Below are 72,089 nucleotides of genomic sequence, written 5' to 3'. Positions count from 1 at the left end.
GAAACATGCAATGGAGCGGCGAGCTTTGTATGAACAACTGCGAGCAGCTTTTCTCCCTGGCGTCCGTGGAGGGCATAATATCGTCATCATCATCATCATCACCAGCCTATCTACGCCCACTGCAGGGCAAAGGCCTCTCCCATTATTCTCCAATTACCTCGGTCCTGTGCCAACTGTGACAAATTTATCCCCGCAAACTGGATCTCATCTGCCCATCTAACTTTCTGCCGTCCCCTGCAACGCTTGCCTTCTCTAGGGATCCACTCTGTTACCCTTAATGACCAGCGGTTATCTTGCCTCCGCATTACATGCCCTGCCCACGTCCATTTCTTCTTGTTAATTTCTACTAATATGTCTTTAACACCAGTTTGCTCCCTGACCCACTCCGCTCTCTTCTTGTCCCTTAATGTTACACCTATCATTTTACGCTCCATTTCCCGCTGAGTCGTTCTCAATTTAAGTTGGGCCCTCTTAGTGAGCCTCCAAGTTTCTGCCCCGTAGGTGAGTACCGGTAAGATGCAGCTGTCATACACTTTCTTCTTCAGCGACAATGGTAGGCTCCTATTCATTATCTGAGAATGTCTGCCATATGCACCCCACCCCATTCTGATCCTTCTAATTATCTCTGCCTCATGGTTGGGATCTGGGGTCACAACTTGGCCTAAGTAGATATATTCGCTTACCACGTACTTCCACTGCCTCGCCACCTATCCCAAACTGCTGTGCTGTCCCGAGGTTATTGATCATTACTTTAGTTTTCTGCATATTAATTTTCAGGCCCACGGTTCTACTCTGTTCGCCCAGTGCGGAAAGCATGCTTTGCAATTCGTCCCCCGAGTTACTTAGCAAGGCAACGTCATCAGCAAATCTGAGGTTACTGAGATATTCTCCATTAACCCTTACTCCCACCTGTTCCCAATCTAACGTTCTGAATACTTCTTGTAAGCATGCTGTGAATAACATTGGAGAGATTGTGTCTCCTTGTCTGACACCCTTCCTTATAGGTATTTTACTGCTCTCCCTATGGAGGATGATGGTAGCTGTAGACCCATTGTATATATCCTCTAGAGAGACATAATATACTAGGCGGAAAATCTCGCGGCTAGTCTTGAAGTTACTGACGAACGCAGCCGTTGGCGTCTCTTTGTGGATTAAAAACAAGCCAAGAAGACGGAGACATAAGGAAAGAAACAGACAGGACGATGCTGGTGACGTGCCGTGCCGTAAGTGACGTGCCATAAGCAGTGATCAGAATGTACTCCTCAGTCTCTGCAGGTTCCTGCAAGGATTGAAAGTATAGTGGCGCTGGTTCATGTCCAACACAATCAACCTGGCTCTTTCTAGGCTTCTGTCTTTCAGGTGGAAGCTTAGAGGTGTGATGAAGACAAAATATAACTGTTTAATTTGAAAGAAGTGCGCTTGAGTACCTACTAAGCTCCACTCAATCTACGAAAGACGCCTTTTAACCGAAAAACTGCATGACTGCTTAATCTTTTTCAATTTCTCGCCACTGTTACGTGTTATGGCCAGGAGTGACGTCATACAGTCCAGCAAAAAAAAAAACAGTTATCAGGGTGTTAACTGCACATCGGGATTGGAGTGATAGGATTAAACAGAACTAGGAGTTCCATTACGATCATCCCGTGATCTGTCTTCGCTATGGTTTAGTTCAGCAGTCGCCAAACGCACAAACAAGATTCTTTGACGTCATAGAAAAGTTGCTTGACAGGTACTAGGGATTCACCACTGCTTCAGATGATTTTTTCAATAGCTACACCATTTTTTCGAGGTTTCCGATAACTTTCTCGTGGTTATTAAGTAGGCAAGAACTCTTTCTAGTGAGCCAATCCTGTATTTCGTCTTCATGGCCCCTTAAGTTTCTGCGTGCCTTACATTCTCCATTTTCCACAGACGTTAATGATGCCTGCAGTTGCTTTTCGGCCATCAGCAGAAGAAGAGAGAATGTTTATCGACTCTTGCAATAGATAAAGGTTACAAGAGCAAATACATCCAGACGATGGTGCCATAGTTGATACTGCACCGGGACCCTCGGTATATTATCTCATTGAAAAAATACCGTGAATGCAGCCAAAGACAAATTACATAGTCACAAATATTAGAGGTACGCTAATAGAGTTAAAGGAGGAACTGAGCGACACGAACCAAGAAACGAATGTTATAACATCCCTAGGGCAGACTCGATTGTACCAAAAAAAGAAAAAAGAAAAGAAAGTGAACAAAAGAAAACGAAAAGACATGAAAAGAAAATGAAAAAGAGAAAGCTGAACACAATAGACTATAATACATATGTAAAGCCACAGTCTTATTCAAAAGAACAAGTTGGGATATTCAGAAAAACGAATAGACTAAAAAGTGCATCGACGCGAAATCTCCAAACAATTCATGCCATGAGAGACAAAAGATAACGCAGTTGAATGGCTGAGTATTGGAAAACAACTCGGAAAAAAAAGCATCAACTTGAGTTGTAATGTAGCTGACGCTGAAGGTAAGAAAAAATTTTGTATCCCACTAACAGTGCAGAGCCACAAAAACATACATCTGCAATAAAACCGAGAATACACAGTTGTGCCGCTAATAATAAACAACACGCCAAGTTAACGTTTATGCAACTACTATCTATGAATCATAACTCCACATGAAACTCTTTAAGGTGCCTTTTAAATAGCGAAAAAGGGGAGAGTGATTTAGTTCCACCTGGCAGGCTATGCATTTCAGTTTGAAATAGCGGAAAAATGTGTAGTCATTTTTCTGTAATTTGTGGAGACTGAAGGAAGCAAACAATTGTATTTCGCAGTGAATCTAGTCGGGTTGTGATGGGAAAGATAACTTCAATCAATAAGCTTCAAAATAAGTTCATTAGTCAGCAGTTTTCAGAACAGTATAGCAATGGTATATTGGAAGAGTTTGCGAAGGGGCAAAACGTTATTGTGACAAAAAAGTAGGCTAGCAATGGAATAAAAGGACCTTTTTGTGAATATGCGTATGGCTCGATCCTGGACATGTTGGGGGTGTAAAATGTGAGAATTATACGTATTACCCCGACCAAAAATTGCGAATGTAAATGGCTGTGAATAAAGGCAAAATATAATATAGAAGCGTTCGATGTTGAAAACACTGACGAGCCTTAAAGGAGCACTGCGACGAAACTTTTATGTTACACTTTTATTGCTTGTATCGATGCTTAATGGCCTGGCGAACCTGAAACAGCACTTCAAATACTTCAGCGTGCGATAGTTAGTAACATTTAACGGCCTGATAATCGTTTGTTTCAAATTCCCGCGTTTTGATCCCGAACGGTGCATATGACAGACTCCCTGCTTGACCTCACCGCTTTGTGCGGACGTCACCTGCGCCCGCTTGAGAGGGTGTTGCGCCCGCTCGCCGCTCGTGGGGCCGCGCGCATGAAGTGACGTCACGAGCTCTTGACGAGCGCTGCCGCGTCAGTTCTTTTGGCTCTCCCTGGATGATGTCACGCTGATGTCCATTTGCTAAGTGTCACTCCGCGCGCTGCTCTGCCGGCGCGATAAATGATATCAAATTAAACTATGTTCTTCGCGTCGCAGGCCGCTCATATTTCACCCAGGGTATTCTGTTGAGTGAAGGAAGCGAACTGTGCAATAATATTAACGCCGAAAATTGGTGTCAGTGCACCTTTAAAAGGGCTTTAATCGCATATGCGGTTTTCCGTATTAAGCAACTGAAGTAATTGTCAAATTTGAGATGAGTATCAATATGAACGCCAAGGAAAATGACACAGAGACATGAACAGAGTCAGTATCCAGATTTACCACCGGTAAAAAATGGGACCCGCTGCTGTTCCGAATTAAATAAGATAAATTTAGCTTTTAAAGGGTTTACAAAATCATCAATTTGTGGCACAAATCCAGGGCTTTTCGTAAGACACAATTCGCAATAAAACAAGGAATGGGGTAATTTGTGGGCCCATGATAACGTGCTCACAACGATGTAATAATGCCAATGTCACAACAATGCCATCATACAAATTATAAACAATAAGGGGCCAATAAGTGACCCTTGAGGTCAAAAACTGTCCCTTGGTTTATCATTTTGGTATCACAAAAATGTCCGCCAGTGTAAAACTTGCCTTCCCTATAAATAAATAGCTCCGGAAAAAAGAAAGTGCAGAACCTCTGATGCCGCAATGGTCAAGTTAATGTAACAAAATATTGTGAATAATAGTGTCAAGCGCCTTCATAAAATCTAAGAACACTAAGCATACTAGCATGCTGAAGTCTATTGATTTTAAATATAATGTGTTAGGGATGCGAGTGCGAGATTTGCCGAGTAACCACCGCGAAAACCAAATTTGTTTGGCTTAAGGAGGTGCAATTTAGTGAGGAAATCGTTCAACCGCTGTAAGAGCAACCGCCCAATAATCTTGGTGGTAGTTGATAAAATACAGATCGCCCTGTAGTTGGAAATCAGTAACCTATCTCCCGTTTTGAAAAGAGACATTATTTTTGCATTTTTAAAGATTTGCGGAGATATTTCACTCTCCACAATGCGATTGATTATTATTATTTACGTGTGAAAAATAACATCAGCAACAAGATTTCAGTGACTGGCACGACTATTATCTAGTGCTGCGCTAGTATCTTTCAATCCCAATATTGTTAAGCATACTTATTTAGGTGACACAGGAAAAAGGAAAATGTATGACTAGTACGGGGTATGTTAGAAGGTGACGAAGGAACGCGTGGTTTTGGAAGCGAGAAAACATTCACAAAAGTCGTTTGCAAAGGTGTTTGCGTCTGAGCCTATATCGACGATATCTACGATTTCCCGGACACAAGGCATGTGGACCATCTTCGTGTACACTGTTCCTTCGACCTACCCTAAGATAAATTGCAGGAACACTTAGGCGATAGCAAGAAAATATACTTTTGAACTTGTATGAAATAGTGCGGGGACCAATCTGAAGTAGTGCGCGGGAAAATAAGAATTAGAATGTGTCGGTTCTCGCGTAGTAGACAGTTAGCGCGTTTAATTGGCGTTTTATGTAGGCCTTGTGATTAAGGGAAAAAGAAAAAGGGGTTGGATCAAGAACAAGTTTGCGATTACATAAAAGAGACAGAAAATCAAGGTGGGATTTCTTTCTTTGATCCTGAAGGGAAGAAATGTTATTAGCTAGCATTAGGCCTGAAAGGGATTCTGTTCTTAAAAACTTAGAATAAACAAACAAACCGACTGGTCTTCTGGTGAATCGTCTCAAGGTCTTCTGGTGAATCGTATCAAGTTAGTTTTTTTCATGCTTGTTTAATATCGGGGTTCAACACGATACTTGCATATTGCAGCTTCGCATAACCGAAGACAAATAACTAAGAGCCTAACGTTTGCAGGGGAATTTTGCTGCTTGTATCTCAAGAAGCGTAATTTCCGGGAGGCAGAGTAGCAAGTTGCATGATAAGTTGGTGTAAGTACTAAAAGCTGTGAAACTTTTAAGAAGTGATGACTATCCTAGTTTATACACGTGTTCACTGGAGTTTTTCTGTCGTGTCACACAAAGATATATACTTTTTTTCCAAATTTAATTCCATTCCCCATTCTACACACCATTTACTATCAATGTTTTTGTTGAGTTCACTCTGGTAAATTGTACCTGTGACTTCTCCGAACAATACACAGTCGTCAGGGAACAATTTCATTTGACCATTAGGGTCCACAACAGCTACTAAATCTTTAAAATACAACAGAAAAAGCAATGTGCCCAAACACTACCCTGGGGCACCCCTGAGGTGACAGGAAGACACCGATATTATTCTCAGTTAATTTTTACAAGCTGTTGGTGGTTCCATAGGTAGGCTGCGATCCAGGAAACAAAAATATCCGGAATTTGAATGTTCTTACGCTTTTGTAAAGTGATAATGCGAATACCTTGTTGAAAGCCTTTGTAAAATCTAAAAAATAGCATGAATTTAGCTATTATTTTCAACACGCTGCAAAAGAATGAATTGCTGTCACCAATTGGGTTGCCGGGAAATAACCTTTTCTAAAACCGTGTTGAAAATGTGTCAGTATTGATATTACCTCTAGAAATTCAAGAAACGGCTCAGAAATAATATGTTCAATGATCTTAAAGCATGGAGACGCTAAAGATATCGGACGGTAATTTTGAAAGTTATATCGATCACCTTTCTTAAAACATGAACAATCAGCGCCATCCCCCAGTCCCCCTGTAGCTTCCGAGTTGACAAGGAAGTGCGAAATAGTATTATAAAAAATTTATCAAGTGGTTTAGCATATCCGCGCCGAAATACTTTCGGGATATTGTCAGCACCACAAGAAGATTTGGTATTCAAAGTTAACAGCATCGATACTACACCAGAATATGATACAAAATCAGCGTTGTAAATGCCAGAATCAGCTATTATCACTGGATATGCTCGCGGCGCAGGACAAAACGCACTGTGAAAGTTTTAGAGGTTGCTTTTTATCAGTAGTGCAATGCCAAAATTCTTCAGTATCATTTTTATGAAGTTTGAAAGGAGCGTTTGAAAGTTGTAAATCTTTGAGTAGCGCACTGTTTTTCACAAGGTGTTTTTAAGCTCTGTAATTGCGTCAGACGGGTAGTTTGCCACTGCCAGACTTTTCCGCTTGTGTTTAAGATGAATGATTTTGATTGTTATCCTTTTTTCACTTGTTATTGTTGTTTACTTGGGTCTGCTAGTGAATTTTCCTGCGCTTGCTCGGAATGTAGTTGTCAATGCAGTGAGGCACATGTCCTTAAAACGAACCCATAGGTTAAAAACGTCATCAAAATCAAAATTGGCAAGACACATTTCTAGATATTCAAGCACAGACTTGAAGTTAGCTCATTAGTAATCATTGAAACACCGTACCCCCGTATTTTGGTGGGTTAGCTTGAGAAGGGTTAGAGTAACGCATACTAAGTGGTGATCAGAAATTCCTGGTTCCACTACAACAGAATATTGGTCAAATCGCGGAAAATATTTAAAAGAATCAAAACAGAACTATATGGGCCTTGTACACGATTTGGTTCGTTCTCAATTGGCATGACGTTAGCTCTAAGCAAGATAGGAAATACAATATTTGTGTGTTTTCAAAAATCTGAAGTAGTCATCAACCCTTTCCAATCAATTCCCTGGATGGTTTTATGGAAGGTTGTTTCCTGGAAGGTTAAATTCCAAACTAAAGAAACTTCACTGTTCAGAAATTTTGACATGTGCTCTCGAAGTCTGCTTAGATATTCAGACTGGGGGTCAGAAGGCCTGTAGATCGCGTGAAGAAGAAAAGTGTCCCGAAAACGAAACCTTTAGGAACAAGCTCTCAAGCGCGTCAATGCCAGACAACAAAACGGCCGGTATGTTGCCCTTCACAAGAAGAGGTATAGAACGCATAGAAGACGAATAACCAGTGATGACTAATTACGTAAGCCTAAAATATTTATTCTATAATAAATATTTATTCACTCATCATCATCTAATTTCACGGCAGAATGAGGGACTCTCCTATAGATCTCCAGTAGCTCCTGCTCTCCGCTGCCCGAGTCCTATCTTGGCCCCCAATGTTCTTACTTATTCCTTCAATGGAGCTTGTAGGTTTCCCCTACTTCTATTTGCAAGCAAATAATCAAGTGACTGAAACCCTGTTGGGCTTTATTTGAAGTTCTATCATTAATAAAGTTTGTCTCGAGTGTTCTATTTGATCAAATCAAGGTTGCTTTTACTAGAGGCAAGTGAATCCCCACATTAAGATTACCCCTGAGAAAAAAAAAGCCCTTGGGAGTTCCAATTTCACTCATCATTGGGGACAAAAGGCCGGCTTACAGAGTTCACCCTTTCAGCGTTATTTCGCCTTGAACTGCTTTTTCGTGCACTTAGCTTTTCTTCATTTTCTACGGCTGTTATCTTCTCGCCTACTCTAATCATCCCCACCCCATAATCGTTATGAGATGCAGAGCATCTGATTCACTCGCCTTGTCCCTCCGGCGTCGTCGTCGTTGTCGGCGTTGTCCACCCCTCTGCCATTCTCCTCGCCGCGCGAGCTGCGAGAGGAGAGGGGGTGACCCTCTCCTCTCCGATAACGAACACTCTCTCGCGAGGGGCATTGGATTTGATTTGATTTGATTGGATTGGATTGGATTGGATTGGATTGGATTGGATTGGCTTGGCTTGGCTTGGCTTGGCTTGGCTTGGCTTGGCTTGGATTTGGTTGGATTGGATTTGGATTGGATTGGATTAAAGTGCATTGTGTTGGATTGTGTTGCGTCATAGCCGCGGCACGTTTCGTCATAGCCGCGGCAGACGCGCTGGGGCCGGCGCATGTGCAGTACTCTCTCTTCCGCGGTTTCCTCTCCTTCGGGCGCGCTGCGCATATAACCAGTGTGCCGTTCTCCGGCGAAGCAACATCCACGCTTGGCTCAAACACCTAGAGTCCACGCCGCTGTACAAGTACGCCAACGTCGTCATCGACTGGGACCGGCTTACGCAGTCCCCTCAACGTTATGCACGCTATAAAACGCGTTCCCTTCGCCGCTCCGCCTATGCGTCGCATCTACACAGGGGTTCCCGCGAGGGGAGGTGGGAGTTTTTCTTATTCTAATCCTTTCGCCTTCACTCTAACGAAGGTGGTTGGCTTTCGTTGGTTTTTTACGTCCCTAGTGTCACCTAAATTGGTGTTTTCAACTTTTATGCCTAATCCAAAACGATTGAAACAAGAGACTTGGACACCTTCTCGGCAATCTTGAGTATTCCTTAGCGCAGTACCCTATTCTTAGCTCCGCTTGTACGAGCCGCTGGATATTGCAATGCGCATTGAGACTGGTGATATTTAGATGTGGATCCAGCATAAAACAGCGGTCAAGGACTGCCGCCAGTTGACTCGAACCGCGATGTTTGCCTGCCCGTATAATATCCACCTTCGCTTTTGAAGCTGACAGAAGTTGTGCTATTACCTTTTTAAAGTGAATCATGGCCTGTCTATGTTTTACATTTTGGTTTGTTGCAGCTTCATGAAACTATTTTAAACTTCTAGTGTTAGTTTGGTTGGTCATAAACGTAATAAATAAAGCTTGTACACTATACCAATTTAGGCTATTTCGTCCGCCTAAAAAACAAGGTTATATATTTTAAGTAAGTCACGGTTGGATGCCTATCTAACCAATCCACTGGAAAAGCAGAAAGTAGCGCAGCTCTCGCTATACCATCAATTCAGTGTTTTGCCCATTTGCAACGCTCTTTTACCTCCGCCTTTTTTTCTTTCTGTTAGCCCCCTAGTTTCGCTTGTTATTAACTCTTTCCGCTCGATCTTGATTTCTTTCGCCCTCTTTAATTGGTGCGTGCCTTTTTTTCACAGATATGCAACAGCGCTCTATTGTTCCCTTCAAGGGCGGGCATCTTTCCCACGCACGTAGCGTAGGATGCATTGAAGACGGCACAGCTCTTCAGATAGCATTGCGTGTGTGCCAAGCTCGGGCCGAATTACGTGCTGCTCCACCCTCTTCAAGCTATTGTGCTTTTGCTGGTGAAATACCCCATATCGGAGCTGAGCTCCCACGTGCGACAAAGGGGGGAAAATGATGCGTGCGCTACGACTTATTGTTAACGTACCAGTTTAAGAAATCTCTACTGTGCGTTTTGTTATGGAGTTTTGGATAGCCTGTTTCATATCATCTTTGCTGTTCCGCAGTTCATACCCGTGCAACTACATGTTCGGTCGCACGTGTTCTCCGCGAACTACACTGTTAGAAGAGCCGGTTTGAAGATGTCGAGCCGCCCTTGCGCGGGAAATGGGAAAGTTGGTTCCGCGTTAGATACGATCCAGCCTCCGCCAGCAATGCCACTCGAGCGTGCGCCGCTGCTACGTTAGCGCTGTCGAGTCTGTCCTTCCAGTAACCAATTCGCTTCCCCTAAAAGAGAACAACGCACCTGGTTCTCGTTTCTCTGGCTTTTCCCTTTCGGTTGGCCAATACATGTTCGCAAAGAATAGATGATAGATAACGACTGCAGAAAGTCAAGCAGAAAGTAAAACTCCGTGAAACGCACGCACGCAGCAAACTGGGTTGTGCCTAAGCTGGAGTAGGAGTTTGGGTTGCTCGTTACTTCCTTTGATCGGAGATATTTCCCTTTTAGCATGTGCGCTTCCTTGTTTGAGGTCTAGGCCACTCTACGTTGAATGAAGCATGTGAAAAATTATTGTTTTGTGTCTTCCATGCAAATGCCCATTTCCGGGCAAGTTCAGCAGCAGTACTCACGTCTCGGTGAATGAATGAATGAATGAATGAATGAATGAATGAATGAATGAATGAATGAATGAATGAATGAATGAATGAATGAATGAATGAATGAATGAACGAACGAACGACATAGAAATGAAGCTTTTGGACCAGTAGGGCCTTAAGGCACAAATACTGAGAGCTACGATCAGGTTGTACAGTTAGGTCAGACATTAATAAGTGTTGGAAGTATGGGATGCACTAAAGTGGCTATTTGGGCTTGTTGGTGGAACATGATTAGGGGAGTACGGCGCAGATTGCACACGGAAAGAAGGGAAGAGAACTAGACACTAGCGATAGTGTGTGTCTAGTTCTCCTCCCCTCTGTCCGTGGGCAACCTGCGCTGTAGTCACCTGACCATGTAATTATGGGGTTTGGCCGAGAATTGTTGATATTGCAATTCAGCATTCTCTAATTACTATACGTGCTATTATGCGACCCGTCCAGGTATTTCCTTTCACTACAGTGTTTTTATGCATGTGTTTTCATAGCACAACCGAACATGAAAGTGTGAAATTGTACTGACAGACATCGCGTGCAAATACCGTCGTCAACTGAGCCACAGGGACAGATATAGAACACCGTAGCATTGCGAAAACGCTTCGTATACAGCAATTTGTGCGGAAATGAGGTGCTTATGGGGAGGCAATAAGTTTTCATACTACCAACTAGTAGCACTCATGCATGGTTCATACATGACACCATCATCTACAGCAAAACAAACCTCGAGTACATTTGAAGCAAAACGTACTCATTACCGACGCTGACACTTCGAATAAATAAAAATAGGCACTCCATTGCTTGTTAAAATAACCAAGCAAAGTCACGCCATCTAGTTTTCAAAAGAGCCTACGTAACCATGCGAAACAAACAGCGGGCTGCAGCACGCTGTTGGCAGGAACGGTGCTGCTGACGTGGTCATGTGACCGAAGAACAAGAAACAAGGTTCTGTCGCACCACCCTTTTTACCTGCGCATCTAAGGTCTCGATGACCTTGCCCACGTGCAGCGTTAGACAAAGGAAATGGGAACGCGAAAATATTGTTACCTGGCGGAGGACTAATAGGACGAGCGATGGTTAGTGGATGATACGATCTGTTTACGAAAAATATGAATCTATTTACAATGCGGCCATGACAGCCCGGGCCGAGTCCGTGCTACCTAGTGCTTCATCATCGCCGGCATGGGTTTCCTTGAGCTATGTACAAGCGTCCACTTGTGTTTCCGTAACATTTCCCCCTCGTCGAAGGCGACCGTCCCGGTCTAGGGCACACTCACTGGACGGGTGCAACGTTGAGGAGTTGATGGGAATATACAGTGAACTACTTGCCACGGCGGGCGGTGGGGAGCTTCATAAAAAAAATTACGCCCACCTCCCCTCGCGGGAACCCTGGGGTGATGCGACGCTGAAGGGGGTTCCGTTGGGTGTTTCCGTTGGGTCCATTAGCCGAATTGCGTGAAACGCGTAGTGAACGTGAATTGCGTTTCAATCACATCGTTGGGTTCCACGCGAGGGGATGCGGGCGTAATTTTGAGCATAATGAGAGACGTTGTTGTTGTCGTTTAGACGGAGGCTTTGTTAAAGGAACCCCGTCGCATCAAGCAATCGTCGGTACTGCGAGTAAGCAAGCGCAAGCGCAAGTGCAAGCGCGGGCGACCGTCGAATGAGAGACCGGCCGGAGCGCGGAACGCACCCGAAGGAGAGGAGACCGCGGAGAGAGACAGTACTGCACATGCGCACAGCGCGCAGCGCCGCGCACAGCGCCGCCCACCGGCGGAGTGAGAGTGCGCTGCGCCACGCGCCCGCAGATGTTTATTTATTTATTTATTATTTATTTATTTACCCTCAAGGTCAATAGACATTACAGAGGGGAGTGGGTAGGAAGAAACAGTGAAAATAACAACACAACGAAAAAACAAAAAGGAAACAATAGTTATACAGTCAGCACGTTTCTGGTCATACAATGTTAGCTATTGCGTTCGTGAAAAGGTTGAAGTCTCGAATGGTTGCTGTCGGGTTTGGAAGGCCATTCCATTCCTTCGATTTTCGTGTCATGAAACACTGCGAAAAGAAGTTAGTTCTGCAGGAAGGAATGCCGACTTTGAAGGCGTGATCCAAACGTTGTGAAATGTGATGTGAACGGATTATGAATTCATTATGTAAGAAGGCATGGTGGTAGAGCTTGTGAAAAAGACATAAGCGGGAAACTTTACGGCGTGATGCAAGGGATGGTAGACTAAGGTCTGCTTTCATGGATGATATGCTTGCGGTGCGATTGTAATTACATGTAATGAAACGAGCCGAGTTATTCTGAACCATTTCTAGTGACTGTATTAAATTGACGTGAAAGGGATCCCATATTGCTGCTGCGTATTCTAGTTTTGAGCGAATTAGTGTTTTGTATAGGAGTAATTTTAGAGTGGAAGGGGCTTTTGAAAAGTTACGGCGTAGGTACCCAAGCATGCGGTTGGCGTTGTTAATTACATAGGGGATATGAACGTTCCAGGTTAGGTTAGTTGTGATGTGCACACCAAGGTATTTATAAGAGGGTACATTTTCTAACGGGTTATTAACAAGGTAGTACACAGGCGGTGTGTTAGGAGACCTAGTTACACGCATGAGTTTACACTTATTTGGGTTTAATTCCGTCAACCAGTTGTTACACCATTCTGAAATCGCATTAAGATCTGAGTGAAGAATATGTAAGTCGTTAGTGCATGTTATGTCTCGGAAGATCACGCAGTCGTCAGCAAAGAGATGAATGTTGCTAGTAACATTAGAGGGTAGATCGTTAATGTAGATTAAAAAGAGGAGCGGACCAAGAACTGAGCCTTGTGGCACACCAGAGCGCACTGCACTTAGCTCAGATTCTTTGTCGTTAGCGCTGACGAATTGGGAACGGTTAGTTAAAAAACATTCAATCCAGGTTAAGAGTTGTGAATCTAGATTAAGAAACCGGAGTCTAAGCAACAGAAGTTTGTGACATACTTTATCGAAAGCTTTGCTGAAATCTAAAAATATGCAATCTGCCTGTGATGAACGATCAAGAATAACGTCTAATTTGTGCGTAAATGATGCCAGTTGTGTTTCGCATGAATATGATTTACGAAAGCCATGTTGGGATGGTGTAAAAAAAGAATTCGTCTCGAGGAAGTTGGCTAGATGGTAATACAAAATGTGTTCATGAATCTTACATGGAATACTAGTAAGCGAAATTGGACGATAGTTAAATGGGGATTGCTTGTTACCAGATTTGTGAAATGGAACAACCTTACCAACCTTCCAGTGTGATGGCAGAGAACCTTCGGTGAGGGACTGCTGCAAAATCATTGATAGAAAGACTGAAGAATAACAAAGTGTGCCCACCAAGAACTTGGGAGTAATTAAATCACAGCCTGGGGCTGAAGATACATTTAACAATGTTAAAGCACTTTTTACACCATCGTAATCAATTGTTAGCGGCAACATTGCAGGATAATCAAAGCATTCTAGTTGTGGTGATGGGCAGTGTGCAACGGAAGTGAAGTTTTGTGAAAAGACACCATTAAGCAAGGAAGCACAGTCTTCATCAGGAATAGAATCACCGTTATTATGTACAAGCGATATGACAGTATCACTGTTGGCCTTTATCACGCGCCAAAACTTTTTGATATTAGTTGTGAGCATGTTTGGCAGGTTATTGCGGAAAAAGTTATCTTTGGCACTTTTTAGTGCTTCTATATATTCTTCTGAGGCTGTCTTTTAATCTTGCCAACGGGCGGGATTTGTAGATCGTTTAGCAGACCGATACAGGCGCTTTTTTCTGTCTGACAAACGTTTTAAGTGAACGTTATACCACGGAGCTTCTGGGTTAACTGTGATAGTATGCACGGGTATGTACTTAGATGTAAGACCATTGACTTTTGATAAGAACATGTCCCAGTTGGTTTGCACGCTACGGCTGTCAAAGCTGGCGGTGAATATGTCCAGAAAATTACTCAGTTCAACGTTGATTGCTTGGAAGTTGGCTTTGTTGTAATTTCGAATAATTTTAGTGTTTCGTTCTTTTTTAGGAGGTATGAGATTCACGTCAAATGTAAGCAATAAATGATCGCTCAGTCCTGGAAGATATGTTATGTTGGAAACAGATCAAGGCGAGATGTTAGAACCAGGTCAAGAGTGCTAGAAACCGACTGCGTGATTCTTGTCGGTTTGGTTATGAGCTGCGTTAATGAAAATAATGTGCAAACATCCATGAAGTCACTTGCTAATGAAGAAAAGGGCTGCAGGATTGGGGGTTGATTTTGCCACCTAATATTTGGAAAATTGAAATCGCCGAGTAGGATTAAGGGCAGATTTGAGTAGCTGGATATCACGTGGTTAATTAAATCGTGTAGATGATCTGTGAAGCCTGATGGAAAATTGGGTGGGCGGTAGCACACTCCTAAAACAATTTTTTGGTGAGCTATCTGGACGACAGCCCAAACAGTTTCAAGGTTGTTACTAACGTGGACAACACTTGATGGTATTTCTTTACGCACTGCTAGTAGCACACCGCCACCATGTCGTGTATCGCGATCAAAGCGATACACAGTGAAATGGTTAGCCTGGTCAAATAACTCGCTATCTTGGATGTTTGGATGCAGCCATGTCTCGGTTAATGCTATTATATCAGGATTGCAGGTGTCGATGTACGATGTTAAGCAGTCACGCTTGTTCATGACCTACATTCATCCGTCGACGCTGGCTTACAAATTGATGCTGGCTTACAAATATACCACAACCAGGTCATTATGTGATCTCAGCGAACCATCTTCTTCGATATTGCGTGTTCTTGTTCTTATTTTCGTGTTCGCTTTCATTTATGTATTTTTGATATTTTATTTACAATACCCCTAAAGGCCCTCGAATGAGGGTATTGCATAGGGGGCGGTGCTTCGAAAAAACAACCAAAATACATGTACATTCATGTGCAGCATGCATAAAGGAAAGAGATAAAGAGATCAACAACAACCAGAAGTTTTTTTGTTTGTGCGTTACTACGCAACAAAGCAATGCAGTTCATCACTGCATGTGAAAGTGAAAGAACAAAAAAAGTGATCAAAATAAAACAACAACGTATATAAAAACGTGAAGAGCAAGCAACAACGTACAAAGCATCAAATGTACCAAAAATACACAGCGAACAAAGAAAATACAACACTTTTATTAGCACGTCACTGTAGTGCAAATTAATTTCTTGAACTTGGCTACATCAGTTTCTATGGCTAAGTGTGAGGGTAAATCGTTCCAATAAATGATAGTGCGTGGTATGAGGGATTGTGCGTATGTGGATGACCGACACAAATTGTGTTTCACTTTGTTAGGGTGATCGCGGCGAGGAAAGATAAGCGGAGCGGACTGAAATAAATCATCACGAACTGCGCAATGGTGGAAAATTTTATGAAATAGTGAAAAGCGGGCGTGTTTGCGACGAAGGCTCAAGGATTGCAAATCTGCTCGTTTCTGAAAAAATAAAACGGGCAGCACGGTTCTGCAGGGCTTCCAAATTAGTAGCTAAGTATGCCTGATGAGGATCCCAAATGGCCGCCGCATATCCAATTTCCGGGCGAATGATTGTGATGTATGCCTGCTTTCGTACGAGTGGTGGAGCTTGCTTGACGGTTCGTTTAAGTAGTGCAAGAGTGCGGTTTGCAGCAGCCAGGGTTAAAATAATATGGTGATGCCATGTAAGGTCAGTCTGGAAATGAAGGCCTAGGTATTTGTAGGAAGTGGTAAATTCAATCACGGTGTTACTAATGGAGTAAGTGTTTTTAATTCGAGGCTTTCGGCCGCTAAATGTCATTAGCTTTGTTTTAGAAGTATTAAGCGTCATTAGCCATTTGGAGCACCATACGTTAATTGCATCAAGGTCAGATTGTAAGCATTGGCTTTCGATATCAGAGGGAATTGTGCGGTAAATTTCTACATCATCGTCAAAGAGACGAAGCCGGCACGTTAAGCAAGAAGAAATATCATTAATATAGATGAAGAAAAGCAAAGGACCAAGCACGCTGCCCTGGGGGACGCCGGAAGTAACGTGGGTAAAAGAAGAACTGTAGTTGTTAGCGGTAGTAAACTGTATTCTGGAAGAAAGAAAATATTTAATCCACGCGAGGACGTTACGGTGAATGTTCACGTATGTGTTTGAGTAGTAGTCTGTGGTGCGGAACGCGATCAAATGCTTTATAAAAATCAAGGAAAATGCATCAATTTGTAAGCCAGCATCGACGGATGAATGTAGGTCATGAACAAAACCGGCAAGTTGAGTTTCACAAGAGTAGCCCTTGCGGATAGGGGGACAGTTTTAGGTAGAACACTTCGTATATTAGTGTACGAAAAGGCAGCATCACTTGAGGAAACTTGCTCGTTAGTTAAAGAAGATGGTAATTTTATGGCGGGAAAGCATGTATTTGGGCGTCACTCACTCTGGCCATTTATAGCAGTTGTATTTTCTGCGCCCCGTTTGTTGGTGTTAAGACGAACTGCGCAGTTGTTATCGGAGTCCCACACGTGCATATCTTTATTGATAAAGAGCTTAGTGAAAACGAGCTTGGTGCCATCGCCCTCTTTCATAACACTTTTAGCGAACTGTAGAAGTTTTCGGCGTTTTTCACAAACAGGGACGGAGTAATCGCGGGAGATACTCAAAGTTGTGTTTTTTACCAGGATGCCCATGCTTAAAACAGATTCCACCTCTTTCTCGTTAAAAAACGTTGTTGTAATTGGTCGTTTCTTGTCGGCCGAAAATGCGCCTAGTCTGTGCGCCCTCTGCAATGGTGTACACAGTTAGTTCGAGCTCATCGGAGCAAAATTCACGCACAAGTTTTTCAGATTGTTGCCACGTTTCCGCTTCTTCAGTATCACCAATGCCACAGAACAGAACGTTGGCATGGCGGGAGCTATTTTTAAAGTCGTCAATTTTGTCTTGCATGGCCGAAAATGTTTTTTCATAGGACTCGGGAACCTGTGCACAAGCTCCCACGCCAGCCTGTGACTCAAGCGCAAGGAATCGCTCCTTAAGTAGTTCGACATCATTTTGCACGGTAATCTGCATGGTCAAAACTTTGTTGACAGAATCCAAAAGTTGTGTGTGGTTTGATTCAAGGCGTGTAACTGCATCAAACACCGGGTTCAGTTTATCCACCTGCGCTTTAGTCTTTGGCCCTGGGTTTTCCTCAATATCACCACTAAGCAAAACATGCTCCAAATACAAAGCACTGCACCACGAACATTTGACACTGTCCATGACGTGTCAAATTTCTTCATGACTGTACCTGATGCAAAGTCAGGACAGCATAGACAGCTCACTCTTCGGTGCTGCGCGGTAAAGTCCCCAGTTTTTAAAGAAGGCTACTAAATGACTTGCCCAGCATGACGGTCTACGGATGACCTCTTTACGTTTTTCTACGGGAAACTGTCCTGAGGGGCCGTTTCGTGCGAGTGGACGTTAGACGTTAAAGGTTTTTATAGTACTGTTTCTTTGGTGCAAATTTATGAATGAACAGTTTATTTTCCTGGCGAGGATGACAGAAAAGAGTGTTATGAATGACGGAAACTTAATTATCCGAACCACAGTGTGCGGGGCAGATATTGAAATGATTGCGGCCCTTTTGATCTTCACATTAATTCTGCATTCCTCGACTTTGCAGCCTTATGTGGCCACACGGATGCAGACGGCTGCAGGACGTAAATACCACGTTTGTTGAAGTCCACTTAGCTAGGCTATTACTGCGAAGTACACCTGATTGAAGTTAGTCACAAACTGGAAGTTAGGAGACGCCCAGTTAGCAGATGCCGAGCAACGCAGGCAAAGTGGGGGTCAGTAAAGCGACACGTAGGTGTCACAGCAGCTGAATATTTCCTCTTTCTCTTTAACAGCAGCGTTACCATGCCAGATGATGACGCTGCCGGCAAGAGTCTGTCCTGCGAGTGACGAGGAAACCTCACCAGGTCGCGCTTCTCGTGATCCTTTTTGTGCAGTGCCTCTCCCAAACAGCGTATCTGTCAATAGGCTCACACCAGTGTACCGCGCATAACTGCTACGGACGGCTGAGCTGTACACGCTGTTAACATTATTGTACACATTCTGTGGTTCTAGGTCTTTGGCAGCACATTGGAAGTGGTCTAAGTTAGTATGTATGATTCTGAAAATCCTTTGGGAGAACAAACATGCAAACTCTGCTTTCGCCGGAAACAAACGAACCAATCGATGGTCAAACCTTCAAAGACCGACATCGTAAACAAAGAACGATCCCATGCGGCCATTTTTCGTGCACTCAGTAAACGCATCTACGAGCGATCTGATTGAATACCGATACGTGGCTTATGAGAGAAAGGTATACTGTTTTACAACTTCTTTATTATCGGTGCGTGTATTGTGTTATCTAGAACCGTTCATTTTTCGTGATTTTCAAGTAACCGTTTTGGCACAATGAAAGTCCTGGGCGCACCATGTGTCCAGAAATCTGATCAGTTCTTTTCGGTCGAGGAACTGGTTATGCAGAAATGTTTCAGTTTTTTGACATGGCGCCATCGGTCCACAAATAAAGTTTTCGCTTTAAAATCCAACGACAACGATGGGGGAACGCGAAGCTTTCAAAGTCAAGTCCCAAACCAAACGAACCAATCCAGAAGCGAGGGTTCCCTATTTATTTATGATTAATATGGTGGTGGTCGCCTAGACGGAGAGGGTGCATTATGTGTTTAATTTTGCACGTCCAAGACCCCTATGTAAATGCAAACTGCTTCGACTGTGCTAGAATATCTGCTGCGTAACACGGGGTACCACATTTGATTCCAACTACTGGAAGTGTTTTAATTTTTTCTTTCACCCAAGATCATCGCCATCGTCAGAGAAAGTAGCTTTTCTGCAGTGCGGGTCCGGTGGACTAGAGACGACGTCAGTGAGAGGCTGAAAGCTTCGCTTTAAAATTTGAACACCTAACCACTAATTGTGAACTAATCATGTAGTGATTGCAAAAACGCAAATTAGTGTTATGTTGGCAAACGTGGCATCTCATTATTCTTATTCTTTTTTACCTTTTTGTCGTATTATTCTTTCGGTTATCATGACACGGAACAAACCCGAGTTCGCATCTCCAAGCCCGTTTTTTTTTTTCTTTTGTCGCAAAGCAACTTCAATAGTAACCGCAATCAAATTGTCCATTTAGACAATAGGACTTGCCTCCAACACTAATGTGAAAGTCGAAGGCCACAGATAGCGTTTGCACAAGGTCCACCATCATTGATCTAGATTCGCGGAACGTTGCTGGTTTATCTGAAGAATTATTACGACGAAAGTGATTTTACTCCACATCGGCATTTTTTTCTGCATGAATGATCATCATTTTAACCATACCAGCAGGTACCGATACCGATGTTCATAAACTCTTTCATGCGATGCCAGCTGTATACTCCAAACTCTGTATATTCTGTATATTCCAAGTTCTATAACTCGTAAATGTTCCTTGTATATATTATTCCCTAACCGCGTCTTAGATATCATGACATAAAACACGTTGCGCGGGTACTGCATGGACATACGAACTAAAATCGCACTTCTCACGTAGTTGGTTCTACTGCCAACCCCAGAAACATTTACTTACTTTTTTAGCTATAATACCTCTGTCTTATTCTTTAAAGTGTCGGCAATTTTGTGCGCCATCCGGCGGCCATTTTGTGGGCCGTGCACGTGCCAGGGACACAACCTGTTTATTCCACCGAGTTAACAAGCCTGTGCCTTAAAAGTGCCATTGCTTGGCTGTCAGGAACGTTTACAACGTCTCAGAAAACGACTTTGAGTGCACGTGTCTCTCTGCTAGTGTTTCTCACTTTTATTCCGCCCTTTCTTTCACATCCTCAATCCTTTCGCCAGAGTTCAGGGTATATATATATATATATATATATATATATATATATATATATATATATATATATATATATATATATATATATATATATATATATATATATATATATATATATATATATATATATATATATATATATATATATATATATATGTCTTTTACTAAAATTAATCTGTGAGTGACACCCTGTTTGTGTATGCCTCAGTCTTTCGTCCGTATCGCTTCCCACCTTTCTGAACATAAACTTCAACCAAGCTTTCTGTTTTGCAACATCTTAAGCCTGATATAAGTACATATTTAAAATTTTCAACTTTCCGGTTTCACAACGAGAAATCAGAGCTAAATACAGCAAACAACCTACATAAAATAATACCGATAGAGAAAAAAATACTCAATAAATATTCTGTATTTAACGACCATCAATTTCAATGAAGCAGACATGCCAAAATTTATATTCTACATACTATTTTCATGCGCGTATTCATATATATAAAGGAATTCTAAAATTAACGATTTACTCATGCTAGAAATAACCTTCCTCCGTTAAAATGCTGTAGTGGCATAACACGTATATACGAAACGCTACGTATACGGCAGGTATTCCGGACGCATCATGGTAGTCCCAATACTAATCATCATTAAAAGCAACTGCAATATCTAGCCGTTTATGTACACTCTCGAACAAAGCCCCTTCCGTAGGTCTCGACCCACTTGAACTCCGAGATAACGGAATAGATTCTTCTCCACCGGGTGTTCTAGTGCAATCGTTCCACAAATGATCCTTCCCATCACATGCCTTTTATCGTGTGCAGGCGCCCCCAAAATGATTTCCTAACAAATGTATCCCGTACGGACATTGTACTTCATCGTTGGAATTTCGGTACCACTCCGCTACTTCACGGAGCAAACAGGAGGGGAAGAGAGCAGCGAAGGGGAAGGCAGAGATATCCATATCCACGTCACCCATATGTGGATATGATGACATATGTCATATCCATTAGTCATCCATAAGTCATTCAGAGTGGCGCTGGCTACCACCCTCAAGCGTTAGATATACTTCTAGTAGATATAAATAGCCCAGAAAGTGAAGGAGAGCACAGTAGCCCAGATAGCCGAATTGGTAAGGCATTCGAGATCTAACCGAAAGGCGTGGGTTCGGTCCCCACTCTGGGCGCGTGTTTTTCTTTCTTTCTTTCTTCCCTATATTTAAAAAAATGTTAACTTCATTAACCGTAGCAAAAAAAAAGAGCCGAACCACACCCCTATGCCTCCTTTGGCGTTGTAGACTGCCGACCTAACTGTCTGTATTTCCTCAAAGAGCCCCTCATTTCCTTACTATATATATATATATATATATATATATACTTACTCTGACGAAGACCGGACCCCGGTCGAAAGGTTAGTTCAATCATCGTTTTCATACGTGTGTCTGCACTCTCGTGTATATATATATATATATATATATATATATATATATATATATATATATATATATATATATATATATATATATATATATATATATATATATATATATATATATATATATATATATATATATATATATATATATATATATATATATATATATATATATATACAGTCTCGGCGCATGTTACATATTGATTTGAGGTGTTGAATCGCATGTTTTCATCTAAATACGCTAATTCTTGTTGAGGTAGTGTGAGGGACTGGCTGCTAAAACATTTGTCGCCGCGTTTTATGATTACGTGCATTTCGACCATTTCTTTTGTTTGGTGGTATTTATGTTTGTGCATGAGTAGTTGCGCCAAACCTTGCTGCACAACGACGCTCGTCACAATAAGTCGCAAGTGCAAGAGCTTGCCCTTGTTTTTGATGCATTATTAACGGAAAAGAACGCATTTCTGTCATCTATAGCTATAAAAAAGGAGCCTGCCTGGCTGAATGAATGACTGACTGACGGGCTGGCTGACTTCTTCACCAACGCCCAGCAAAAAATGCTACACATAGAGAATTGAAACTTCTGGAGTACATTTTTATCATGGCTCACTAAGGCTGGATTTGCTGAAATTCCACCCCTAAAAGACAAAATCAGGTTATTTATGTTTTCTCAAATACCTCATTATCTCGCTCACCCATTCCGATATCGAAGTGCTTTTCGGATATGTTTAGTCCATAAAAAGCTCTGGCATTTTGCTGTAACGAAAAATAATTGGCAGAATCTGCATTTCGAAGGAAGTTGGAAGTTTTTAAAGATTCCACAATATATGTCTCACTGATTGATATGTCCCATTGGGTTTGACATAAATGGTGCTCGTACAAATGCATTAAACCTATTTTAAGCAATTTGCCCTACAACGCAGATGAAACGACGAAAAAGATTTTTTGAGATAACACCCTTGGCGGGCCGAAAAGCGCTAGCAGACGATGCGACCGCCCAGCCACTGCTGGTTGTAACGTCCCCAAATTTCCGCAGTACATTGCTACTACGGTGTGGAAGCTCCATATTGCTAAATGATTTAAGTGCAGAGCACTTTAGGGGCTCGCCTTGTCTCCGTAGCGCGCTTGTTGGACCCACGTAGAGCAACATGGCGTTCCTTTGTAGCGCTGTCGTCGCGTCGTACCCCGGAGGCGTCAAAAGCCAAGCGGTTCACCCAGTCATAAGCCTTCGAAACTCTTGAACCGTTGGAGCTTGTCATACATCTCCCCGTTGTTTAGCGCAAAGAAAAGTGTTGGTGCATTTGAGGCGAAATATACGTAATTAGCCGGCATCGCACGCGTTCATTTAGTTAGGAACGCTCCTTGGGTTGGTTTTCAATTGGTATATTTCAATTGGTTTATTTCCCAGAAATACATCTGGAGAGGTCCATGGGCTAAAAGCAGACTTAACCGCTTGACTGGGCACATGAACCCTTACACAACAGTGTCAGTATAACGCAGGGAGCTTTTATACAAACTCTAACAAAATGAAACATATGGATACACACTGATTTTTATACAATGAAATACATAGCAGGGAACAGTTTCAGTACATAATTTTGAAAAAAATGCAATTTCACATATTCAAACAAAATGCAAATATGCAACGTCATAACGATCTGCAGTATAAAACATTAAAATGTATAAAATTGTATAAAATATATAAAAACGCATCAAGGAAATGGGAATGGGAGAGGAATGTATAGCTTGTTACGAGACGATGACGAGGATGAGGACAAGGAAGAAGTAGGCTGGCGCGCGGCCAGCGCCGGTTCGGTCTCATGGCCGACATCTTTTAAATAGTGAGAATACATTGTTCGCCCATCTCATGGTTCACGTCCTTTGTCCTGCCACCACGTAACATGGTTGGTAGAGGTGCGGGGTATCGATCCCCGTACCTCTCGCAGATGATAGATGAGGTGTGCCAAAAGCACGGCAGTGATGATGATCCACGATAATGCACGGCAATGGCGCTGTCAGGGAATGTCACGTAGTCTTCGCTACAAACTAAAGAAATGGGCTATCAGCAAAACCATTTGCACTGCAGGGAGTGATGTTTATCAATCAATACATGGCTGTTTCCAGTTTACTCTTTGGTGGCAAAAAACACTTTTAGCTGTCCTAAAGAAAAATTAGCTGCAAAATCGTATCTATTTAGAATTAATGGCAAGTTGTGCTCTAGTGATTGCAACTTGTAGTTATTGCGGAATTTTCATTGGTGCCAGTTGTCTGTGTTACGGGTATTTATAGGGTGAGTTTGGGCCTGGAGTGATGCCAAATGTATGAGAAAGTTTTTTTTCGGTGGCGAAGAAAAGTAGAAGGAGCGGAGGATTCGGAAGTCGTACATGTAATTTGCCTTGATTATGTTGTAACGTGGAAAGAAAGTACGAGTGGAACACGAATAGTCAAGGTTTGCAATATGGCGAACGGCTTTCTTTTGTAAGATGAGTAGTTTATTGATGTTTTGCTTAGTTGTAGTAGTCCATACGAAGCTGCAGTAATTTATATATGAGGCAAATAAAGCGTTGCAGATGTTCAGTTTAACTTTTTCTGGGAAGAATCGTCGCGTGCGCGCTATCGCGCCGGCTACAGAAGATAGTTTTTTACAGGTAGTATATACATGTTTATTCCAACAAAGCTGGGATTGGAACGTTACACCGAGGATCTTGTGATGATTTACTAATTCTACATCATGATTGGCATATTTAAGTGTATATTTCAGTTCAACTCTTCTGTTTCTAGCTCGGAATAAAACTGCTTTTGTTTTCGTCGAATTAACCTTAATTCTATTTGAACTTGACCAATGAAATAATTTATCCAGAACCGCGTTACATTTGAGCATTAGACTATTCTCATCATGACCAGAAAGAAGTATAGTACTGTCATCGGCATATATTACAAATGTTGCATTTAAGTCAATGCGCGTAATATCATTTATATATAAATTAAAAAACAGGGGACCTAGCACGCTGCCTTGAGAAACACCATTTAAAATTGGTAGAAAAATAGACTGTTCATCAGAAATATACACTGACTGCACTCTGTTTTCTAGATACGATTTCATAAATGTTAGGGGCTTCCCACGAATTCCTGATTGCGATAACTTTTCGGCTAAAATATTATGGTTTAGACAGTCGAAGGCTTTACTAAAATCAATAAAGAGTGCTAACGTGAACTTATTGTTTTCTATATTTGACAATATGTGCTCCTTAATTGTTAGCAAAGTTGCTTCAGTGGACCTTCCTTTGCGAAAACCGAATTGTGCGTTCGTAATGATACTTCTTGCTTCAAGATAATTAGACATACGCGAAAAGATTAATTCTTCTATACATTTGGGGAAGACTGGTATGACAGATATGGGCCTGTAATTTTTAGGATTATTTCTATCTCCATGCTTAAAAATTACCGTTATTCTTGCTCGCTTCATTTTATCTGGAAACAACGCATGCTGGAGATTTAAATTGTAAATATGAGTTAGAATTGGGGTAATAAATTCTAGGACGTACTTAAGGTTTAATTTGAATGTTGTCTATATCCAATGCTCTACTATTTTTTATACTCATAAAAGTTCTGTATACTTCGAAATCATCAGTAGGCTCCAAAAAAACGCTTCCAGTAGGACCACTAATAGGTATTTGGAGAGCAGTAGTTTCACCAGCTGGTACGTCAATGTTTGTAAAGTACCTATTGAAGTAATCCGCAAGAATTTTCCCAGATAGTTTATGGCCATTCTGGACTATGCTTTTGATTGGTGTGTTTATTTTGCCGCGGCCTAGAGAGTCATTTATTAGTTTCCAAGCAACGTCTGGCTGTTTTGAACAAATGTCATCAAACAACTGCTGGTGATATGCTGCCTTAGCTTGTCTTAGCTGATTATTTAGTTTGTTTCGTGCTTTTTTGAAAGCTGTCAGGGTATCTACAGATTGTGTTTTAAGAAAGAGATGGTAAAGTTTATTATTTTCATTAATTTTTTTTATGTTCCACCGTAATCTATGGTTTCCTTGTTTTTTTATTACGGGAAAGAGGCTTTAAAGGAAAGTGGGCTGCATACATTTTAAGGAATGCTGCAAGAAAACTTGAATATGCAAGATTCGGATCTGTTATTTCTAAGAGGCGAGACCAGTTATAAGCGACAACGTCTAATTTAAAGGATTCAAGAGTTTTGGTCGTTGTATGTTGTGTAAGGAATGGTTTACGTTGAAAGTTTCTGGTTTGATTTTTACTATGATAGAACATAAATATTGGACAATGGTCACTTATATTTGATGTAATCGTCCCGCGATCGGACACAAGCGTATCGGCATTGGTTATTAGAGATCCAGGCAACTTGAAGTGGCCTGGGTGACGCGTGTTGTGGTATTAATCAAATTTACGAAACCAGCGGATTGTAACGTCATCAGTAAACTACCACCCATGACACTGTCATCTAATATATTTACGTTCATATCACCTCCACATATTAGAAAAAAATCGTTTTTACTAACATAATCCAAGAACTTCTCAATAAACTGCAGGAAACATGGTATGTTCCCATTTGGTGGACGATATATTGCACATATAATTTCTGTATTAGATTTTAAGGTCAACATTTCATAGTCCTCACTGATTACTGAGAACTCGGGAACTAAGTCGTAATATCTGGAAGAGTGTACGTAGATAGCAACACCACCTCCTCGTCTGCCAGTTCTATTAATGAAGAAATTTTTATAACCATCTAACTGGAGCATATTTTTGTCATTACTATACCAAGTTTCGGTGAGTATGATTACATTGAAACGAAAAGAAAACTGGTTAAGGAAATACTCTAAGTGATCATTTTTGTTGTTTGCAAAACGAGCGTTCACGTGCAGAATGGAGTTATGGGACTGCGGCGGGGACGGAAGGGATTCAGGCAAGGTGAACTGGTAGTTCATTCAGGGACAGCGTTTTGTTTCACTGGCGTGGTAGCAGGCAAGCTAGGGGTCATTTTGGCAAGATCACGTTCATCGGATATGTGTAGAGGGTCGGAATTGTCAGTTTGTTTTGCAAAGATTTTCCCATTGTAGCTCCAAACCTATTTCCAGAGGCATTCGTCTTTTCGTTTCACAGCCATTCCGAGAAGCCTTTTCAGAGCAGGACATAAATGTTCGTTCACGTACACAGGGGCCACGGTGTCGAGACCAATGTCCTTGTGGTTGATCCTCGTTTTCTTTGCCTTCTTTAGAACCGAGTCGCGTTTTGTCCGCGATTTGAATTGAACAATGATGTTCGATTTTAAGGGATTGCGAGTGGCCACCCTGTGACAAACCTCAACGTCAGAGGCACTATACTCTCACTAATTGCCGTCCCTATCTTGGACACGATGTCGAAGACGGATTCATTTTCACTTTTGCGAACACCCTGTATCTCAAGATTTGTGCAACGCGAATACTGCTCTGACTGAGTGAGTCGTCTCTCGAGGTCAAACGCTTTATTCTCAAGGCCGTCACATTTTGCCTGCAGTTCCTGCTCCTCTTGCGTTCGTTGCTTGGTTAGTGATTGTTCAGTCTCAAGTCGCATTTTTAGGTCCGTAATTTCCTCGTGAGCATATTCAATGCTTTTTTTTCGAGAGCTTCTTGCTCCTGGCGTAAATCTCGTATGTCACCCCTCAAGTCACGTTCGACGGTTTCCTTAAATGTCTATAGTGTTTGGTTCAGCTCCTCCTTAAATTTTAGAAATTCCGCTTTCATTTCATCTCTGATCTTAGCTGACTCTTTCTACATGTTGCAGGTACACGATATTCATCAAAATACAGAAACTGAGACACTTGAACTTGGCAGTCACGGCGACAAATACGGAACGAAAATTTTCTGTCGTAAACCGTAACTAACCTGCGGCAACGAAGGTCGACATGCGCTTCGTGGTGCGTCCGAGGTGTCGCCGCCCCTTCCAAGTGAAGCATGCTGCCGACGAACGGTTCCTTTTGTAGACAGATGCCGCAGCGCTGCAAGCGCCGCAGCGCCGCAGCGCTATTGCAGCGCCGCAGCGCTGCAATAGTAAGCGAAACAAAGTGGCAGTGCAACGCCGGCACGTGCGGGAGGAAAAGCAAGCACAAAAAGAACAGAACTCCCGCTAACGCAGTTTCAGGCCGGGAGTGCGGAGCCCTGCCAAGGCGGGAAATTTGAATTGCATTGCGGGGTAGCAGTGACCGCATAACGGCGCTAAAGCCCGTTATGGCGAATCACTGCTCTGCACTTCCGAGAGGTTTCACGTTGAGTGGTACGGCTTTAAGTTTCTATAATTACACCCCTGAGAGAATGAAGATCTTTATTATATATTTTTAGAAATCTCCCTTTTTATCGCAGACCCGTTGACATCTAGAACAGGTAATTGATGATGTAGGTCACCCGCAAATGTGCATAAACAATTATACAACCCTCTCCATAACAAGTACCTAATAGAGACAATCAGGCTTTTTCGGAAAGTTACGTGTTTTTACGTATTTCTCAATCATTTTTACGGATGTCTCAATCATAACAATATTTGTTTGGGTCGGTACGTTATTTGTAGTTTCAAGTTTACCAATTGCATTGAACAATTGAAAAAAATGTAGGAGTGGGTTATTTGCTGTTTATTACTGTTGGTGGCCTGAAAAAGTACCGTCTGACTTACGCTTCTGACAATATATTCGTCTCTCTTTCTGCCCCCACATTCTTGCACGCTTATCTTCTTAGCTGAATGTCGCGTATGACAACATTTGCTTGTCTCGTGTTGTTGTTTGCGTTCAACTGGCAGTAGAAAACACGTGCGTCTTTTCTAAACAACCACTCTCCTCCACGACGCCGGTTTGCATGATTACATGATTAGGCTGCTCTTGCAAAAGAAAATAAAGATAAAAAGCACGTGCACGAGAATTATTCTCGCAAAACTCTACACGCCCCGAAATGGTAGCATGACAATTACGTGCAACCTGGGCAATAGTGGTACATGTCGGGAAACTGGCTCTCCGACTTTACATATTATTTGCACATTCCGTCTACTTATCCGGGGTTATTGACAAATACGCAGGGAGGTTACTGAACATCTATACCGTGGATACAAGCCTCCCAAGCACTCCGATACAAAGATGGCACTCCGCCTTCGTTTCGAATGCCAAGGGAGTGATGAATGGCACAGCATTAGACTGTCGGTTTCTTTAAGTCTGCGGGTGAAAAAGGAACCATGTATGTGAAAAACGCAGACTTCCCAAGCATCTATTGCACTGTTTTGGCACTCGTTCCTTACCGCGCTTCAAGTAGAGTCGCTCGAGCGGCATCCATTGTACGCAACAGGAAACCGCCAGGCACGCATGCACACCCGTTCATTACAGTGACGGAAAAAGAAAGCCTACAACATCGTCTGTCACACAGCCCTCGTAAGTGGCCCCTGGCACGCACCGCCTCAGTGCTCAACACTCGCATTATATCTTGCAGGTGCATGTACCCCCCAAAGGCTACATGGTTGCAATCCCTCTGCCTCGCATTTCGAATTGCGCGTAACCAATCCGTGGGAACCACGCCACAAGTCGGAGGAAGCGAAACAAAGACACGTAGACGTATAGGCGTGCGATGGCGGAGCGTGCGGCCCAGATATCTGCACACAATAGCCATGCCTACACACGCGACACCATCGAGGCGTCATGAATATGACGAGTTGCTGATAACCTAAAATTATGTGCAGGTTTACAAAGATTTTTCGCACACGAGTCCTCGATTCCGCAGCCCTAAGAATGGCTCCGGTCGTGCCCGTGAAAAAGCAGCGGATCGGCGGGCGATACTCAACGCTGGCTCTATCGATAGACGGGCTGACTGCAAATTCCCGAGACAAAACACAGAAAAGTGCAATTCTGGCGTACACGGATGCAAAATGCACATTTACGGAGTGTGGCACACGCAAGTATCAAAAGCCCTGGATTGATACTACTCTGCGTGGCGTTTTCTCACATTCAAGGAACGCATTCTTGTAGCCGAAATTGGGACGCAGACATTGTGGCACTCCACTTTTGCTTTTGCAGTATGTGTTCTTACATTCTGTGCCGTGTGACTTGTGTTTCCGCACGACACCTTGTTACAATGCATAGTAATTTGCAACCGAGATTGTGTGCGCTGCGTGGTTATTTTCCATAGGGACTCAGGGGTTCGTCTCTGCTGCGTTGTATCACTTTCGAGCCATATCTAGTGGGTTTCTCCGCTGAAAAGTGTGCGAAGCTGTTTTGTAATAGGTGCAGATTTTCCTCTAGCGCCGTTTCCCCGACCCTGTCGCCTTGTGGTGCGCTTTAGGCGCCGTGTCGTTAGCTCACAGTATTACTCGTGTCACGAGCAGGCTTTTATGTAAAAAGGTTGGGGTTGGATTTGCTTTGATAATAGAAAATAAAAAAAGAAGGCGTTAAAATGAGGCGAACAGAGGCGAGCTAAGAATAGAAACATTGAAACAGAGCATCTCGCAACGAGCTTCCAAACACAACAGGAATGAAAGGTCCCAACAAATGTAGTGTGCACCTGGGAAAATTGTATTGAATTGAACACACGCCCCCAGCATTCCTCACGGGAGGAAGGAGGCGGAACGGGAAGAGCATGTGGAGTGTGATTGGAAGAAAGGACAAGTGTTACGTGGCAGGGGTGGAAGAAGACTATTGTCAGCCGACATTTGCAGCAACGCAGGCAGAAACGCGACTTGATCTTTTTGATTTCACCTCTTTCATTAAAAAACTTTCCCAATGCTGCCGACGGCCTTGGATGGGTAACACCGGGTGAGTCACAGACGCTACGCTCGGGATTTTAACCAAGGTGGTTCTACATTCTTCTGCGCTTTGTCTTTAATAATTTCGCCATGAGTGCCCTGTTCGTAGGTGGATCATTACAAACAAAGTACCGCCTGTTCCTTCAATTTCGTGATTAGTAAACGTCTTTGTAGAGGAATGACCTCTGGGGAACAGCCATCACGCCAGCATCTTTTGTGAAAGTCTGGCTACTTGGGCTCTTTTCACCAGCCAGATCTGGTGGTCAGGATCCCAGCTGCACAAGATTATTTACAAGTGCTCAGGGTAAGCTGGGAGGGGTAAGCTGGAGGGGTAAGCTGGGTTGCTGGTTACAGCGCCACATGACATGGTAGAGGGTGCCCGGAGCCTCGCATAAGCGGTATGAAAAAGTATATGGTGGAGGCAAGAATGTCAGCTCTATGGGGGTGGAAAAATGTGTTTGTATTTTTTGACTGTGAGATTCTTGTTCCGCAGTAAGGATTTTTACACTCTTGAGCCATTCGCAGAACCAGACGCAGGCTCCACCGATCTCGTACAAAAAAGCGTAGCTTTCTTTTTTTGATTTTGAAGGTACGTTCCGCTTGCTGTAAACACAGAGACTTGCACGGGGAAAAAAACGTAGACTTTCACGAGAAGACGAAGATTTTTTTTCCGTGCAAGTCTCTGTGTTCACAGCAAGCGCCAACGTACCTTCAAAACCCTGTTAAACCAACTAGTCCGACATCAAGCGTTACTGAACTTTTTTTGGAACGCTCTACTGCCGCACTCTTAGTGATGCCCTCGTGTATTGTCAGTCCTGCATGAGGGGGGGCGATATACCCGATCCACGGGCTTCTAAACATCGAAAAACATTGCGAAATCGTACCAGGACTACAACAAAGCAACAAATAAAACCTCTTTGTTTTTATTTTCTCCCTTTTCGACTGTGTCCACTTGCAAGCTATTTTGGAGGCGGGCAAGGAACTGGTCCGTACATTCGTGCCCTCCGAGACTCTTCGTTTTCATATCATATCATTCAACTTCTAAAGAATATTGTTTTTTAGAAATTCATGGAACTCTAAAGACTGTCACCAACCCGAAGGTAGCCATGAAAGGTCTTATCCATACCATACACGTCTAGACGGGAGCGATGAGCGAATGAGATGTCGTGCAGAGTGAGCTTGCTTTTGATTTTTAAACACAAGAAAGAGAATCTTTTCAAGAAAACTAAGCGTCAACCTTTTAACTGGAAAGTTAAAGAACGTTACAAACGTTATGCTTCAACTCTGGCGTGACTAGTTAAATCTACCAAGCAGCAATATTACGAACGTAAGCTCCAAGTGGTCGGCAATTACACAAAAAAAACTGGAAACGAAACGGATTTTTAAATGGCGCGAATAAGAAGAAAGCCATTATGACAATTATTTATAATGATTGTTGCACTGCTAGGCAAGGAGCAGTGAGCGTCTTCAGCGCATTTTTTGCAAATATTATCTCTGAATCACGTTATGACACATATTCAGCTTCGTTTTGCCTGTGGTAACGCCTACTATTTTCGCCCTACTTCTCCTGAGGAAGTTGAGTCTTTTATCGAGCTGCCGAAAGCTAAAGGCTGTGACTGTGATTTAAAGGCCGAAACTGTGATTTATAATGCCCTTAGTCACAGTTCTTATTTAATTTTTCTGGAGTATGGGTTTCCTAAGTAATTGAAATTGGCGAATATTTTTCCAGTATTCAAAAGAGGCTTTACTGAAAACTACAGACCTATTTCCGTTCACTTATCCCGTTTTTAGACAACGTGTTAGAAAAACTAATCGAACTAAGGCTCTCCCGGTATTCTACAAAAATATAATTAATGAGCAGCTGTCAGTGTGGTTTTCTCTGTGACGTCTACTGAACACGCAATAGCTAGTTTCACAGATATTGATTATGTTAAATATGCCTGTTATGTTTTCATGGATTTGTCAAATGCCTTCGACACAATTGATCATAACATTCTTTCGGATAAACCAGAGCTTTATGGCATTGTTGGATCACGACTAACTCTTTTGAAATGGTTTTTCATTAATTGTCATCCCGCCCGGTTAACATAATTAAGGTGTGCCCAAAGAACAATCCTGGCAGTTCTTTTATTCCTGTTGTACATTGATGGCTTGCTTCGGTGTTTAACAACTTCACAATGTATTCTGTATTCCGACTACACAGCTACATTTTCTTAGGCAACGATATTAACAAATTTTTCTCTTAATTACAAGCTGATTTGTCCTGACTTGACCATAGGTGTTTAGAGATAGAGAGAAAATCTTTGTTGTATAACGTTTAGCAAATAAATTATCTACTAAGGTTAGTGACACCTGTTTTATGCATCAATACTTCCCGAAGAAAATACTTGCCGCTGTTCCAAATCTTTATTTACGTCCTTAAAAACTCTAATTGTCATCGACTGTAATTTGAAGTTTAATAAGCACGTAATTTCCGTTTTTGAACAGGTGTCCTCCGGTCTAAGGGGTTGATTAGCACACACCATTACTTCAACATGAAAACCCTTCGTAGTTTGTATTTTCCGTTCGTTCACTGTCATTTAAAGTACTGTATAACTTCCTGGTGGAGCTTATACACCACTCACCTGCCACCACTCATTATATTACAGAAAAAAGCTATTCGCGTCATCAACCCTGCTCAACGCCAATCCCCATATTGTTCTTTATTTCTGAAAGTTTGCATTTTCCCTCTTACTTGGCATTCTACTTTTCAAAATTCTTGATCAGAAACTCGTACTGGACATTTTTTTCGGTTCGCATAATTTATACTAAGAATAACATACGTTGTCGCAGCCGAACTGTTTCTTGCTCCCTAAAAATTGAACCAATTAAGGTAAAAAGACAGTAAAATTGCCTGCTGTATCAGTGTGGAATTCCTTACCTACCAATGTAAAAAAACAGAAGCCTTCTAGAAGTTCAAAACTCTACTTGGGGACTACGTGCTTCAAGTCTCAACTTTATTTTAGTATAACATGTTGCGTCGTTTTTAGGCTTTTACTTTGTTTACATTTCGGTTGAGCTTGAAATCTGTTCCATATTGTTGTTGGATCTCTGGTTCTATGTCATTTATTGTTCTCTGTATTCTCAGTGGAGGTCCCGCCGGTGGCTTCGCCCTTGGAACCTTCTTCTGTATTGCAACCCAGTTGAAAAAAACGTATGGTATACTGGAATAAAATTGAACTGAAATTGAAAGTTGAACCCTGGCGTGAAGCACACGTGTCGCCGGTGATCAGAGTGATGAGGTTACCAAAGCGAGTGGTTGAATGTCGTCGCCTCTCGTTGGCTACGTCGCCGTTCCTTCCCCATATCAAAACACCGCTTTCAAACATTCAGGCGAGCCTTTAACTGCGAGCGGTGTCAGTTGAAGCCAGTTGTTTCTGGAGCACTGCGTATAACTTCCGCCTTGCATTATGATTTTACGGTCATCTCTGCGATTTTCTATGCAGGTATTGTGGCGTGCATTTATATTCGCAATCTCTGCGCCCACCCATGTTGCATGCGATTTGGGAGTTATAACAAAGCCAATCCTTCACATGAAACCCGTATCCCAGGAACGAGCAGAGGGTAGACCTGCTGAACCTCTTAACGCAGCGCTTAGTGGTAGAGAGTTCTGAGGCAGCGGGCTGGGACCAGAGCATCCCGGACTAGCGGATGCCGTCTGCTTCATGCACCGATGAGTTTGCAAATACAGATGTTTATCCCCTCTTTCGTTCTCTTTCCCACCAAACTGGTTGCAGATGTCGCGCATCATGATCGACGGAACGGGAACATGCATTGGCTACAAAACCTAGAAGCTAGCGACCCTTCTTCCAAGCGGAATATTCTTCGTGTTGGATCTAGCTCCTTACATTTTAAATGCAGAGCATTTCTCTAACTCACTATGTCACCCTGCGTTGTCGGCGTTGGCGTGCCTCGGCGTCCGCAACAGCCGTTCCAGGTGCGCCCTCTCCCCCACTCCTCCTCTCCCGCATCACGCTACCCTCCTCGCTCTCAACAACAGGTCCACACCCCTCCCCCTACACTATATAAAAAAATAATACTTACCGGCGCCTGGTTTCGATCCCACGACCATGCGGGCGGAACGCAAGGCACATGGTGCTCTACCCACTGCGCCACAAAGCCGACAGAGAATGGAAGGCTACGAACGCGCCTTATATCCTTGACTCATTCAAACTACGTCAAGAAGCTGCTGATACAGCGCATTCACTACCACCAACTCCCCAAACACTAAACGTTAACGCAATACACCCACCCCCTATGCGACGCACTTACTCGAGTCCCCCTCGCGGAGAGATGGGCCCTTTCCTTTTTTGAAGTAATAGGAAGTCAAGACGTGCTATTATCTCTCCAGAACTATTATAAATCATCACACACGCGACAAACAATCTATAGCAGGACGCAGTTCGGCAATGAGCGCATATAGATCACTGGTAACTGATCCAACGAACACAACAGCAGCTTAGGTCTAAATGCCCGCTTGATGGCGCAAGCAGATTGATTGAAGCATAGTGATCTCAAAGTGCTACAACAGGACAAATACATTTTTGGGCGTTTTACCCACTGAAGTTGCGCCAAGATAATGGGGCGCGCCGTAGTGGAGGACCTTGGATACATTATTATCATCCGGTGATATCTATAACATGCACTGAAATCTTTCAAACAGTCGTAGTAGTTTGTCGCCTATTTTAGCGGCCTAGGCCGGGGTGGAGCCTGCGTTATTGTGCACAGCAGCAGGGCACCTTCACCACTCAACCACGGCGACGGATAAGGACAGAAAACTGGCGGTGGCAGACAACAGGCAAGGAAGAATTCGCAATGGAAAAGCTAACCCTAGGCTACCTGGGAGTACATTCAGTATCAACTACGGAAACAGCGCACTGAGTGGAACATGAAAACGCAGATGACACCGAACTCTGTGTGTCGCCTACGTTTTATACCTGTTCTCTATTCCAATAGAATCACAAATAGAATTGAATTTACTAGCTGGAAAAAAAATATGCATAAACAAATCAACACCTAAGGGACTAAACAAAACTGCCTAACGACCCCAACGAATTACACCCCATGATGTCGACACTCATTACCGCAAACGACAGGAGAATATACAAAAAATACCCGTAAAATTTTCTAGAAGAACAGCAATTGTCTATGTAGCCGAGAATTCCAGTGCGCAAAGTGACTAAAACAACTTTTAGAACACCACTCGAACAGCAGTGAACAGTCGACCAACCCGTCGATGAGAAACTCCCATACACACTGCGCCCCGGCAATTCCTTCTGCCGCTTCGTACGCCGCGTGAACGCCGGCCACACGGCACAGTGCATTATCAGAGAAGACGCCCCTTGTTTCGTGACCAAAGAAGCCGGCCAGAAATGACGTCCCGTTCTTTCGGATGGGAGAAACCCGTCTGCGGGCTTTTCGCCGCCGCATACTGTCGTCGCCTACTTTTGCTCTGCTCCAAAGCGCGTCTGCTCCGCGTGCTGACGGCAGCAGCGGCCCGGTACCGGCGTCTGGCCGTGAGCACGTGCACCCATACATGCATACATACATGCGTAAGGGGCGCAGCCACAAAGAAAGAAAAACATTATCCTCCGCATCTAATTTAGCGGAGCACGACGAGAGCGAACACGCGTCGGAGGAGCAGGTCGGTGTCGGCGGCAATGCCGTTCCGGCCGCCGTATTCCGGCACGCAGTGCCGTATCCAGCAGCCATTGGTCACAGTGCATCCACACCAAGACCTGGAATCAGCTTGTCGCTTCCCGTTGTCGCCTGCCCGCTGGCTTCGAGCGGCGGCAAAAGAATGAAAAAGCGAGAGGCCCGACCAGGATTAAGAGGTAAGCAAGCGGCGGCCGAGAGAAGGAGGGCTCCCCGGCGAACGTGTGACCCCGCGCTAAGAAGAGGAGGTTGAGGCTCCCGAGGCATTGGACGGCCGAATTGGGTCTTCCTCGCCGGGCGGCCCAGAAAAAGCATGGGCGGCCGCCAAGGGCCTGTCAGTCGCACTACGCGCGGGCTACTACTACGCCACAGCTCCTCACTACTAACAGTCGTCCTTCCAGCCACGAAGAATAACCCGTGCCGGCAACGACCACCCGTGTTTCACCATCGGTTGTGTGTGTGCGTGACTGTGCGGTACATGCCACTGGACTAGGCGCGACTTCAAGACTTTCCGAGGAGTGCTAGTTTGCAAACGTTCGTGCCTGACGCCTGTTCGCACTCTGATCCGGGCGGAACGTTCTCTGGGGCTGTTCCCTTCACGCCGTTCGTCGACGTGCTCTCGCGCTTCGCTCGGTTGCCGGCGGCGTCTTCACTTTCCGTCCGCCTTTCGCGCGATCGTCCGGACTTCGCCTGATTGGGCCGCGTGCGTGTCGCTGCCGAAGACACCCGCTGAGTTGTGAGGCCTTTCGGCTACACTAGAAGCCACTAGGTAAGTGTGCCCGACCTCGCGCGCGCCTAAGCGAGTAAGCAAAGCAGACATCTGCTGAACAAGCGTTAAAATGAACATTATATTTCCAAAGAACGTGGGGGTTAATATTTTGCCATCACATTGTTGTGCAAAGAGGAGCAGGTTGTCCCACTTCGGAAACGCAATTCTCTTCACTGCTTCCAAAATTAGACTTTTCAATAAACCTCATTACCAGTAATGCACAGATGATTCAATGCGACCAAAGAGCAATTCAGAGGTAATTCTGGCGCTCTTTGCCCTCGTTGGCCTTGCGCCATAAAACACCAACCATCATCATCAATTCATAGGTAATTCTACTTGCAGAGCCCGGCGCAAATCTCAATTGAATCTACGTTTTAAAAAAATTTGCAATGCAAGAAGAAACATGCGGAACTGGTGTTCATTGATTCAACGTTGGTCGCAGTCCTCCGGAGTTCTGACACCACAGATAGGAGGAAGCTTTAATTTGTTTCAAACGCAAGAATTTTCGCGCTAAAGGGCACAAACGGGAGAAGTGTTTGTCGCAGAGTAAAATAAAATACGCCGGCATGAACGATGTAAAGGATGAATGTACTTTGAGTCATGGTAAATACTTCGTTGATTGTGGAAAAAAGGGTTGTTAATATGGTGCCGATGGCGCGCGGTAACGTGTACATCGGGCAAACGGGCACGTTTAATGATACAAGATTAAGAGAACAATGGTCCAGCCTAAAACGAGGCCCGTGCGCACATTTGGCCTCACATTGCAGAGAGTGTGGAATCACACCCTTAATTGAAAACACTGTCATCCTGCTCAAATATCATAATAAAATATCAACAGATTGTAGAGGCTTTGCGCCTTTTTCGTCACAATGAAGATTGTATAAAACACCCTTCCTTAGCATTGTCAGATAAGGAGATCTCATTGGAATCTTCGTGCGTATGAAATTACCTAGAGTGAACAAGTTTGGATGTGTACGCCGTGAGATTCTTTCTTGCAGTGTTGTGCGGAGCACTTTGGGGTATAAATGCCTGTTTTTTTTTCAATAAGATTTCAGTTGTTAGAAGCGCCTGTCCGCGTTTCTTTTTCTTGCTCCCTTTTGTGTGCGCTATTTGTCAAGATGTATGAATTCCAACTAGGCTGGCTCGGAGCCATCCTCCTTTCAAAACGCACGTGCACTTGACATCTGCATCCCTTGGCTTCGGCTGAGTGGTACATTCCATGAGACATGGCCGTTTTTAACTTGTACCTAGTGCCTGCGAGAAATGGGCAGGTTTCTTTTTTGCCCTGGTCTTCTTTAAAGACCCCAAGGAGTAAAGCGTACTCAGACCGTCACGGCGGTGTGCCTGGGTGCTCTGGCGCAGCTTCGGTTCAAAGACTTCAAATTTAAAACCGTCAGTGTACATTTACGTAATTGGGTTGCAAAGCACTTTGTAAAATCCCGCATTGTGGATTGAAGTCGGAAAAAAACAAAAAGCCCTATCGAAAATGCAGTGATAACAGACGTTGTCTCGACAGATTCTGTATCAATAACTAGGGTACGTATGTATACCTGACGTCATCTTGAGAAGAAAACGAAGCTGGGAAGCTGCGTTAAGCATAAGCCTCCTGGCTTTCCTTACCCAGGCATACTGCTTCGTGCGCGAATTAGTGTAACGTTTGTTTCCATGCCTGTTCACACGAGCAAAATATAGAACAGTTCGCTTTTCATTATTGAAGTCAAGAAATGTTTCCTTTCCACTTGTTAGAGGGTACGTTGAAGACTAAAAATATAGGAATAGATGTTGTCTTCCGTCACAGGCCCGCAAGCACATAAAGGTGCTTAATGGCATTGTGTTCACGATCCTTCGCTGCGTTCTTGAAACGAAAGAGGCGGCGGCGTGGTTTCTTCTCAGACGACAGGGGAATCGTCAAGGGATTTGGCGAACAAGACAAAAGAACAAGCAAGTTAACGCTAAGCTCCAGAAAGACACACAACTTCAGAATATCATTCAGCATTGTGCCTACCTACAGACGCGGGCCGCTAATTTCATTTTCAATGGTCTTTCACGACGTACGAGTGGTAAATTGGGGCCGGTATGGTTGAGCGACGCAACGAAGCGCGGATAAGCCCGTTCAGGGCACGCGTTCCGAATCGTTAACTCCGCACCCATGTGTGGCACAGCGGCCAGTGGGGCGTCACGCAGTAGGTAAAACTGCGGAACATGGAAATGAATTACTAGCAGACAGAGAAAAAACCTAGCGTATTTGGTAACTCTCTAAACTGTCCCACGGTTATTAAGAGAAAATCCTTAAGTGCTTCATTCTGCGAAGCACCGTCGTTGTTGGAGTTCTTGTGTGGCCACGAAAATGGCTGCGCTGTAAAGAGTAAATACAAAACACGTGTCTGGGCCGACGGGATTTCAGCCCCAGTCTGCACTGTAGCATCTAGATGTGCTACCAATGTGTATCTACGCGTGTTTCCGGCCGGGGCACTAAAGTGGTCCTTGTTCCTTCGTTTATAGCACATAAAAACTTAAGGGGATGGTCCAGTCTGCTTGCTGACGTAGTTCGATCCGTAAGACAGAGAAACGAAAGCGATGAAAGAGACGTACATACGGTGTAACAGCAAAGTTATTGATACGTAGCCACACTTTCTTCAAGAAGGATCTCCAGGTTATTGCCTTAAGAAGCACGTAAGAAGACGAGTGTTCCTTGGAAGTTATCTCTTATACGGTGTTCCTTCTGCCGTGGTTCTAGTTGGAAGGACAACGGCTAATGCTTAGAAGCTCCATGGTTGCAGGCAAAAACTACGTGGGCCTTTCGTAGCAATTCCAAGTATAAACCCGGGATTTAGTTGCATGGAGTTGTCGGCATCAACCCGCTGAAGTTGGCAGTGGAACCCGTCACGGCTTGCCACTACCGTCACGGCGACTTCCGCTACCAGTACCCTCTAGCGATACAGCAATTCGTACGCCTGCCAGCAGTTGTAGGTTTTTTTAACTACTTCGCTGGGCATAAAACTTCGCGGGGCCAAAATGGCGACTTATCTTTTCTGATGTTTCTTTTAAATAGATTGAAATCTAACTCAGTGTGCTTTTCCAGTTCACTGAAATGGCTTTGTTCCATGCTGTAATTTGTTTTTGCATCGGGCGAGTGGTTCGTGCCAATTTTCTCTTTGCCCTCCGCAGGGTTTCATCGTCCACCCCACGTTTGATTTGACAGGGAGTGCGCCGACACACTTTCTTCATAATTTGAAAATCTTCGAATATAGCGAGTGAAACTCGTTCATATTTCAGATTCACGAGTAGTGAACCAATCAACTATCGAAGCTGTGAGCGCAGCAACCAACTTGAAAGCATTGTTTCCAAGAAAAACATCATTCACTTCCCCCTCTTTAGCGTTCTTCAAATGCCAGACATTTTGTATGCCCGAATGTGTATGGCCGCATGTATCGGATATCACTGCATTTTAGCGACGCCTTCATTTCAGTTGCGGCAATAAAGGGCTCTAACATCTTAAAAAGTTCACCAGGTTGATAGAAGAGATGTAACAATCGGAGTTTTGAGCTCCTACGAAAAGATCATCTCAACATAGAATGATGTGCATTGAACCGCTCTAGATTTCCCATCATTCCGAGGCAGAAAGTAATAGGAAAAAGCTGACGATTGGCCCTTCGTCAATCTCCCTTTGCGTTTCCAGACAACGCAGGAAGCGAGGAAAGGACGAAGCGTCTTATTTAGGTTGAGACACAATCGCGGTAGCCTAAAATAAATAAGTCACCACACTTATATGTCCTGCTTCAGTGAGCGATTTTGGAAGACGAGAACGTGCGAAAGCACACGTCAAACGTGGAAAAGTTGGCTGGCTCCAAATAGGGTCGTTGACCAATTTCCCCGAGGCCTGTTTTTGCTCAGTGGCTGTTAATGTGGAAGTATTTTGTGCGACTGTTTGGACATATACGAGTGGTTTCTCGTGCACGCTTTTTCAGCGCGACCCATTATTGGTCAAGTTTTATTGAAATCTCCTTTATGTCAAACATAACGGACCTCGACTGTTCCTGGCACCATCACAACCAAATCGGAGTTTTACGCGCCGCAACTTCCACACGTTGCGCGCTGCAGCAGAGTACGGCTTCGGGCCAGTTTAGACAGCCTGTGCTTCTTAACACGTGACTTGGGAAGATATGGATTCACACATTGTTTTTGCTTCCATCAAGAAAAGTGCCGCATAAGCCTTTACTCACCGTGAAGACTGCGTAAGACGTCTCAGGAAATCCGGGAGTGTGTTTTAAGGGCTTGCGCCTTATCAACCGTACAGTTTTACACAAAATAAGACAATTGAAAAAGATCCTACATAGGGCGTGCTGCGGTGGTTATGAGTGCTTTCAATCTTCGCGAGCACCATATACATTTCAATGGGCGCGTGAGTCGCAGTTCGCCGGTAGACGGATTTGCGTTTGTGCTCGCTGTCGGAGGAGAATTTCCCAAATCTCCTTAAAGGTCCCACGTTCAGCCTTTTTTTCCGAAATATATTGGTGAAAATGCACAACATCAAAAATAATTGCGGAAAAATTTATTGCGCGAGCGGACGAGGACAAGAAAAGAAACCAGGGACACCACGGAGTGCTTACTTTCTTTTCTTTTCTTTCTTTACTGGTTTCTATTCTTGTCCTCATGCGCATACGCTATGAAGTTTTCTACAGAGTAACGTCAACTCGCCAAGGAATCCGTACTCGTCTTGTAACACAAAGATGTGATTCTAAATCAAGTGCAATGCTCTGCAACACTTTTTTGAACTTCTATCCAGATCTGGAATGCTTTCATAAGGTAGGGAATGAGTTCATCCTGAACTTAGAATAAAAGACCGCTAAGAACTCCGGCCAGATAATAGTGCTATGCTCCGTCAGATAACTTATGAACCTGCTCAAAAGTTTTTGAAATTTCAGCAGGGTGCGTTTGAAAGACCACGCCACTATAGCTAATAGATTGGGTGAGCAGGGTGGCGGATGTGGACGTTGCGTGCTGCCTCACGTTAGCGGAATACTTCGTTTGTGTGAAACAGATGTTAAAGCAGAAAAAGCCTTGTACAGAACTTTCGCAACCTGAACAGCACCCTGAGATTTGATTTAATGCGGTTGCAAAGACGGTTATCGTCCGAGCTGGGTTAGCACGGTGGTAAACGTAACACTCCACCATGCGTAGTGTGACGTTTCTAGTCACTTCGAAAATAAAAAGAAATAGGTACACGTTTGTAATGTGACGTTTTTCATTTAAACTCCAGGTTATCCGTTAGTGCACTTTTATGCATTGGGTTTACCTCCGAACTTTAAAACCAAGACCTGTAAACAATCCTCGCTATGGGACGTTGTAGTAAACTGCCCGGCACAAAGTTATCAGGATCGGCATGCAAACCGCTTCACGTATTGGGTTTCAGTCCACGCTTCAGTGAAGAAGCCGGATAGAGCTCCAAATAGCGAAAAGGGGGCTTCTATTCTGAGGCGGCCATTCTTGTAGCAGCGTGGGAGTGAGTCGAATCCTGAATAGAATGCCGTGAATTCACGCGTAACAAAGTGCCTTACCGAATCTCCTTTCCCTGGGAACATGCTGCCTTTCTCTCAGCCACAGTGCGGTACGATACGAACCGGAGATTAAAGACACGGCGACTTCTAAATGCATGAAGTTAGTCATCCGCAGCGGAGGTTCAATCTTTCAAGTCTATAAACAGGCGAGGTGGCATATCCCCCCCAGCTTAAACTGGCGTATAATTCAAAGTTTGATGCGCGCACGCCTGCTTCAAAGCCTACCCTAACACGCCTTTTCCTTTAAGGGTACACCTCTAAAGACCGCTAAAGGCGCTATCGCCGATCCGTCATGGCGTCTAGGTTTGCCGAACACTCGCGCCCACCGCTCGGCTAATACATTCGCGGACGCGCCATCGCTTGGGCGGCCGAGCGGAGAAGCGGGGCGTGTGAAAGAGGAAACCGCGTCTCGAATGTTGACAACGGCGCACCACCGATGCCGTCGTCGATACTTAACCCGCTTACCTGAGGCTTGGTCACGCCCGGACGCTCAAGAGCCACCCATCGGGACACGGGCCGCCCTGCGCGAAGGCGCCGAAGGTTGGACAGGCCGCCGTATAAAAGGATCGTCGATTTCGTGACCGAGCCCGTGTTTCGGCCCACATGGTGCCTGCAACAATTTAATCAAATAAATCGACAAACAATCTGAAAGAGCGTTGCACTGACGACGCGTAATGACTACCGCTGATTTTTCATGGAAATCAATGAGCGATTGTATATACCACACCAGGGCCATAATCACCGTTCCCTGGACGTACTACGAACGCTCAAAAGGCAAAGAGAAATGGAGAAAACATTTATTTTTATTTCATGCGCGTATTCCTTGTAGGTTGTCTCAGCGACCACCCAAATGCAACTGGCCTAATCGACAGCTGTTGGCTGTAGGTGACACAAGCCAAAACAGATTGCTCTTGACTCGTTTGGTCACCGTTCGACGTCGACCTAAAGGGGCACACAAAACGCAGAACGATGGGTCGGTCTCACCGAAGAAAACCCGATTGGCAGATTGGCGCGTCAGAGGCGGGCCAGCGACGTGCAAAACGATTCAGGAATAACTGCCCTTCAGAATGGAGTGGAACGAAAACAGCATGTGATGGCAGGTTACACAGCCACCCACGCACACACCCACTCTCCCCCATGTGACCCAGTGGGACTTAAGCACCACATGACATCTTGTCCATGATTAGGCGATCGACCATGACACCGCTGCCCCACAATGGACAACGGCGGGTCAATGTAGTCAACTTGACGTTGCGCAAAAGTAAATAAATGACAAGACAAGGGACAAAGACGAACGCTAGTGTCCTCCCCTTCTCTTGTCCTGTGCATACTTCAATGCGCTGCGTGTTGAAGTATGCATCACCAAGCAATTCTAACCTCATGGTCATTTGAACCAACTTTCCCGTTACCCATGCCAATTCTTGTTGATGAATAGGGTCGCAAGTCGGCAAAACTTTACGCAAATAAATTCAAAACGGGCAGATACACGAGAGAAAACAAAATAAAATAGACCAGCAGAAGTTACAATTGACGGGCTATCGATAGGACACACACGGCCCATATTGTTTGCCTCTTGAAAGGTTAACGATAAATAAAAAATAAAATGTCACACAAAGACCAAACTGCAATAGATGTGCACGCGGCGTTACCATCTTTCACGGCTGGTTGTCTCAGGTTAAACCACTCATGTCTCTTCCAGCCACGAAAGACATTTCTTTAAAAATAGAAGAATGCAATAAATATGAAGAACTTTTTGCACTGCAGTGACTTGTCATGGGCAGGAGGGACGTAATATAGATCAGCGTGGAAACATAATTACCAGTGTGTTAACTGCACGCTACCATTAGTGCGATACGATCAAAAAGAACTAGAGGCCGCCCGTGATCTCCCAGTCACGTTATTTGGCGTCCGCCAATTGCACAAACACCATACTGTCCCTGGGGAAGCGGCACTGTTTCATTCTTTTCCCGATTACTCCGCTTAATCTGTTTCCGTTATTCTGCTCTCATTATTCATTTATGCTTGCGGTAAACTTGACATCGTTATCAAAACAAAGCAGTCTTTCTAATGGACCAAACTTGTAATTGTCTTCACGGCCATTTATCACTACTGATCAGGACCGTAACCTGCCTCTCACTTGGGTGGCAAACAAAATGAGGACGATATTTTGCTACGTACAGTCATTCTAGCATATCGCAAATCTGGAGCATCGTACAAGGTCTACTGTCACATTGAGTTCCCAAGCACAATGCGAAACTAACTCTGCTTGCGTCGATAGACGCACGTGGCTTTTACAGCGCTTTCTTGGGTTTGTTAGGTCTCCTGATATGACACAATGAAACCATTAAGTTCGACGTGTGCATATCAAGTATTTGTTTACTTTTTCGCACATCGTGCACTGCCCCATTTTTGTAGCCCACATGTACAGTGGGTACAGCGCTTTAGAAGTTCGAAGAGCAGTCTCAGCACTCTCACGAAATTTTCACCACGTTTTTTACGCGCAGGGTTGTGAGCACTCTCCCGCATCTTCGCGTGGGAGGGGGAAACTAAAACACTAGAACGGCATATCTATTTCGGGATGCCATCGCGGCCATTGCAGTGCCTCCAGCGCACAACAACGCGCTGCAAAAAAAAAAAAATAGCGCTGCAAAAACAGAAGTGTGGCGAGCTGTTTTCTCAAGCGAAATTGCTGGAGAAACGCTCGCCATCAGACTCGCTGCCGCTCGATTTGGAGAAATACTGCGAGATTCGCTCGCGACGCGCTGGCGCGAGTAAAAGGCCGGCGGCGATGGGGTCGCTTTCTTGAAAGAGCGCTGCACAACAGGGCATTACCCTACGCCGGCCGAACGCCGTGGTGCACGCAGGGATAACAGAGCGAGTAATCGTTGCGCAAGCGCTCCTTCGTCCACGCTACGCCTTTCACAGGGATTCGCTCGCGCCGGCATCTAACGAACCGTAACGGGGGTGGCGATGCTACCACCATCGCGTCGGCCTGCGTGCACTGCACGCTCGCGTGGGCTTGTCGCCATTCTCATTCGCTCCCTTTTCTTTGTTCGGGTATGAACAGGGAAGTAGAGTAAACCAGCGTAGGCCGCATCGCCCGCGTCGTGTATGAATCGAGCGCGAAAAGTAATTCCACGCGCTAGGACGCGCTGCGAAGAGTGCGGGATTGAGGATGGTGAGTAGGAATCGCAGGACTCCACCATTGTGTGCGCCTGAGTGCGCCACCGAATAGCAGGCGCAGTTTCGTAGGAGTGGGCCCGTTCTTCCACGCCCCATCTGTAAACCTTGGGTGGTATGCAAGCGGCCCCGTCCCGTTACAAGCGCCATTCAGCTACGCGATGAACCAAATGGAACTGTGACTAAATGCGCCAAATTGAACACTCTATGTCATGTTTTGTTTTGTTAAGGTAATAGGCCGCTCTGAAAAGTTGATTAAAAGAAACACCCAAATTTTTTCTCTTTATATTTTGAGGCTCCGCAAACATTCCTATGATAAACACGGTAGAAAAATCTTGTTCCTATCATGATTATTTGTGAAAACTCGCTGAAACATGAGTTACAGCGAGTTTTCTAACACTAACCTTGGTATTCTGAAACGGAAACTAAATTGCATTGGTTCTAGAAAACAACTTTCTTTTTTTGTTCTCTTTTTTTGAGTTTCGATTTTCACAAAAAAATACGAAGGGTAAAGGGACGAAGGATACGCATTAGTACCTGACTAGGTCCCTATTCCCTGTAGAGACAGCAGCAGCACAAAGTTACTAGATACCAAAATAAAAATTCAGTGCAACTGGTAACCAAGAAAACAAACAATTAAGAACACTTGCAATACTTCGCATGATACAACGAATCATTGCACAACACTTTTCTCAGATTTAATTTACAAAGCACCAAAATTCACAGAGGAAATTATTTATACAAAAGAAGAAGCTACATAAAAACAGAGGATGCCAATAGCTACATGTTGTTATAAAACATGTCAAAACACAGATTTTTCAGACCATTTTCCCAATATTCACCAAAAAGAATTTGGAAGACACGTTTCGATAATGTCCGCGATATCTGAATTTTCTTTCAGGAAATTACGAATGAGATAACGGAGTCTCTTAAAGCCATAGCGTGTTCTTACACGGGGTAATGGGCAGTTTATTTTTCTGAATGGGAAACCATCATTCGTTAAAAGATACGTTTGCTGAAATTCCTGCAGATATTTGCGGATTTCCATGTATACATATGATGCGAGCTTGTACATCTGTAGCTGTTGGATATTCAGTATTTCATGTGTTTTTTTAATTGTGTTGTAGTCTGTCGCTAACCTATATTTCCTAGAGCCCGAATAGCTTTTTTCTGCATATAGTTAACTTAAAAACATTAGACCGATTTATTTAATTGTGATTGATACATTGTGTAATAAACGGTTAACCTGAAACTCTCGGGAATTTCATCACCGAGTTTCCATAGTGCACGAGTAACTTTTGATAGCTTCAGTAATAATTCCTTGTTATGTTTGTTCCACGTAAAAAATTCATCAAAATATACGCCAGGAAATATTATACTGTTCTCAGATTGAGTAGATTCATTTGAAAAATAGAGTTTTTAATTCTTATCCAGAGGAGTGTTTGGAGCTCTGAAATTTACGTATTTTGTCTGCTTTTTTTAAATTCCACATGATATCTCAAAAGCCAAGCGGAGAGTTCCTTAAGCCAATCGGTCACTACGATATCAAGATCCGTCACTATGATATCAAGATCCCCCAGTGAAAAACATACACTGCAGACGTCATTTATATAAAGCAGAAAGAGAAAAGGTCCTAAATGGAACCTTGTGGGACATCATTTTTTTGTGATTTGATATTCTGATGCATATTAACCGATCATTACATACTGCTTACTTCTACCAAGATAACTCTCAATGAGGCTCTCCGCATTTCTCTTTAGAGGCCACCTGCACTCAAATTTTCGACAACGTCAAAATAATGTCACCTAATAGTACACATAAAAAGAGTGCGAAATGCAAATGCTACGTTTCAAACATGAGCGCGGGCGACCCAAAAGGCTCACGACATTGGCGTTTGCGGAACCGAAACTGAATAAGAAAGGCGGCCATTACCGGCGGCCGTACGTGACGTACGTGATGGAACGGAAGCGGCCGCGCTAGAACCGGCAGTCGCTGAGGGCCGCCTTCAAATGCGCGTGGTAGCGTTTTATTTCGCACTGTTATTTCCAAATTAGAGCTCCCACCAACGTTTGGCCAGTATAATGGAGTTAGGGACAATCCGACATCGCGTTGCTATCAATCGAAATGAAGTAGACCATGCGGCAGTTATTTTTCCATCAGAATAACTGCCATTGTAGCAATCCTTGGCATTGCGAGTAAAAAAATGGCCCCTGATTTACAAAGTTAGTTGTTCGTACGATACCGAAAAGCAGCTTTGGTGAGCCGGCGCTTTAGCTTTCAGATCGTTCTCTTTGCAGAGAATAAACTGAACGCAGGGGCAGATCAATCACTATTTTTACTATACATCACGTGCAAGCAGTTTCGTGAATATCAGCTAAGTATTTTTAGTCTTGCTGCACATCGAGAATCGAAGTATAAAAGGGGTCTGAAACTATAAGTGAGCTTCCGCCGTTAAATGATCGACTAAACAGCTCGAAAATAGTTACCTATCTACCGCTGTTCTCTACTTTCACCAGAGCATGTGCTGTTGAAAACATTTTACTTTCAATTGAACTAAATGTAGCACTCTACAAAAGTAAATAATGTATTGGGGAATTGAAAAAAAACAAGTTTATTGAAAGGAGAGGAGCAGCTTCATTAGCTTTCGCACTTCGCGAAGATGACGGCCGATATTTGTGCGGACGGATTTGTTACCACGAGCAAGGCTGACTTTGGTTTACTTAGCGATTGAAGCAAAAGTCGCACAAATGTTTATACCCGCATGTTCGACAACTCTAGTTAGGTCACAAATTTTTGCACTGGTCTAAGGGATGGATGTGGCGTTGGCCCGGCAAAATATTGCAGATATAGGACGCGGAAGTCGTCAAGAATTTATAAAAGATCACTTTTTTCTGTGATAGATGCAATATGATTGACAAATGTAAGGCAAGTGTGCGTTTCGGACTTTTCATTTTTGTAGAAACGTTATTTTCAAGTAAAAAAACGTTTTGATAACTCCAGAACGATTGCAAGCCCGTGAATAGTTTCTAGGCTGCTAATCTTTATTGCACTGAAAAAAAAATAGCAGTGGCTTAGCTCGAGTATGCCAGGATATACGTGGCGTGAGCTAAGGTTTAATTGGTTATTCGTACGTTTTCTGGTTGTATAGGATTAGCTTATTGTCATGCTTACTCTTGTAAAACGATTTCCAAACCAATCCAATCTGATCCAGTCCAGTCCAGTCACTGCTCCTCGCGCATGGCTCCTCCCGCCATAGAGTTTCATACTAATATACACTAGAGGGAAATCTGGCACCACTGTCTAGGGGAGCCGCACTTCAGCGAGCGTGCCGTCATGTACCGGGCAGGCACGTTCCACTTGTCCTTGGCATGGCTCACGAACAGGCTGAAAAGTTGGCTTTGGCTGCAAAAATGCAACAATATTACTGCAGAAGATTAACCGAATTTGTTTTGTTATTGTAAAATTAAAGCTCCAGAGAGATTTATTTGTCAGGGATTATTTAGAAGCTTCATGCAAGATGAACAAAAAAAGAATGTTACCCCTTTTGGCTTCAAGACAAAAAAGAAGCCATGTGGCTAACCAAGCCAAGGAGGCGAGGAACGTCGCTAGCTGCAATGGCGCCGCCCATGGCGGCACGCGAATGCAGCGCCAGATTTCCCTCTAGTATATATTAGTATGAAACTCTATGCCTCCCGCTGCCCGGCTCTCCAGGAGCCACGCGAAACGGCTATCAAGCTGCTTCGGCGCAGCGTCAGACTTGGCTACTGCGCAAAGGAGGCGCACAGCTAGGCACGCGCCGGCGCCAGTGCGTCTGCCGTTGTCATGACGTCACTCCTCTGGAGTGCGCAGACCGGCGAATGTGCAGACTCAATTCTCTACACACCCGTACTCCAATTGGATTGAATTTCAATCCAACACAATCCAATTTGATCCAATCCAATCCACATCCACATCCAATTCCATCCAATCCAATTCAAGCCAAGCCAAGGCAATCCGGTCCAATCCGATCCGATCCAAACCAATCCAATGCTCCTTGCGCGTGCGGTGAACGGCCGTTGACTGCACACGCGAAACTGCTCAACCTCGGCCAGTGTAGCTTACACTACAAAAGGTGCCGGATATTGCCACCAATGCGGTTAGTATGAAACATGTGATGGCGACGGTGGTACAGCGCGGTGGTGTAGCAGAGAAACGCCGAGCGAACGCGTCCCCTGCGCCTGATGCAGTGCCGTGCAAGTGGCCGGAGAAGCGCGAGTTCCACGTGATAGGTTCCCCAACCTCCGTCACAGGCCGCTCGGAGCTTGTTTCGGCGACTCTCTGCCGGTGCAAACGTCGCCTGCCCGGAGGTACTTTGAACGACAGTGCCTAGTGTACTCTGTGCTTCCGATGCTGAGGATTTCGCAATGGTGATTTTAAGAACATAGACTACTTATTTGGATCAAATTTGGACAAAGAAATATTTGAGTGCAATTGGCCTTCAAGCCATAACCGGTGTGCCGAACCGGAACCGAACCTGAACCGAAAACCAGAACCGAACCGTAATGTTTGCCCGGAACCGGAACCGAACCGAAAGTGTATTTTTTCGACCATTTTGGAACAGAATCCGACCCAGAACGAATCGGAGGAGCCGTTCCGAACTGGTTCCGGGAACGGTTAGTGACACGGTTAACGGTTCACGGAACGTTTAGAGCGAAAGGAAAAATATCGAATCAGCCGGAGCAACCTAGATATTGAATTTTGAGCCTAGATTTTGGAGTCCTCGGCAATTTCAAATTTGGTCGGCGCTCTCCCTCTCACCAAATCAGGAAATTCAGCTGCACACTAAAGAGCACGATGTTTTTGGGTGACCACAACCTTAATTCTGTAAAATTCCCTTCCTTATGAACGTATTGCGCTGTTATGCTGTTTCGAGCGCAACATTGACATCTCGCACTTAAGTTAGTTAATGCTTAATGCACACTATAGTTGTCTAATGCATCCAGGTGTTTCGAAACAAGTATTTTTATGAGATACGACTGTGGGAAGCAACTAAACTCAACGAAAGAAGAGCGATAAACTGCTTTCATGCGGTGAAAATCCGATAGCGTTCTCAAATACATTCTCTCTCTTTGTGCTACCATTTTGCAGCTTTTGAGTACCACTGACAACTCCTGCTGCTTGTGAATTTACTAAGCTGCTATCTTTACTAGAACCCAATTGCTGTCAGCTGTCGCTGAAGTGCCCTTAGCAAGTTGTGATCGCCGGGGTTTCCCTACAGACAGAGAGTCATTATAGCCGTTCCTTCCTTCTGTGAACAGGTGGGAGGTGGAGAAAATGAAATCTTTGTGAACGCCCCTGCCACGCTTGACGGCTAGAGGCTGACGCCGATGCTGGCGAGTTTTTGACTTCTAGCACTGCTAATTCTCCCGCGGTTTCTTAAAAGAAGGCCGCGGTTGAAACTATAGGCACGTGTAGAGCGCACCAGACCAAACAATTTTTTTTCAATGCGAAAGCATTACTTGCCGCGTTGAGCGAAAATACGTGCTTGCGCGCGCGTGGACGTGTGTGCGCGTGTCGGTTTGCGCGTTTGTGTATGTGCGTGTGTGTCGGCGTGTGTGTGTGTGTGTGTGTGTGTGTGTGTGTGTGTGTGTGTGTGCGTGTTGTGTGTGAGGGCATGTGCGTGTGTGTGTATGTGTTTGTCTGTGTGGGTGTGTGGTTGTCTGTGCGTGTGCGTCTGTGGGTGTCTGTGGGAGTGCAGGCCCGCGTGCGTGTGCGCGCGTTTGTGTGGCGACATTTGATGGCACACAAAAAGATGGCGGATGAGCAGGCTCTGTGCTGCCCAGAAAAGTTGCCTGCCCGCCAAGCAGCATGCCCAAGGATGCATTATTTAGAGACGAGGTGAGGTCCATCCCTGGTCGGCGAGGGGAGTAGAGCACAAGGCGGCACCGTGGCGCCTATATAGAACCATTATTATTTTCCTCATGAAAGACACTGCGGTCAATGAAACTGCAGGTTTAGGAGACAAGGATAACATTCAGCAATTGTATAATTGAACTAAGATAAATTATTGTTTATAAACTTGCGGGCGTAAAGAGAAAAATGCTTTCACACTCACACAAATAAGCAGCCTTAAGTGTCCCTGCGAACCTTTTATTTCGCATCAGTTACTTTTGTAATCGTTGTACAATACGCTCAAAAAGTTTTCTATGGGAGGCCAGTCAAGTTGAACAACCCAGCTTTTACAAAAGAACCTACATTATGAAATTGTTTTTGTACCGACTGGGCAGAGAAACAAAGAAACGAAAACACCGCACAAACAACAAAAACAAAAGGAAGACACTCCTTTTTTTTCTCTGAACCCGTTTGGACCAGTTCGAACCGGAACGGAATGATGCTTCGGAACCGAACCCGGAACCGTGCTCGAAAGGTTCAACCTGAACCCCAACCTAACCCGAAAATATGCCGGTTTGACACATTGCCATAACTTTCTTTTTATTTATTTATTTATTTTGTACATACTGCTGGCCTAACAAAGGCTTCGGCAGGAATAAGTACAGTAGTGAAAGATCAAAAACGTGCATGATCATTCAAACATTTTTCAACAAGAGTAGCAAGAGGCATTTGCCTTGTTTGAAACAATTGAAGCCCATGCTGCGACATACACAATGCGACATTTTCCCGCGAATCAAACTCAAAAGCGAAAAACAAGCGTACAATATTACGTAGTAACAAAGTAATAATCAGACAATCCGGACAGAAAAGAGTCACGGGACGTACAATCAACAAGTTCTTGGGGTAACATATTCCATTCTCTGATGGCCTGCGGAAAAAAGGAATACCTGAAGGTGTCGCTGTGAAATCTGTATTCGAGGAAGTGTTTATTGTGTTTTGTTCTAAAATTCCTTGTATCAGAACGTGTTAGGAACCGGTTTTTGTCTAGTTTTAGAGAATTGCTCTGGAGAAGAAACAGGAATTTCACTCGAAGGTATCTTGCGCGGTCGCTGATTGTTGGGAGCCCAGCTAATCTTAGCAGTTCAGTTGGTGAATCACGACGGCGGTATTTGTTATAGGTGAATCTGGCTGCTCTTCTTTGCACACCCTCTAACTTTGCTATAGTACACTTAGTATGTGGGAACCAGCATATGACGCCATATTCGATGATAGATCGAACGAGTGAGGTGTATGCAAGTAGCTTGGTTTTTGCCGAAGCGTATCGGAGGGACCGTTTGAGGGAAAGAAGCGCTGAGAGAGATTTAGTTGAAATGTATGACACGTGCTTGTTCCATTTTAGATCAGAAGAAAGAATGATACCTAAATGTTTGTGTTCATTGACCCTTTGTAGTACACTTTGGTGGATTTGGTACGGAAAAAATAAAGGGTTTTTCTTTCTCGTGACAGTCATGCAAACAGTTTTTTCTACATTTATCGTCATCTGCCAGTCCTGGCACCACTTGTCAATTTTTTTTAGAGCATTGTTCAAAACTAACTGATTATTCACGGTGTGTATTTCTTTGTAGATGATACAATCGTCTGCGAACATGCGCACTGTTGCTTCTATATCTTTTGCTATGTCGTTGATGAAAAGAAGGAAACGAATAGGAGCCAGAACTGTTCCCTGAGGCACACCAGATAAGACGTAAAAACATTGTGATGATTGGCCTTCGAAGTGAACGAACTGCTTACGTCTTGACAAATAGTCTTTTAGCCATTTGGTTAGAACGCCGTGCCCGATAATGCTTTGCAACTTATAAACTAGTTTTCGGTGCGACACGCGGTCGAAGGCTTTCGATAGATCCAAGAATACGATGTCGACCTGACCACGCTTATCAATCGTTAGCGCTAGGTCATGTACAGTCTCTACTAACTGAGTTACTGTCGACAAACCGCTCCTAAATCCGTGTTGGTTAGGGTTAATTAGTGAATGGTTTTCAACCAAAGTTACGATGTGTTTTAGTATTAAATGCTCTAAGATTTTGCCTGCTCAACAAGTCAGCGAAATCGGACGAAAGTTAGAAGGATTTGAAGCATCATCACACTCGTGTATTGAAATTATTTTAGCAATTTTTCACTCTTGTGGGACTTCGCATGTTTGTAACGATTTTGTAAAAATCAAGAGTAAGTATTTAGCAACCCATTCAGCATACCTTCTGAGAAAGGCGTTTGGAATATAGTGAGGACCGCTGGATGTTTTTGTATCGAGACTGAGTAATAGAGAGAGAATTCCTGCTTCATTTATGGAAAGTTCGCCTGGTACCTCACCTATGCACTGTGTGGTCACATTATCTGGGACCACACAGTTATTGTCGACGGTAAATACTGTTTGGAAAAAAATTATTAAACTTAGTAGCCTTGGTTAAGGCTTCCGTTGGCAACAAGTTGCTTCGCTTAGTATCCCTAGATTTGAGGTAGTGCCAAAATTTATGAGGAGCTGTTTTAATGAAGTTACTTAACGTTACATCCAAGTACTTTTGTTTAGCCGTTTTCACTGCTGTCTTCATCGTGCGAGACAATTCGCTCATTAGTTTTGAGTAGTGCATATGAGAAGTTCTTTTGTGTCTAAGCTTTCTGAGCCTTGAAATTTTGTGTTTTAAGTGTATAATTTCTCTTGATATCTATGGGCTCGATTTGCGTACGGTCTTAATTTTTTGGGGAATGAATTTTACGAGACAGTGGTGAACATTGGTCTTGAAAAGTATCCATAGGTCATTAGTTCATATTTTTTCATCGTTGTGACACCGAAGGAATTCAGGATAAGATTCTTCTAAGAAGTCGAGGACAGTGACGTCATCCGCGTTTGTCCAGTCATATATCTGGGTATTTTTCTTTCGGGCCTGTGGCGGGTTATATAGCGTTAAAGAGCATGTGGTTGCTTTGTGATCCGCAATCCCAGTGACTGTTCCCCAAAAAATTGTGTTATCTGGAACACTGTCACCTAAGAAAGTGAGGTCTAATATACTGCTGCTGTTCTGAGTGACTCGTGTTTGGGCGTGTATAATCTGTTTAAGTTCAAAGTTAAAAGCAATTTCCAGCAATGCTTCTGCGCAATACGAATCGGCAGTTCCGTGATCTAGTGTTCCCCAGTTTATTCAAGGTAAGTTCAGTATTATACGGTTTCAGTATTATACGGTGGTTTACATTACTTTTAGAATATTTCTGATTGTTTTTAGTCTGCATCGTTGTTAACAAGTATTTCTACTCTTGCCTGTGCAATTGCCCTTATAAAATTTAAATCGGCCACAAGCTCAACAAACATTCTTTACATCACCTTGCAACTTTGGAAGAAACTGAAGGCCGCATTTATTTTATTTTGTACATTTTTTTCAATATCGCTAAGAGTTCGTAATAAGTTAGAACAAACTTTCCGTTCCTATTATGATTAATTTGAGAGTTACAGCATGTTTTCCAGCCTTTCCACTCGTTTCACAAACCTAAAATAAATACATTCCCGAAATCCATTATATTTCTATAACACGTTGCCTATTTTCAAGTTTTCATATCGTGTAATAACACCGTTAGGCGGGCTAGTTGGTACTCAGAATTCATGCTGAATTTTTGCGCAGCGTAAGACTAGGACAGCAAGAACAAGGGACACGAAGACCAGCGCAGTTGGTCTTCGCTGCGCTGGTCTTCGTGTCCCTTGTTCTTTCTGTCCTAGTCTTACGCTGCGCAAAAATTCAGCATGAATTCATATCGTGTTTTGTGCGGAATCTTATAAACCTGTATTGGTGTTGTTTTTGGTGAATTTAATATTCCTATAAAACCTATAGAAACCACGACAAGGATTTCTGATGCTGAATAAACGATGTTCTCCTCGATCCAATTAATTTCATTTTCTGTGAGGAGTAAACTAAAATATGTATTTTGTTTTGTATTATTTTGGTAGCGTTAAACATTCAACAAGAAGTTAAAGGGAAAATTCCGTTTCTATTATAATTATCTGGGTAGTGATATCTGGTGTTCTAGCCCTTGACCTGGTGTTACATTTCTGAAACAAATCTGCATAGGTTCTTAGAAATCGCGAGCATTTGTATATAAAAAAAATCTCTTCATTTTTGCTCCCATGGAAGCGTAAGCTATGTTCATGGCGATTTTAGGCCTCTCCTATTATTTATCTCTAATCGTCATGCAGTTATCCTTATGCAGTTTCAAGCCCATAAAGGTTTCAAACTACAGTTCTCTTAAAACTTGATTTCGCGACAACTCGTCTTACGGAAAGATTCATACCTTTTTTAGGGTATGTTATTTCAAATGAAGCTTTGCGAACTCGTTTTACACATAGACACATCTGGAATGAACTACGATGAAATAAATCTGTGCAACATCTGATAATTTGGAGCTCATTCTGCAAAAAAAAAAGTCATAGAAAGGGGCAGTTTTTTTACTTTATGCAGTTTTCCGATGATTACTTCGTTAACATTTATTATATTACACTTATCCTAGTTCATTGCACAGGTTAGATCTTTAGCTGGATCAATTCCGAAGCTTTCTTCTGCTCAGCCCTTTCTCACTTAGTTGCCGTTAGTGGCGTGACTAGCTGTTTTAATAGTCTTTATTTCCATCAATACAAGTAATGGAGGAGTTGGGAGTAAAAGTAAAAAAAAAAAAGAAACTGCTTGACGGAACTCCCACAGCTGGCAGCGACAGCAAACCGCAACAGAAGGCAAAGTCTGACATTGTACTACGGTCTGCGTAGTGGAAAAAAAAAGAAGAAAAACATAACATGCTTCAACGCTTTGCGTAGTAACAAAAAGAAATGAAAAATAAAAGAAAAAAATGACATTCAACTACACTCTGCGTAATTAAAAAAAGAAAAAAAGAGAAAAATGACATTCCACGCCGCTCTGCGTAGTGGACAAAAAAGCAATAAAACAAATAAAAACCATACGCACAAACAATTCAAGAGTACTCATTAATGAATTCATAACACAAATCAAGCCCTTTTTTTCAAACAGACATTCATTCAAAGTTACACAGCACTGATTTTAATATTAACAATGAACCAACATTAACAATTAATATTAACATGCTTATGTAGAACGTGGATTGTCGGCAAGATAACTGCGTAAAAATGACACAGAAAAATTATCAATATTGATACCCTCATCAGTGAGTGTGTTTAATATTGTAGGTAGTTGATATGATAGGAGTTGATGACCATAGTTTGTACGGACGGGGGGTAATGCCCAATGGGGTTTATGGTGCTGTGGATATGGAGTCTCGTACAACTGTAGGCTTGCTATACTGGAAAGCGAATTTAGACCTCTTTTTCTTTCGCGTTTGTAGTTACGGATCAAGCGGTATTTTTATAGGTTGAATATGTTTACTATGTCATGTTTCCGAAATAAATGTTGTGTTGTATGCCTGTACGGCAAGTCAAGAACAATGCGAAGCATCCGTTTTTCAAGACTAGCTATTTTTTCTAAATCTGAGGTTGTAGTTGTTGCCCATACAAGTGTGCATTAGATGAAGTAAGAGCAGAAAAGAGTCCGGTACAGCACTAGTTTGACTTTTTTTGGCAGTATGTATTTGTGGCGGAGAATAAATCCCATGGACCTCCAAGCTTTCAGCGTTACATGGTGTACGTGATCCATCCCACAACATATTTTCTGAAAAAACAACACCCAATCTTTTGTAGGATTCAACTATTTCAACGGTTTGTGATTTATAGCATAGTGGAATGTGGGAATGTATTGGTTTCACGGAATTTTGACGGAATTTTCGAAGAAAATAATTTTTAGGAATTAACAATACGTTTTTTTTTACTTAAAGAGTTGGTCAAGTTTAAAGAACCATTTGTATTCTGCAGAAAAGAAGACTACATTCCTGACTTGTTAATTAGGGGAATTTTTTGGTGTGTGGCCTACCACATTAAATACCGCATAGTCGGGGCAGCCGCAGGGTTGATTTGCTTCCGTGAAGGGAAAATATGAAATTTCGGGCCAAGAACACAATGCTGGACCTATGCGTGGCAGCACGTTTAGTGCCTGAACATTCAAATCAAAAGAGGTGCGTTTATTTAACAGAGGTATTAAACAATTGCCAGGCGATTTGGCCTTATTCCACAAAGTCTCCACGCCACCCACGGCCACCTCCTTGCAAGAAAGACTGATAGTGAAGACTGAAATCTTGAAACTAGATACCACTCTCGGCTGTTCCAATTATTCTCTGGAAGCCTTGCACAGCCCTCTAAACCCCCAGGCATGTACATCGAAAGAGTGACTGAAGTATCGGTGCACTCTTAAGAATCGCCGCAGGTGAGCTACACCACAGCACTCCAGAACGAGCAGTCGTCGTGACGAGGCCCAGCAGGCCATCACAGAGAAATGTCGTATCTGCGCTGTGACAACAGTGCAAAAGTGCATGTGTGCTGTTGTCAAATCGCAGGCACTATTTGTAAGTGCAGAGAAATTAAAGCGCTCGCCTTGTCGTCGTAACTCGCTCGCTGAACCGACGTAGAGCCACACGGCGGTCCGTCGTAGCCGCTGTCATCGCGGCGTCCCACAGAGGCTTCGAAATCTAAGCGGTTTATACAGTCGTAAGCGTTCGAAACTCGTGAACCTGAACCGCTGACGCTTGTCATACATGTCCCGGTTGTTTAGCGCAAAGAAAACTGTAGGTACATCTGAGGCAAAGTATATGTAACAAACCGGCACCGCCCGCGTTCATTTAGTTAGTAAAGCCCGTTGGGTTGGTTTTTACGATAGCAAGCGAAAACAAGTGGCAGTGCAACGCCCGCACGTGCGGGAGGAAAACCAAGCACAAAAAGAACAGAAGTCCCCCTGGCGCAGTTTCTGGCAGGGGACGCGCGAGCACTGCGAAGGCGGGAAATATGAAATGCGTTGGACAAACCTCCGATGAATTAATCAGGAGAGGAGTGAGATAGAGTAACGAAGAGCGTGATGGGTGGTAAGAGTGCGCGGGTAACGGCGCCGCAGCCCCTTGTGGCGAATCACAGCTGTGCACTTCCGACAGCTTTCACGTTTACTAGAGGGACTTAAATGTTTCACTGTAAGTGCATGCCGGACCTCGTCATTCGCCAAATTTGCACACTTTGTCACTACGATTGCTGATCCTGGAGTGCTGTGGTGAAGCCCACCTGCGGAGATTTTTAAGAGTGTAGGCGAAGCAGTGCTACCGCTCATTGGCCCTCCGCCAGGGGAGGGAACCTATGGGAAAAGACGCGCAAAGCCTCGCGTCATCTGTCATGTACAGATGACAGCAGAACAGCGGTAACAGGCAGCCGGCGCTGACCTAGGCACGCCCTTTCGTTCTCGACGACGTACCACGGCCGTGTACCTGTCCTCCACTTAATGCGATAGCGAGAATAATAAAAAAATTGGGTGCTACCATAAGTAGCCATTGGCTTCCATTGGGTGGTTTTGGTGAGCAATTTCCCAAGTGTGGGTCGTGGATATGAAAAGCCCCAACAGTTCCAGCGGTAATTCGTATTGTATGCAGGAATGGTGTTTTCGTAGGTGGTAGATACGGTCTCTTTAGTTATGTCTAGGGCACCTTAAAATCTTGCATTCATTAAGATTTATTCGCACGCGAGATCGATTCATTGGCCCCAGTAATAGTCATAAGTACACACTCAAGACGGGCGGTTATGTCAGTGTTTACGGTGTGAACTTCAAAACGACTAGTGCGCACAATTTTACAGACCTCAACACATTGCACTTAACGCGCGTGAATTTAAAATAGCTTGGAATTTCAACGTCCAACTTGATGACAGCCCGTAAGCTCGACCAGTAGGTAAGGAGACGCAGGGACTACAGCTCAAAACAGGGATACGAACACACAATATTAATATTTTTCTTTTGAGTATTGAAGTCTTCCTATTGTTTCGTTTCTTTCTTTGTCTATATATGTTTAGTGTTCGTTTTCTTGTTTTTCTTCAAAATATGAAGCATGCTCTATATTTTTTTCTTTAACGATCATCATGGGGGTACTGCCTGCCTGTTTTAGGGGCGAAGCACCTTAGGGGCTTGGGCTGTCGGCGTCTCCTGTCGTCGTTTCAAGTTGTCATGGTAAATCAAGTTGTCAGACGATGGCCAGAAAACAAGCCAAAAAACCGGTTCAAACTGAACGAACATTATTTAAACTAATTTAAAATACACTAATTATCAGGATTCAATTGCAGTAGCAACAGAAATTGTAAAATTCCGTCTAGAAATTGGTTTCGAAGGACAGGTTTTTTCCTGTACAGCATACTTCTTAGCATGCTGCGGCGTGTGACACTAAGACAACTTACGGACACTTTTGCCTCTCGTTCAATTGCTTAAATCCGGTTCGACGCAAGAGAGTGCGCCACCGCCTCAGTAACCGCGCGATTGCTCCTCCCACCGGCGCTTCTCCAGTGCCCAATCAGCGCGCGCTGCGTGGCAAGAGAGACACTTACAATGTTTGAATACACTTGTAAACGGCATGCTTCGCCCCTCCCCAGTTTTCATGTTAGTGGAGATGGCCCGGGATTTTACTTCGGGACGTCCCAGTCTCTGTACCCAGTAATGTATCATGTTTACTTTTTGATAATCAAATTCAATTCAAATAAAAAGGACAGAGACAAGCGGTGTGTCCTTGCCTTTGGTGTGTGCTTTGTCTCTGTTGTGCTTCGTAGTCACTACGTCCTCCATTTATTTAGCAAAAGCTGTGGCCACTTTATAAAACACCCGACGTCGCTCCCGAAGAGAAACCGAGTTGGTGCTTTGTCCCACGATCATGATCCTTCGCTTCAGCACATGTGGCCAGGGTACCACTGATCAATAGCGTGAGGAGCAGTAAATATAGTGCACCCCACTCCGTATGACGCACAACGGCACTATTGGGTTGGAAGGCCCGAAGTTAACGTGCGGAGGAGCGTTAACGCAGAATTGTGCGGGCCACTGGCCGAACAGTTGTTCGCAATTTTACGAATACTGCATAGAAATTAAATCATGATATTTTCGAGATGAATCCTCAGCATGTATTGAAATCCACCACGAGCGTGTCGGCCTAATTTTCCCGTTGCATTTTCATTCGTTTAATTATGATGTCGGTGTCTTGGGGCCGGACATCATAGCTTTTTGAGATTGCACATATCAACACCCGACTGTATTATTTTCAAGTAACTTTTTTTTAGTTTACGTGTGAAACGTAAGTATAAACTACTCTGGATTCTCCGCAAAACCACGCGGCCGTTGTTGAATTTAATTTTTTGAATTTTATTGGGAAAGCGTGAACATGAAACCTTATTTGGTACTGTAAAAGCATTGTTCACCACTACTAAAAAGGTTGATTCTAAGTTTCAAGTTGGGATGGTTGATACAGAGTTTTGCAAAAATGGGAATAATGGTGATAAGCGTTCGCAGGGTTCCGCATCAGAGGAGGCCAATTCGTGGCCCCCCGAGGATCCCGCGCCCTCAAAAATTACCTCCACATTACCAAAACAAGCAGCATTTTTCAGCCGCACCATCTGTTTGGAGCGATTTCCCGCGCAAGCCGGGTTAACTCCCCAAGCATTGTCGTTCCGCACTAGCGTAACTAAATAATCTACGCTTAAGAGTACTGCCACTTCGTGCACCCGGAAGCGTCTGGGGGCCATTTTGTATTTTGTTTCTGGCTCGCAGTGTTCCCATCTCTCCCAATGAAACCGCTGCGGGTTGTGACGGCAAGAGTGTGACCGGCCGCTTTAGCATCCGCGCAGCAGAGAGAGAGAGAGAGAGAGAGAGAGACAGAGAGAGAGAGAGAGAGGTGAGAGGCGCCCAGAAACAAAATGGCTGCGCCCATATGTAAACAAATATCACGTGGTGCCGACCGACCAATGAAAATCCTCGCGGCACATAAGAATGGCAGAAAAGAGTGCCGATACTCTAAAAGCCTTTAGTTAGTGACGTGATACCGCACAAAGGGGAATGCGCGTGGCCGAGGAGTCGCTTGTACCTATTTTACTTGTACGTGCCCTGAGTCTCCAAAGCACGTGAATCACATTGTATTTTCCTAGGCACTGAACTCGGGCACCACCCGTGGCAGGAGGGCCTATTTAGTGATTGGAGGGTACTTCCCAGTCTAAAATGACAACAGGAATACCGCAGAAACCTAAAGAAAATTGCTGCCATACGACGAAAAAATTTGTTGTTGCAACACAAGCCCTGTTGTTACGTCAAAGCTATCCGTTGTTAAGGCACACATTTATGTCGTAACGACAAAGTCAATTTTCTCAGCGACAAACACTCCTGTTGTCACAACAGAACTGCCTGTCGCTACGGCAGCCTTCATGCTGTCGTCACATAGCCAGCTGCCAGAATCACGACACAAGAATACGACAAGCAGACAGTGCGACGCACAAAAATGCGACGACCTACCGGAATTTTTCTTGTCATTTTCTATTGGGTCTTCCTATTATAGGGACTCCGCAACACTTCCAATAAACGCTCTCGCTCTTTCCTTCCGGCCTAGAAGCGCTGCGAAAGCACTGCGTGATTTGCTCGTCGCAGCAGATACGCCTTCCGATTCTGATTTACAGTGGCTGTCGAATGCGTTCTTTGCTGCAACTGAAGGAAATGGGGCCAATAGCCGCTACACCGCTGTAGTGACGTACTTTAAGGGGTCGAAGAACGCCAAGACCTGGAAAGAGAGGAAAATATTTTCAGCAAGTTTCAGAGTAAGCTGATGGGCGTAGAGCACTAATTTTTGGCTGAGCTACTTGCGAGCCCCTAATCTAAGTACTGACTGTTCTACGTTCTACGTTCTGCAAGCATCTAGGATTCAGAGATATGATGAAAAAGTGTTGCAGGGTCCCCTTAAAACGGTAACATTTGCTGGTGCTCCAAACGTTCGCGAATATTACAAGTTGCGGTAATGGCGGAAAATTGTTGCGGCGAAAATAAAGGGTGTTACAAAATGTGAGTGAAAGGCGAGGTTTCTATTAAATACCTAAGATAGAAACGTAAGTTCACGTCTTAAGAATTCGTGTACTTTCGGGGAGTACAATGGACCACAGACAGCCCCACCACAGTCTTCTGAGCACAAAACGTTATAATGCCAGGGGCTGTAAGAGACACAATGAAACTATTTTCATTTTTACAAATGCATCACAAATTTTGCGGTCATCACAAGTAGTCAGGGCGGTCATGCACCCACTTGGCCTCCTGTGTGCACGCGTATGGTAACGGTGGAACGGGAAGGTGGAGGAAGCGAGCGGGTACGTACGAAAGGCTCAAATTTGATGATGATTACGAGGATTAACGCGCCGACGCTACACAGGCGATGAGACCGGCCGTAGTTTAGGGCGCGGATTAATTTTGAACGACTGGGATTCTCTAGCGTGCGCTGAAATCTCGAACACATGGACGTTCGTGCTTTTCGCCTCCATCAGAAAAGCGGCCGCTGTGGCCAACACTCAAATGTGATTTCCTATTATTCCTCCCAAGCATAATAAAAAAAAAATCTGGCGAAGCTTGCACCTATTCGCGCAAAGCATGAACCATAAACAAGCGGCAGGATTTATTTCTATCTGAGCACTGAAGAACCCATCCCCAAGCATTTGCACAAGTTTCACATTGTTTATTCACATGTTCCGCCATTGGTTTGCGCTGTACCAGTTGTAGTCATCGTCATGTGCATCGATATCGTCGTGGTCCTCATGTCAAGCGTTACATGCGCGGTAGCGCTTGATGATAGGTGGGGCGCAGCGGCGGCGCGTACGCGCAAGACGCATGCGCGGCGTTCCTGGAGTAGCGTCGGGGTTCCGGGGAGAAGGTGTTGCGCCAGCTGTGGCATTTTTGGTTGCTAGGCAACGCGAGGCACTCCTCAAGGTTTTCGCCGTTTTCGTTACAAAAGCCATTGATTGAGCAGGGGACGGTCGGCGGTCACCCCAAGGCACGGGCTCACGAGCGGTCGCAATTTTTTTGGTATCTTTAATGCTTTACGCTCCACCCTTTACGACCAATTACAACACCTTTTAAAAGAAGCGGGAAAAGCATCTGAGAAACTTGTCGCGTTATTTTTACTCCTATTTTCAAAAATGAATACCTCCAGCGACACCTGCAGCACAAAATGGGTTGCTAAAATAATCGTGAAACATTCTTGCACCTGGAGAGGAAGTTGACCATGCCTCCCCTTATTTTTCTCCATTTTCATGGATGAGCGAGATACGAAGCGCGCAATTTGTACGCTTCCGTGGAACAAGTTGGGGATCGTACGGTAGCACATGCTCCGGTTCGTGTTCACGTGCATGCTATTTTTGCTCGAATTACACCTGCTTATTAAGACAAAATACATATTTGGGTTCATTATCCACTTCGTGCGAATAACCAATTTTATCGCAAACTGTGAACCGATAACGAAGGCATTAAGGAAAACTTGTGAAGCAGCGGCGCCTACCAAACCACTATCCGGCGATTTCTTTGTGACGTCACAGAATATAGTTTGTGCGGTTGGCGCCCACTGACCTTCACCACCGCGAAGAAACATCACTGGGCAGTCGCAGAGGTACCTCTACTTCCGTTTGATTGTATCACTTGGACGCTAACGTGCAGTTTACTTACTGATAGCTGCTTTTAGTGGTGGCTCTTAGTACGTTAATACTTCAGCAAGATTTGTTGACGGGGTAGTTGGTCTGATACTTGAAATCCATGAGAATTCCGCAGATTGACGACACGCAGAGAGAAGACAACAAGACGAGCGAAACTAACTCAACAACTAACGCAACAACTGACTACTGCAAAGGTTACGACTGCCCAGAATACGTCAATGCCGCGCAATTTTTTGCCTTTTTCTCGACTAAACAACGTCGTTCGGGGCAGTAAGGTTATAAAGCAAAGTTGCATTTTCTCTTTATGGCTCCTTTAAACCTCTCTAAAATAGCTTGTCTAACCGTGAGCGCTGCCTTGAATCTTTGGTTGATACAGGCCAGTAACACTCAGGCGTTCTCTTTCGCAGAACCTTCACCGATATGTTCGGCACCAAAGTACTCGGCGCTGCCCTGCTCACCCTGTGGCTGCTGCTGCTACTGTCCAGTTCAGCGGCTGACTCGACGACGCTGAACAGTGCTGGCCAAAGCATACACGACATCAAGGGCATCCCTACACAGGTAACGCATAATGCCAGAACCAAAGAGGCTGATGACACGCCGTACCACGGCGATGTCCGGCCACCGGCTGCTGAGCGTATTAAGTAAACGCAAGGCAGAAATTGTAACTCCAAAAGCCCATAATATCGGCCGTGAATGTTTGAAACAGTTTGGAAGTAAACAGAAGGCTTACGGTGCCGACGAAGTAGCTACTCAAGATGCAATTCTTTTATGATATAGCTGACAGCAAAACTGGTTTGAAATCAAGAGCAAGTTCCGCTGAATTCCCCGAGAACAGCACTTCATGTACATTGTCAGACACTTCGAGCATTGTCGCAAAATGGGCCAATAAGTAAAGCCGCGCCATTACGTAGCAGGGATGGCAGAAAAACATATTGCAAACTATTGTGTTACGTCTCCACCGCAGGTGGCAAGGGGGCCGCAGACAGCGCTTGGTATTTCCACAACGTTGCTGCCTTAATACAGCACTTGAATTGCGAACTTAAACGACAATGTGGATACCAACCGTCCGAAATCGGGCGGCCATATTTCAATGGAATCCTGCGGGCTATGGTCACGTCAGTGATGTAGCCAGAAATTTTTTTCGGGTGGTCTTCCACCCTCCCCGTAAAAATATTTAACGAAACAGTCTGCGCCCAAAGAATACTTTCTTTTTATTTTTTGTGCTATTTTTGTTTTTACATATAAATTTATATGAAAAGTGCGCAAAAAACATGGTCGTAAAAAAGGCCATGCGCCACTTACAAACCCCCCAAAGCCTGGCTACGCAATGATTTATGTATATGTGACCTTCTGCAATATTTCAACAAGCCCTGCATCTCAATAATTTCAACATCTGAATCTTTCCCGCGCTCTGAGGTTCGGATTTCTGGCTATTGGCAGGGGCCGAAGCAGGCTCCTATTGGCGATTCGCAATGACCTGACATTTTTAGTCCACAGCGTACCTCCGGACTCTTCTAATGAAAACGTCGTGACCAAGGTGAAACACCACCATCATCATTAGCCTACCTACGCCCACTGCACGGCAAAGGCCTCTTCCATAGATCTCCAAATATCCCGGTCCTGTGCTAACTGCGTCCAATTTATCCCCCTAAACTTCTTTATCTCATCTGCCCATCTAAATTTCTGCCGCCCCCTGCCAAGCTTGCCATCTCTAGAGATCCACTTTGTTACCCTTAATGACCAACGGTTCTCTTTCCTTCGCATTACATGCCCTGCCCACGCCCATTTGTTCTTATTAATTTCTAGTAATATGCCCGTAACACGCTTTCGTTCCCTGACCTCCTCCGCTCTCTTCTTGTCCCTTAATGTTGCACCTATCATCTTCTGTTCTATTCCTCGCTGAGTCGTCCTCAATTTAAGTTGAACACTCTTAGTGTGCCTCCAAATTTCTGCCCCGTAGATGAGTGCCGGTAAGATGCCGCTGTCATGCACCTTCGGTGAAACAATAATGCCGTGAAATTTAGAGTCATTACAGGCTGCATGCCACCTTGAGCGAACATTTACACCAAGCGGCCACACTAAATTTTTGGTGAACACACCACGACCGCATCTGCTTACGGGTGATTTCAATGCACATCACCCGGCTTGGTACAGAAAAAATACAGCACCTCGGGGACACCGCCTTGTAAGCATTGCTAGAAATGCCGGATTGCCCATCACCAACACCGGCAGTGCCACATATGTGCGTGGAAAAACATTGAGTGCTTTGGATGTGACAACAATATATGACTGCTGATGACAGCCGGGTCATGGTTTGCTGATGTGGAAAGCTTCGGCACGGGCCATCGTCCAACTGATACAGTAATCAAGGAAATCGGTGATAAACTGCAGTAACTCAGCGTGCAGCACGAAGTGTGAGGAACTTTGCTGGCGGGTGGCAGTGCTACTCTTGCAACGCATGAAACTTCTGACGCTCTTTCGAACGCGAGGGCTGCATCTAAGTTCCCTTCTTTGTTCACCAGGGGGGTATCAGCGATTGACAGCAAGTACGAGACACTTCGCGCAATGCTCAGGAGTGGAGTGAGGTGGGCACAAAAGAAAAAAAAACGATCTCTCCGGATATATTCCAGCTGCTAGACGTTCGAAAAACGTCCAAATTTACATCCTTAAGCTCGCTAAACAGCGCTAGAGCCAGTTCTGCTTTGGTCTAGATCCACGGAAATCACTAACACGTATTTCTTACTAAGGTCGCCACTCCGCCCAGAAACGTTGTGATCTCAGTAGCGCCCATGTTCTGCTAATCCACGAAGAGCGGGGCGCTAATGGATCAACCTTTCACCGTTGAAGCGCTCACCATGGCGTTATAGAATGTCAATTTGTCTCCCACTCCTGGCACTGATGGCACCAGGTATACGGCTTTACGCCAGCTGGCCACGAAAGTTGTCTAGAAGCTTTTCTACCTGTAGAACGAACCGTGGCACAAAGCGCGCCTTGAGGCCAGCTGGAAAATTGCGCGGGTCGCGGCAGTCCTCAAGCCAGGCCAGCCGGCAACAGATATAGAGTCGCACCGGCCAACGGCACTTTTAAGTTGCGTTGGCAAGGTAATAGATCTCATGGATGCTGTTTCTAGAACGAATTTCGTGCGACTTTGAAAACCAAACATTTATTCATCGCGAATGCTTGGATTAAGCAGAGGACGAAGCGGCAGGGATAACGTAATTTCCTTGGTCTCGGATATCTGCTGTCAAAAATCAGCTGAAATTATCCCTATAGCTTTTTTTCAGATCAAGGCAGCATTTGACAGCGTGGCACATTAAGCTTTCCGAAGGAAGATGACATGCGTAAGGCTGCGATGACGCATGCTTAACCCGCTCTGATTACCTACAACATCGTTACGTTTATATAGCCGCCAGTGATGACGAAACGGCCAAGTGCCCCGATATGCATGAGCTTCCCGGAGCCCACCGACGCTTTTCATTATATGCCCCATAAGTCTGCCAACGGCTCTTCCCAAAGTTGCAAATATTTCGCTGTATGCATAGATTTGCATCTCGGTCTTTGGTAGAAACCGCTTAGATAGTTGGGCCACATTTCATAGTGAAAACTGGGAAGTTGTTTTGGTGTCGAAACACCTCCCGAAATTTAGAGATGGTGGATCCCCTCCCCCTTTGTTTCGGCCTTCTTTCCGCCAATGCGTTTTAACAATCAGTCTATAAATTTAAATGTAAAAATGAGAGTAAGATATGAAAGCTTAAACGTTTAAGATACTGTTAATCGACGAGATTTAGGGGAAACCCCAATGCCGAGTAAGTTTCTGCGAAGCAAAGACGGACATCCACGTAAATGCAGCCATGCAGCTACAAAGGAAAGGCATACAGCTTTCTCAGAAACTTCACAGTTGACGAATTTTTCTTCAACTGTGAAGTTTCTGAGAAAAAACTGTATAGCTTTCATTTGTAGCCTTATGGCTGCAATTAGGTGGATGTCCAACTTTCCTTCGAAGATATCTCTGAGGTGAAGACTATCTTTTTAAAAATTTTTGTCGGGCATAACACCCCCCAAAAGTATTTCTGGCTACGCCACCACCAGCCACCACCTTTGCAACACGGCATACGTTCCTTTCTCTCGAGAAGACTTATTGCTAAAACCACATGGACTGAAAAATTCGAAGTGGGGGGACCCTATTCACCTTTGCATTCCATTTACCCTCTCAGCAAAATCTGTTTTCCCCTGGCCCAAACAAAAGGCTTAAAGCAGTGTTGCATTGTCTGCTCCTCGACGTGGCTTAGACTCGACTCTTCAAGTTCAAAATAGGATGGGAAGGCTCACCACTCTGCCTCACTTGAGCTGTGCGCGAGAGCACCGAGCACTCGTTCATCTGCCGGCTATGTGCCGCTCCGCCAGCGACAGCGGCCAGCTGCATGTTTCCTGTACGACACGGGAAAGGCTTCAGTTGTGTCGCTTTTTGGGACACTGGGCCAACAGTGATGTTGATTCATCTTTAGTGACGAACATTTTGCGGAGTTTTTGGGGGGCTCTGAACTGGAAAATATTTTGTAATTCTGGAAATGCGTGCGTAAACATGTGTACGCGTTCGTGTAGTCATGTACAGTTTTTTCTTTCTGTTTGGTTGGCATTCTATAATTCCTCGCCACCATTTGTGTTAATTTTAAACCCTAATTTCTCTATTGTGTTTCGTTGCTTGAATGTTCTTCCGTGCCATTTCTGTACTTCATTTTCGGTTTCTCTCTCAATGTTGTGTCCTCAATCTACCACACTGATCTCACTGTATTGCAAGCATCCCCATCTGGCGTAGGAAGCACTGCCGTTAGCGGAGCGGACCTCTATGGTTAACATTAAAGTGTTCCTTCTCTCTTCCTCCCCCCTCTCTCTCTACCGGGGAAGTCATAACCTTGAAGTACGGTGACGGCAGGTCGCGCGAAGTTCACTCAACTTTGATTTCGCGATCAATACACGCCGCAAAAGGGTGAATTCTCTGGATCAGCATTGTGCTACCAGTGACCAGGGGAAGCACGCGAACTTCTTAAAGTCAACTGTGCAAATCACGATACGCTCTACCAGTTGTAAAGCGATTCTGTTACACTAAAAAGGGCCTTGAAGGTCCTGCAGCGATGATCAAAGTTTCGGCACCTTAAATAGTGACAACTTGCTGAAGTTGACTTCCTCGTACAATAAATGTCGGTAGCAACCAGTGCCTCGAATGCAGGCTCATTACACCGCTACGCACTGAGCTGCAAATGGTTATACTGTGGAAATGCGTGATTCTTGTGTTGACGGTGTACAGCGGTGTTTTGTCCCACTCCACACCAACGTTTAGGGTGAACATTGATACAGATCTACACGCAGCCCGGGTACATACGGGCACGTCAAATTTGCCACATTTAGCTCATCAATGCTTTCAGCACTACAATCAACACTGACTTCGTGTGTAAAAAGTATGGCTACCAATGCAGGTTACGAAGAAGGGGAACCCGCTGCTCATGCTGATGGAGCCTGCACTGCCGGCGCTCAAGTACATGCTGCCGCTGATGGCGCTTCTGGCGCTACCCGAGCTCCTGAGCACGGCGCTGACCAGCCTGAGGGGCATGGCGGCCATGAACGCCGGCAACTACGCTGTCCAGGCGAGGCGCAGAGGCCGCCGAGGAGTGCGCGACGCCGACGGCTTCATGATGGGTGGCGCCGCCGGCAGGGCCATGCCATCCGGAGTGGACTACATGGAGGGCGCGCAGCAGATGATGGCCCTCCTGTCGCGCCTGGACGAAGCCGTGCAGCGGTACGGACAGCAGGACGCGGCCTGCCAGCTGAGGGCCATGTGCGAGTTCCACCGGTCTGGAGGTATGAGCCCGGAGGCCGGCAGCCTTGCCAAGAACATCATCGCCATGCTCAAGTGAGTACTAGGTGGATGGTAAGAAGGGGACAGTACTTCCAGATCGACAAAATTGAGCAGGGCATCTTAGAAGGATGGCGACTGCTCCGCAAAGGCTGGATTTGATTGATTGATTGATTGTAGGGTTTAACGCGCCGACGCAACGCAGGCGTTTGCCCATCTGTACGTCTGCCCGTGGTTCTTGTTTCCGTGTGGTAACAACTTCAAAAGTGAACTGTACGCGAAACGCATAGATTATCAACGGAGACGGCAGCGAATCACATGAGCGCAAGCTTTCAGAACAGGTGTGCCCGTGCGGCACGCTATAGACCAACAGACCCCAGTTGATCGCTATCAAGCATACGTATGGGCGAGGCATCACACTAAATACTTGCACGCATCTTTACGCTAATTGTCTTGGCTAAAAGGCCTGACCCAGCCTCCTGAGAAAGACCTACATGAAAACACACTATAAAAAGGGCGAGACATCTGCATGATGAGGTAACAATTGGGAGAAAAAAAAAGAAGTCAAAATGACAAGGCCTAATTATCCTCCCAGGCCGAAACAGAGGGAACCACAGCTATTCTGAAGTATTGCATTTGAGAGGCAGTTGAAGAGTCAACTGACGTACGTTGAAGATAAACGAAAAATCAACAGCCTAAAAGTTCGAGGCTATTCCGCTATGCGATTGTGGATGACCAGAGGAGCTGTACAGTGATTGTCACGTAGGAATGATGGTCACAATGGCTTTGTTGCCGCTGACATACAATGACCACCATACTCGCAACTGGATAATGTCAAATCAGTGCTTTTATTCCGTATGGTGATCGGTTGGGCTGAATAGGTGCGGCATTACAAGCCAATATGAGTCACGTCAACAACTGCCTTTTTGCTCCCGACAAATGTTGTACCTTGAAGTTACCGACTACAAGAAAAGGGGTTTTGTCACCGCCACTAACCCACCATCCGAGGTCAGTTCGAGGACACCTAATCACCTAGGGTTTCTTAATGCGTTTGAAATGAAGACAAAGTGAAAGCATGGGACGCTTTGGTTACGCCCTGCGGTAACGAATGGTTTGGTCCTCTTGCCAAAGAACACGATTTGCTTTGCGATCTGCGTCCGCCTCGCGCTTTCGAATGGCTTTGATATCTCGCCTACGCGTTGCGCCGCAGCCTTTTCCCTTCCGCAACTGCCGAGTGAAAGCGCGTGTCATAGAACCCTTTGCTCTTCAAATACGCGTGGTTCCTCGGGAGAATCGATGTGAGGACCTGGAAAAATGTATGGATACCTAGCCTAATAGAGCTCCGCTGTACAAACTGGAAAAAGCCGATGACTAGGCCATGGCAGCTACGTTCAGTTGTAAAATCGAAACGTACATACGGGCCTTATTTTCCAGGAAACGAATAGCCAACGCGAAACAAATGACACAGGCTACATCGATCCCCATCGTCACCGCCAACACTACTATCACCGATTTTTAAGCGTCATTGAGGGTACATTTCACCCATCCGGGTATCATCTTTTTTTTACGGGATGTATTTCGAGGTTTTCACGACCGGCTGAACATCGTGCTCGCGTAGGGCAGTAACACGGGTGTATCAATGCACCATTTCGCGGCTGACAGGGCTCTCCGCAGGGACAAGTACTATTCTACGGTGATTTCCTTAGGCACGGAAGTGGGACACAGGAGACACCACCAGACAACAAACCGCTATATAAAGACGCTGCTCGTCCTGTCATTTTTCGCGGTGTCTGGTCTCCCATAGCGTTAGTAACAAATGCACCCATACCAATTCGGCCGCACACCACCTTAGTCTCTACGAGCAGACAGAAAAAAGTGTTCGATAGAGCGCTTTCGGTACTGTAGCTTCCTCGAAGCGCACGGGCGCACACTATCCCGCTCCAGTTCAGCGGCTGCTCAAAGCAGACATTGTATGCCTGCTCGACTCGGTTCTCCCGTCGTGCTAGAGAAGAAAAGCAGCGGGCATTGAGGAACCCTTTCGCTGAGGACCCGTTTGTCGCGGGGAATAGCGCGCACGATTTCGGCTTGCGAACTGGCAAGCAGTGTCACGGTATTTGCAGGCACAGTGCACACACATAGGTTGTCACAGAACTAAGGAAGTCGTCCATTTCACCTATCGCTTGA

The 72,089-nt window shown here is 44.4% G+C and overlaps 1 protein-coding gene across 1 annotated transcript; it reads left to right on the top strand.

Moving 5' to 3' along the window:
* The first annotated feature begins 36,038 nt into the window (after positions 1-36,038).
* On the top strand, positions 36,039-69,966 carry LOC144167053 (uncharacterized). The gene is made up of 3 exons (XM_077696442.1): positions 36,039-36,826; positions 64,462-64,612; positions 69,529-69,966. Exons 2-3 carry the CDS (start codon positions 64,475-64,477, stop codon positions 69,964-69,966), a joined length of 576 nt encoding a protein of 191 aa, XP_077552568.1. The 5' UTR covers positions 36,039-36,826; positions 64,462-64,474.
* The last annotated feature ends 2,123 nt before the right edge of the window (positions 69,967-72,089 follow it).

The sequence above is a fragment of the Haemaphysalis longicornis genome, unplaced genomic scaffold (genome assembly GCF_048455015.1).
Source record: "Haemaphysalis longicornis isolate Haplotype H1 unplaced genomic scaffold, Haemaphysalis longicornis Haplotype H1 scaffold_2, whole genome shotgun sequence".
NCBI lineage: Eukaryota > Metazoa > Arthropoda > Arachnida > Ixodida > Ixodidae > Haemaphysalis > Haemaphysalis longicornis.
This window is presented reverse-complemented; position numbering and strand designations above follow the sequence as displayed.

Coding starts and splice junctions, on each gene's coding strand:
- LOC144167053 (XM_077696442.1), top strand. CDS start 64,475: ATGTTCGGCACCAAAGTACTCGGCGCTGCCCTGCTCACCCTGTGGCTG. Junction 64,613..69,528: donor TCAAGGGCATCCCTACACAG/GTAACGCATAAT, acceptor CTACCAATGCAG/GTTACGAAGAAGGGGAACCC.